This window comes from Rhamphochromis longiceps, linkage group LG3 (genome assembly GCF_057381845.1).
Source record: "Rhamphochromis longiceps isolate RC_006_pf linkage group LG3, R_longiceps_female_GT1.1, whole genome shotgun sequence".
Lineage (NCBI taxonomy): Eukaryota > Metazoa > Chordata > Actinopteri > Cichliformes > Cichlidae > Rhamphochromis > Rhamphochromis longiceps.
In genome coordinates, this window is record NC_140559.1 from 11,853,893 (window position 1) to 11,925,981 (window position 72,089).

Sequence of the window (72,089 nt, forward strand, 5' to 3'; positions counted from 1 at the left end):
CATACCAATACCAACTAGTTTTTTAAATCTTAATATGAAATGAGTAAAAGTAGGGTGGATATTAGGTAAGGCTGCACTTTTTGCAGTGATCTTGTATAGAAAAATATTCCGCACGTATATAAAACAGGTTCGAGGTTTTGAAACATAGTAAAGAGACCTCTGGCTAATATATCGGGCTCTTTACTGTCTGGGTCAACTTTGCTAGCGAGACACAGAGAGAGGCAGGGGCTGTATCCCAAATCAGGGTCTGCAGCCTTAAAGGTCGCATTTTAAGGCCGGTTGTGTCACCGCGACGCAACGAAGGCTGTCACAATTCAAAGGTTGCCCAAAATGCGTCCCTCAAATGCGTCCTTCATTTCCTTGAATTTGTAATGATGGGTCGGTATATCCTTCATAGCACGGCGATGGGTGTGAATAATTTTGCCAGAAAAAACGGTTGATGGCTGGAGCGGGGCGAATGAAGAGTAAACTCTTAAAAGTAAGTACTGAATATTATGTCACTTATTTATGTGCAAATGTTTATTAATGAAGAACATTAAAACATTACCGTTGGCCACGTGTCAGCAAAGTTGCAAACATTAGTGATGTTTGTACTTTCAGCGCTAACTTAACTGGAGGTGGTCAAAAAGTACAAGTACCTCAGGCTGTGGGTGGACAACAAACTGGACTGGTCATGTGTAACAGTGTTTATGTGGTATTATTCCACTTGCCACAAATATCAGTGTAATGGGGAAACAGCGCCCCCCCTCTCGGTGTGGCTGGTTAGGTGAGGCTGGCTGCAGTAATCGCTGCCAGTCTGCCGTAGCCATATGAGAGGTGAGTTGTATTGTTCCGCACACGATATAGCTAAGTAGTACAGACACATAAAACATGTTTGATTAGCTGATGAGCACCGAGTGTAATAAGTGCTTAGTGGACAAATGTCCAACACCAGTTTTATGTACTTTTCATTTGTTTATTAATGTGTGAAACTGTATGCTAAAGCGGAATGCTAATGAGATGTTCTGCCGTAGTGTGCTGTGTGGAGTGGTGTGTGGCGAGCCTGTGCACTGATAATACACCGTTGTTTCCATTCAGGTACATCACTTGTTGTTGCTGTTATTTTATTGTATATTAGAAATTGTAATATTGCTGCAGTAATCGCTGCCAGTCTGCCGTAGCCATATGAGAGTGTGCTGTGCAGAGTGGTGTGTGGCGAGCCTGTGCACTGATAATACACCGTTGTTCCCATTCAGGAAATAAAGTGGCAACGATCAATCAGAGACTCCTTGTCTTTTTAAAAACACTACACAACGCGGAGTCGAGGAGTCTGTTTGGGCCGAACTGTTGCAGCGGGATGAAGCAGAAACCGGTTACACATGCAACACAGAGCACCTGTATAAAAAAGCCCAAAGCCGACTGTACTTCCTCAGGAGGCTGAGGTCTTTTAACATCTGCAGGAAGCTCCTGAGGATGTTTTACCAGTCAGTGGTTGCTGGAGTACTTTTCTATGCTGTGGTGTGCTGGGGGAGCAGCACAGCAAAGAAGGACTCATCCAGGCTGGAAAAACTGATCAGGAAGGCTGGCTCTGTGGTCGGCATGAAGCTGGACACTCTGGTGACAGTGGCAGAGAAAAGGACACTAAAGAAACTGCTGGACATTATGGACAATGCTGGGCATCCTCTGCACACGGCCATTAACAACCAGAAGAGTCTGTTCAGTGACAGGTTGCTTCTCCCAAAGACAAGAACTAACAGACTTAAAAACTCCTTTGTCCCACACGCCATCAGACTGTTTAACTCCTCTCTGGAGGGGAGAGGGAGAGAAACAGGAGGACAAAGGAGGGGGGAACAACTAAGCTGTAGTGCCTCTTCACTTCATTGTGCAATACTTTTTGTTAATAGTCAACGGTGCAATAGACTTAAATACTTGAAATGTGCAATTGTATTTTTATTCCTATTTATCCCCTTCGTATATTTTATTTATATATGTCTCCGTATTTATATATGTGTGTATATATATATAATATTCTGCTTACGCTCTGTAACTTCTGTCGGTGCTGTGCTTTTGGAAACAGAATTTCCCAGAGGAACCCACCCGAGGGATTAATAAAGTTTTATCCTCTCTTATCTTATCTTAACTTGGTTTGAAAGCCTTTAATGGGCCAAAGCATACAGGTGACCTCAGGGTAGCAGACAAGGCGACAGGAGGTAAGTGACGGACAAGGTAAGCGACTCATGTTGTAACTGACGTCAGATGGAGATTTTGGCGGAAAATTAAAGCAAATGGTAGTTTAGATTTGAACAAATTCATTTAAGCTTCAGTATTACCAAATACACTTATCAATTGTCTTATAACCAGTGTTGGGTAAGTTACTTTAAATTAGTAACTTAGTTACATTACTAGTTACTTCTATCAAAAGTAACTCAGTTACTTCAAGTTACTCGTTACTTTCAGAGTAACTAGTTACTAGGGAAAGTAACGTTGGTTTTACTCAGAATTCTCTTGTTAATGTGTTGAATCCGTAACTGGATACCCAGCAAGATTGCCAGTCTTCTAGCTTGCTTACTTGCCACAAGTGCACTGTGCCACCTACCAATAGAAAGGAAAAAATAATGTGCACATTTCCACGAGAGAAATCCCACGCCTGATTCTATCCTAGCCTGCTTTTTACATCCAACACAAAAACTGCAGTCGTGGTGCTTTCGATTGTACTCAGAACTCGGAAATTCTGCTTTCTGAATAGGAAGATGTAGGTAACACCAGACTGCAGATGAGCTGCAAACAGGGCTGGACTGGGACAAAAAAATCGTCCCGGGCATTTTGACTAGAGACCGGCCCACCATTATAGGAAAAATCATAAAGCCTTTGAATGAAAACAAACGCTGTTGTGACAGTGATGTGCACTGTTCTGATGGTATATATGTATCAATCTATCAATTGTTTGTTGTAAGACTCAGATAATTATTTTTTTAAAAGTGAGACATTTTAAATGAGAATAAGAAAGTATTTCTTTGTGCCCCCCTTTCCCTTTTAATTCCCTACATGGACCCCTGGCAACACTTTGCTAGACCCGCCCCTGCACAGTTACCAGCTGTCAGCTGCTTAGAAAAGGATCCTGGTGTTATTTGTCTCTCAGAAACAGTTCATAACCTCCCTTCAACTCATTCATGTCACCTAAAAGGTAAACCTGTTTCTCCATCACAGCTCTGATGATTCAGTAAGGACATCTCCTGGTTTCATCTTCATGTTTCCCTCTCACCAGATATACAAACTGATATCATGACCAGCAGCTTTACAGCTGTGGCTCCAGCAAACATCAGCTGATACTAGAAATTAATATTAAATAAATTCTAGCAACAGCTGATCAAGCTTAAACGTGCTGCTGTTGTTTGGTTTCCTCTTTCTGGCGCAAAGTGGGCGATAAATAAACAAGAGAGAAAAGCCGATCAGCTGATCATTGATCAGTTTCATGATTGAAGTAGAAACAGGAGAGGGAGGGTGAGAGGATGAGAGAAGAAGAGGCAGCTGTGCAGCAAAGACACAGAATAACTCCAGCTTTGTGTCTTTTTCATTGTAGCTGAAGTCCGGGACAAAGTGTTCCTTTTCACCTCAATACGAAACGCGTAATATTTTCTCTGAATACGAGATTCCGTTTTTTACAGGACGGTTGGCAACTCTAATAATTAACCTTATGAACAAAATAAAGTTCAACATCAGTAACTTCATAGCACCCACCCAGCTGTATAGAAACTCCGTCATGCTAGCTAACACGCAGTACGAAAAAGTCAGCATAACGAAAACAAACTCAACCTAAACTTGGTTCATATCTGACCCAGAGAGACTGCAGGTCATAACTTCTTACCTGAAGTTCAGTTCTCCTGACACTCTCGGACCAGCGGCCGCTTCGGGTCTCTCGTCTTGCCTCCCTTTTCCTTCATCCACCTGCTGGCTTCCAGCACTTGCTAATGTTATTGAATCTGTGGAAGCTCCGCGATAGCCACTACACGAAGTAACGAATAACGAACCTATCTAAATCCCAGTAACGAGTAACGCGTTCCTGGTTTTGGCATAATAACTAATTACCGTGCTCGTTACCACAATATTAACGTAGTTACTGTAACGCGTTACTTAATAACGCGTTAGTCCCAACACTGCTTATAACTAACAATATTTGTCTAATTAATCTCCTACACCCTGGAGAACAACGAGGAGAGTTTAGAGGCTCTCCAAGATTATATTGATCAGTGCTTTCAGGATCTCGTGATGAAGAAGGCCCAGTGTGCAGTTTCCCCGGCCAAACCTGAGACGCCGTCGTCGAAAAGACAACGCCCGGCAGATTCCCCCGGCTAAACATCGCCAGCCGGCAAAGATATTGCCGACATACTGGAGTCAATCGACAAGCGATTGTCCAGTTTCGACGCAAGGCTGTCCTTGGTGGAGATTCTTCACCGAGAATTTAAATGCTTGCGAGAATCCCTGGAGTTCAGCCAGCAGCAGGTGGAAACGCTTGCTGCTGAAAATGCCACGCTAAGGGAGTCGGTGAAATGTCTCACAGAAAATGTTACCCAGCTCAATAGAGAAAATAAAAAAATAAAAGAAACAGTTATTGATCTACAAGCTCGTAGCATGCGTGATAATCTGGTGTTTTCTGGTATTCCAGAAGCTGCTGGAGAGGACGCAGAGACTACAGTAAAAAGCTTCATCAAAACCCACCTGAAGCTGCCGGAGGACACTGTGAAGAACATCGTCTTCGATCGGGTACATCGCCTCGGCCCCATTCGGGCTAGACCACGTCCTATCGTGGCCAAATTCGGCCACTTCAAACAAAAGCAACATGTGAAAAGCCGCGGCAGGGAATTAAAAGGAACGGACTTCAGCGTGAACGACCAGTTCCCCAAAGAGATCTTGGAACGACGCAGGGTCCTCTTCCCAATCCGACGCGGCTTCATCCAGAAGGGCTCCCGCGCTGTCATCGCTGTGGACCGGCTGTACGTGGACGGACAGCTCCACCGCGACCCCAACATCACTCCGTGGCTGTATTAACCTCACACCAGATAGGAATCAGCTACACCATTTCCCTATCCACTCACACTAACTTGCATTAACATCTGTTTAACTTACCAGTATCAAATCGCATCTTAAAGTGTGATTTCATAGCAGAATTAACACCGTCACTCTCCGTCACTGATTTAATTGAAATGTTTACGTTTTGTTTTTGTTTGTTTTTTTCTCGTTTTTTTCCCTCTCTTTTCCCCCTCTTGTTTTTATGCTGCTCACCCCTGTCCTTGGTTTCTTTCTCTATTCCTTTCACTGCCTCGATCACCTGCTTCGACACTCATCCACAAACAACATCCTTTATTTCGACACATACGCACCATGCGCTCAACGGCAAGCACATTCACTTCAGTCAGACAGCGCACACAGTCGTTTAGGATACACACACTTAAGCCAAGCATACTCATATTAGTAAATATGCATACACAAAGTCAGACTCAGGGAGCATCTCGCCACACATTTTTTCACTCTCTCCTTCTCTTTATTTGTGAACAAGTGACGTATTCTCTCCACCTGTCTAAGCGAGGCACACAGCATACATCCCTAGTTATACACAAACATCTATGGGTACACTGAGGTTCATTACATGGAATGTAAATGGAGCTGGCTCCAGAGAAAAGAGGTTAAAAATATTTAACCAACTCAAAAAACTGCAGGCAGATGTTGTCCTTTTACAAGAGACCCACAGACCTCTTAGAGGTTCGTATGAACTTAAAACACCTGAGTTTCCTAATGTGTTCTCAGCTTGTTATAATTCTAGACAAAGGGGAGTAGCAATTTTAATACATAAAAATATTAATTTCACAGTACTCGATACAGTTATAGATCCAGAGGGCAGATTCTTAATCATTAAACTATCTTTACTTGATAAAAAGCTATGTATTGCAAGTGTATATGGTCCAAATGTTGATGATCCTTCATTCTTTCACGGTTTTTTCGGTGCACTGTCTGAACACTTAGATGGCACACTTGTTCTTGGAGGCGACCTCAACCTTGGACTAAATGAAGACATGGATAGGCTCAATACAGCGGGAACTCAGCGTAATTGGCAGTCCACAAATATAATCAAACAGTATATGAGCGACTTTGGTCTTTGCGATGCATGGCGCTCCCTTCACCCCACCAGTAAGGAATATACTTTTTTCTCACATGTCCATCACTCCTACTCTCGTCATAGTAAAAAAGAAATTTAAACCGGGTCAAGTTGAACTACAAACACCACCAAGTGTGGTTCAATTTCTTACTCTTAAAACCCCCAAATTACTATCCAAAATATACAGAATGCTTTCTAAAACAGATGAATCAATATCACTTCCTATTGCAAAATGGGAAGCGGATTTATCAGTTAACTTAGACCTAAACTTCTGGTCTCAGATTTGCTTAAAAACCTTTCATCTAATTAGAAATCCCAGTCTTCAATTAATTCAATACAAAATATTACATAGAGTGCACTATACAGGTCATCGGATGTTCAAGATGGGCTTTACGTCTACCAACAACTGCTCACACTGCCAAACCAATTCACCAGACAATAATATCCACGCTCTTTGGTTCTGTCCACCAGTTCAGAAGTTTTGGCGCGAGATATGTGAAGACTTATCAAAGTGTCTGAAATGTAACATTCCAACTTCCCCCTTAGTGTGTTTGTTGGGCAGCTTAGATAATGTCACTTCAGAAAAGAACATAGCCCATATGGTTTTCACTGCCCTATGCATAGCCAAGAAAACAGTCCTCATGAACTGGAAAAATAAAAATAATCTTAATTCTAACCAATATAGAAATTATCTATTAGATTACATTAGTCTTGATACAGCCTCTGCTACCACATCAGATCAATTGCTCTGGGCTCCTTTGATCAGCTCCATCACCTAGTGGGGGTGGGGGGGTCATAGTTTGGTCCCGCCTTCACTGTTGTGATTGGTGTGGGGGTAGGGACAGGCCTAGGGCGTCGGGGGGTTCCCCGGAGGCATCTTCCTTGGGGGGCTCAACCCGGGGTAGCGGTCATGTCCGGTTAGGGGCTCTGTTGGCTCTCAGGTGACTGCTTCCTCGTGGCTGTGTGCAGCGGGGCTAGGGGAGGGTCTGTGCTGACGGACGTGGGTTACTGACCTGGTAGCCTGGCTGCCCCTGGGTGGGTCTGGGATGGGCGTGAGGTTCTGGGGGCGCTCCGTCTCTGGGCTGGGGCCCTGGCCGGGCCTCGGGGGCTTGGGTCCTGGTTGGTGTGTTGCCGGGGTTGTGGGCGGGCGGGTGCATGGGGGCCCAGCCCTGGCGCAGGGTGCCGCCGGTGCATCGAGCCACCTGGGGGGCTCTTCAACTGGTGGGGGAGATTGTCACACCTTGCAGGAGCTTTCCTCTCCTCAGGAACTCTCTGCAGGAGGGGGAGATACAGGAGAGGTGGAGGAAGATCTCAGCCTGGGCGTCTATTGTCTCAAGTAATCTGGAAGATGAGTGGATGGTGGGGTGGGTGCAGTTTTCTCTGTGGTGGGTTGGGTGGACTGTCCCGGGCTCTGTGGGGCCGGGAGGCGCTGCTGCACTGGGCCCCGGTCTGGATGGGCCTGGGCCCCGTTTCCCTGGCGTGTCGCGGAGTATGGGGTTGCCTACTGGGGTCAGCGGGGGAGCTGGCCCCAGGGAGGGGTGACTTGCCCCTCCCTTCCTTCCCTCCCCATCTCCAGCTGCCTCCCTCTTCCCGCTCAGCCACAACCACCCACACATGCAGGGCCTTGGAGTAGGGGTATGTCACCAGGGTGCAGAGGAGGCTACCCCCCCCCCCCCCCTCTGTCACCTTCTGGCTGCCTCTGCCTCAATTTTATCCCACAACTTAGACATTCACATTACTCACACTCTCATTACACATACATATAGGATCTTGGGGGTGGGCACGATACACGGAATCCAAATTACCATCAGGGTGTACACCTCACCCCTGGCGTCGTTGCCCACCTCTCAATTTTAAATACAGGTAGACATTGAGGGCTAGCAGGAGGGACTATTCAATTCAATTCAATTCAATTCAATTCAATTCAATTCAATTCAATTCAATTCAATGTTATTTATATAGCGCCAAATCACAACAAAAGTAGCCTCAAGGTGCTTCATAGATACAGAGAAAAACCCAACAATCATATGACCCTCTATGAGCAAGCACTTTGGCGACAGTGGGAAGGAAAAAATCCCTTTTAACAGGAAGAAACCTCCGGCAGAACCAGGCTCAGGGAGGGGCGGCCATCTGCTGCGACCGGTTGGGGTGAGAGAAGGAAGACAGGATAAAGACATGCTGTGGAAGAGAGACAGAGGTTAATAACAGATATGATTCAATGCAGAGAGGTCTATTAATACATAGTGAGTGAGAAAGGTGACTGGAAAGGAAAAACTCAATGCATCATGGGAATCCCCCGGCAGCCTACATCTATTGCAGCATAACTAAGGGAGGATTCAGGGTCACCTGGTCCAGCCCTAACTATATGCTTTAGCAAAAAGGAAAGTTTTAAGCCTAATCTTAAAAGTAGAGATAGTGTCTGTCTCCCGAATCCAAACTGGAAGCTGGTTCCACAGAAGAGGGGCCTGAAAACTGAAGGCTCTGCCTCCCATTCTACTTTTAAATACTCTAGGAACAACAAGTAGGCCTGCAGAGCGAGAGCGGAGCGCTCTAATAGGGTGATATGGTACTACAAGGTCATTAAGATAAGATGGGGCCTGATTATTTAAGACCTTGTATGTGAGGAGCAGGATTTTGAATTCAATTCTGGACTTAACAGGAAGCCAATGAAGGGAAGCCAAAACAGGAGAAATATGCTCTCTCTTTCTAGTCCCTGTCAGGACTCTTGCTGCAGCATTTTGGATTAGCTGAAGGCTTTTCAGTGAGTTTTTTGGACATCCTGATAATAATGAATTACAGTCGTCCAGCCTGGAAGTAATAAATGCATGAACTAGTTTTTCAGCGTCACTCTGAGACAGGATATTTCTAATTTTAGAGATGTTGCGCAAATGGAAGAAAGCAGTCTTACATATTTGTTTAATATGTGCGTTGAAGGACATGTCCTGGTCAAAAATGACTCCAAGGTTCCTCACAGCGTTACTGGAGGCCAAGGTAATGCCATCCAGAGTAAGAATCTGCTTAGATACCATATTTCTAAGATTTTCAGGGCCGAGTACAATAACCTCAGTTTGATCTGAATTAAGAAGCAGAAAGTTATGCGCTTACCTGCTGCTCTCTGGCAGGTAGCTCCATGCCCTCCTGGGTTTTAATTGCACCTTAGAACACACATGCATCAACACTACAATGAGCGGGTGGAGGGAGGTTTGGAGTCTTCTCTCACCCCCGTTCTCTGTTGCCTGCTGGAGCGGGGGGTCTGGGAGGAGGAGTTGGCCGTCCGACTGCGGTCTGGAGTGTGGGGCCTCCCTGCTGCTGCGGAGTCGGGGCGGTCTGCCTCTCCCCACCGCAGGGAAAAGGGTAACACCACCTGGGTCTGGGTGCAGTTCCCCCCACCAGGGGCAAGGGTACCTAGACCCGGTTCGTAGAGTACGCTTGGGGAGTGTGATCGTGTGTACAACGTCTCTTTATGTCTGTCTCCACGTTGGTTGAGTGTGGAGTAAGTGCATATGAGAGCATGAGGGTGGGAATGGATGTTTGTGTCTGTGTGTGCCTGTATGTCTGTGTCTATATGTCAGGTTGGGTATCAGACGCCACCTCTCTGGGGACATCTCAGGCCCTCCAAGGTTTGGAGGCCTATCTCCCCCCACCACCACTTCCCCTGCCAGTGGCGGACTCCCTCAGGTGTCGGTGCGTTGGTGGTTCTTTGTGTCTGGGGATGGGCGTCCAGGTACACGCCGGCTCACTCCTTGGCGGCCGCTTATCGGGGCCTGGAACCTGGGGCTCGCTCGGGCCACTTCGGAGGTGGGGTGCCCCCGGCCTCTCGGCCTGGGGCTCGGTCACTCAGGCACAGCTGGCTGCCGGCGGAGCTCACGGGCGCGTCACTGCAACTCCCCCTGGCTTCTGCTCCGCAGCTGCTGAGTGAACCCTCATCTGGGACTCTCCTCAGCTCTTTCTGGGACAGTGGCGCGGCTGCCCCTCTGTTGGTCTTCCTTGGTCTCTTGTGTTCTGGGGGCCTCTGGATGTCTGGAGTTTTGACCTCCTCCATACCTGCTTCATGCCCTGGAGGACGGGGCTGTGGCCCCCCCACACCCTCTAGCAGATCATTACATGAAGGAACCTTTTAAAAAAACAAGCGCGTCCATGCTCACAGGTGTACACACGGGTGATCGCACCCACAAACTACACCCTTTTTGGCTCCTACCTCAAAGCACACTGTGTTCTGTTGATCTTATGTGCTGCACAATAATGTTTAATATTTAGTATTTACTGTCATATTCACATATATCATTGTGATGTTGTTTATTCTATTACTCTTGTTCTCTTCTGCTTGTTTTCTTTTTTCTTTCTCAACAGGTGATCCAGGTGATTGATATATGCATTTTTTTTTCTCTGCCCGTTCTGTTGGTTTTTGTTTTTTGCCCTTCTCCCCCGTCCCTCTTCTCAGCTGTTTCTCTTTCCCTCTTTCTTTCTCCCCTTCTTTCTCCAGTCAAGTCTGTCCCGTATTCAGCAAGTGAAAATAAAATAAACAATAAAAGGTGAATCAAATGGAATTATGGCAAGGCTGGGGTGGTCAATTTGGTAAAGTAAATCCGTTGGGCATCTTTCTTTGCCTTTAGACAATAATTCTGATGCAAAAGAGCCAAACGGGACAGGCAAAAAGAACAAAAAAAAAGAAAAAAGAAAGCCTTTAAAATATACGCTTAATCTTACAGACAATGTGATGGTTTTATGGATAATTAAAGTCAGTCATATATCCACAAACACAACAAGCTGAAAGTCAGTGATGCTGCTCGGTTTGCAGTCCTGAATATCACGGCACAAGCAGGATTCACTGCACTGTTAATGTTAGCTGTGTTATATTGCTGCCTCTTTTCGGTGGTGTCGAGCCAAACAGACTTTAACGTGAAAAGCAGCCGTTCTCAGAGCCCGGGTTTGAATTCCGCTTATGACAAAAAAACCCTTTCAGTTAACAGTTGAAGTGTTTAACCCTTGTGTGGTGTTCATATTTTTGTTACTCAGCCAGTGTTCATGGGTCTAGTGGACCCGCTAGAGTTTTGGCTTTCCAAATTAACACTATCAAACAATTTTATGTTAAATTACTCAACAGATGTTTACTTCATCCCAATTACAAATCATATGAACAGCAAACATGGTTAATTTTTTCCCTTTCCCTTTGTTAGATCACATTTATGAATTGATGTGCTTCTTGTTTTTTTTTTTTTTTTTTTATAAAATGTTATAAAAAAATAAATCAGCTATAATCAAGTGGAGTGAGTGGAAAGACACAACACGTGAAGCAATATGTTTCACAACTAAATGGGATCAGCTGCTCATCAATGGTGACATTAGGCCCAGGGTTGTAAAACAGGGGAGGTGGTGCACACACTTATCCCACACTGTCCTGATGGCAGCTAGCTTGTCTCTCTGCCGTCGAGCTGGTCTGTCGTCTCGGTTATCAAAACGGATAATCCTGGAAATTTTGTGGAAGTTTTCCAGAGACATTGACGCACGGAAAGGTTCTTGCCGGTTTCTGCATCCCACAGGGATTCTGTGGATTCCCCTTTGGACCTGAAAACTCCTGCAAGGATAAGAACGCCAAAGTAGGCCTTTGGGGTTCTTAGATGAATTTGGTCCATCTCCTTCCACCTCTCTCCAAAAACACACCTTCCTTCTAGATTACTGCAATCCAGAATAATTTTCTGGATGGAATCTGGGATGAAAAGCTCAAATGAAGCCTTGATGTCCTGCACATGAGTAACTGTCAGCCGTGTTGGCCCTGGCTTATCACAGTAACAGCTCTGCAGGGTGGCTCATTTCTTGGGCAAGAAGACCATTCAATTTCACCAGTTATTGACATCCATATTTCTTCACTTGCTGTCTGGTGGGCTTGTTCTGGTCCTGGAGCTGGCTGCAGATGGGGTGCTCGTCTACGTTTTGTTACTAAATGATGCTCAACCTCATCCTCTTCTTCAAAGTCACTGTCAGACTCTGAATTTTCAGAAATGTGAAATATTCTGAAACCTCTTTGTCAACATCATCATCCGAAGCCCCTCTCTCTTCCAAAATCAATTGGATGGCCCTCGCAGCAGATAATCTTTTGCCATCTTGATCAGTTGTGATAAAGAACCACACCGGCAAAGTCTTATTTCAACCCGTTCTCACTCCCGACGCGTAAAATAATGATGATTTGTCGCGTCCCTTAACTTCTCATGCTGACGCCTAAGGTGCCCTTCCACGTTTTTATGCGACCCTGTGGGTTGTCAATTCATTCCAATATGAACCCGCTCGCGGCGATCAGAGACGCTTCGAGCAGAGGCTCCAGCCATCCATTTACTCCAATAATAACCCCGTCACGGCGAAACATGACGCCGTGAAGCACAATCTAACTGGAGAACCGGGGACCCTCTCCGCGAACGGGTTTTTCTCCTGTTACGAGTTCAAAATTGGGGATGGAAACAAGAGAAAAACCACAATAACAACACTGGTCCGGCCGGGTTGAGTGTTATTGTGGTTTTTCTCTTTTTCTCAACCAAAACTTCACACACAATACTGTGTAGGCCTACAATTACCGTGACTCCTTTTTTTATTTTTGCACCAACAAAACATGTTGGATTTACTTGCTTCAATAATGGACACTGGTTACACACAAACGCTTTGCTTTGGCAGAAACTTAAACAACTGAGTCAAATCAACACAACCTTTTCATATCCTCTCCGAAATAAACTCACACCGTTCATTCATCATTTTCACTCTGTGCCACTGCTCCTCGTTAGACTGTGTGAAGCACAGTAAACAATTCAGTGGAGGCCTTGAGCCATACACAGACATCACACAGACATTATTATCATAACCAAACTGCTTTAGACCCTGTCCCCTAAATCTACACAAATGCCCTTTTGATGACATGAAATGCATTTAACCAATAAATAATTAATGGGTTCTTGTTGTTGTAACAGATTCTGTATTTGGATGTTTGTGTGCAGCATTTGTTAGTAAAGCATTCTTCATTGCATCAGCGCGTGTGTGTCACTTCTCAGTGAATTAAATCAGCATTTCGATTTGTGTGTGTGTGTCAATTCTCACTCAATCAACGAGTGCATATGTTCATATGTTTGTTTCTCTTCATTCTGAGTCAGTGCATGTAGATGTGCGTGTTTGTGTTCATCACTTTCCTGTTCTGGTGTTCTGGGTAAACCACGGCCTGAAGCGTGCCCCGGAGTCCTGCCCTCCTCCATTTCAGTCTGTTTGCATCCATTGGTGATGCTGATTAAAGTTCTGTCCATACTGGTTCTGGCCCCGATTGGGGCAGTCCTTTTCTCCAGTATCCTGCATCTTCTCCTTATTCCACTCCTCCTTAACTTGACCCTTTTGCTTCTGTAACTCCTTCAGGGTTTTGTTACGCAGCTCAATCATCTGGATGTCTATGTCAAACTCCAGTCTACGCTGCTGCTCCAGCTCTTCCTCTGTCTCTCCCAGCCAAGTCAAGGTTTTTGTTCAGGTCAGGGTTCAGCTGCAGCCACTGCTGCTCGTTCTGCTTTGTTCTCATCTTCTTGCTGAGGTCCTGAGCCTGCAGAAGCTCCCAGCGCTCCATCACTCCTGAAGTCTGCAAGTCTGAGCTGCTGGGATCTGCCAGTCCAGACACCGTATCCTCTTCCTCCTCACTGTGTCAATACCTCCACAACACTCGCCCCTCAGTCGCAGATATCCCATGTATGAGGAGTCCGTTTGTGTGCCTGCCCTGCACAAGTGCAGCTGCTGTCCGTTTGTTGCAGGCGGAAACGGCTGACATCCAGAGGGTGTAAATGAGAGTCTGCAGCAGCAACTTCACCAGTGGAAGACCTCAGTGTTTGTTCTGTTAGCTTAACAAAGGCCTCAAGGACGTTTCTGGGATGCTCATCTGGCCCCAGCAAGCTCCGGCCTGACTTCACGTCCAGTGGCTGGGACTGCAAGTCTGATGGGTTCGATTCTCAGCCAGCTCCTCTTGAGCCATGCTCAGTTTCTGCTCTGATGTCTTTGAGCTCTTACTGAGGACAGAAACCTCAGTCTTCTCCGTACACTTCAGATTGAAGTCCATTGATGTTTCCCTTGCTTTGCTCCACGGCCTTCTGCAGCTCTGCTGTTCGGCTCTTCTCAAAGGTCAGCTCCTGGCCGAGCCCCGACACCTGTGCCTTCAGCTTATTTTGTCCTGGTGCTTTTATCCATTCTGAGGTGCCTCCTGACCTCAGTTACTCCTCCTGTCTCTGGCACGCCATTTTTTCTGCCCGATCATCCGTGTTGGTCCGTCACTGTCCTGCACAGCTTTAATGCAGAGTGGTTAAGGTCAGCGTTGTTTTGCTCGGCCTCACTTTTCCTCCGGGCTTAATAGGCGTCTCGTCACAGCTCTGTCAGCTGAAGCTGTCTGGAAATCTCCCCCGTGTAATGAAACGGGCCTTGGGTTTAACACTCTCCGTCTCCGCTGCATAACATCGTTTTCCTGCAGCGCTGTTGACATCTTCAAGTTGTTGTTGTGTGTCCAGCTGCTATAGCATTTGGTCAGGGTCACATCCAAGATGGTGGAGGAGAGAGCAAAGATGGTAGGGAGGGAGAGCAGGAGTCCAGGGTCCGCCTGGCTTACTGGGCCGACAAAGCAGCCTGCTATCAAGCATAACTGAGAAAAAAGGAAAGGGAAAAAAGAGAAAGAGAAAAAACAAAACAAAACAACAACGACGAACGAACCAGAATGATGTTTTATTGGCTGTGTCATTCAGAGAGGGGAGAAACACCGGGGCCAGGCCCTGTGTCAACCTTCTCTCCCCCTTTTTTTGTTTTTTCTCTTATATATATAATATATCATATAATCAACTCATAACCCACCAAGCTGACAGGACAAAACAGGTACATGTTAAAATTCTTAAGATCATGTTTAAAAGCACAAAAATTGGAATTTTCTTTCATCTGGTAATCACTTGTATTAATCAATCAGCAGAAAACATGTCACAATTTGACTTTTCTAGCCACTAAATTTGTCGTGTTATCACTGGTTGGTCAGACCAGTGCCTTTTTTTTTTTTGAAGTTAAGTTGTTGTCCTGTAACCCAGAGAGTTTATTTGTTAGTAGTGGATAAACTGTATCATGTAACAACAGGTGTATGTTAAGCTTCGCTGCTTTAGCCTTGCTGGAAAATCTTCACACGTTCATGAGTGTAAGCTGTTTCTTCATTGCATGTGTGTGCATTTGTAGGCAAGCAGGTTGGTTTTAACTTTTCTCAAACTAGGCGTTACCTTAAAAGGAGCCTTTCTCTCACATATCTCTGATTGTGTGTGTTTTTGTTTCACCTTTTGTTGTGATGCTCCGGACGCCTTCCCAACCTCCACAAGTTTGTTGGGCCCAATGTTATATGTTAAAAACTCCTCTTAATTTCTCCTTTAATTCTCTGCTAGCTGCTGTCTTTTCCACAGCTGCTGATTCTTGCTGAATTTCGTTTCCATAACTATAATTTGCTTCGGCCGCTGTGCTTGTGGGGGCAGTTGGTCCAGGCCCGTAGCCACCTGTATCAACACACTGAGAGATTTATTTAATATCATTTTCATCACAATCTTACTCTGCCGACTGAGGTGCCGGTCTTACTCATATACGATTTGTCTCTTCTAAATCAAAACCCAGCCAAACATCAAACATTCAGCATAGTCATTCAAAACCTTATTTGTAATATTATAATCAGCAAAGTCAGCGTTTTACTTACAGGCATGTATCATTATTTACAAATCATAATTATAAAGCTCAAAAACACGCTGAACAGCAAGCAAAAGTCCTCTGTGCGCATCACAGCTCATTTGCATGCTCACACACAATCTAAAAATAGCTCGCAGCGCTGCAGCTGCACGTCATACAGAGTCTCACACAAAGCTCAGGCAAAACTCTATTATTTTATATTACAAAGACGTCTTATATTTACAACCACTGACAGGCCTGACAGATTCAGCACCTAACAATTTTGACAAATTTATCATAACGGGTCCAACCGAAGAAAGTTAACTTTTTTACGACCAATTAAACAGTCTCTGTTACCTCCAGAACAGTTTCTGACCTAATTTCTATAACAACAAATAGCCAATTCCCTACCAAACTACTTGAGACTCTAACTCAATATCCAGGGACTCAAACCCAATATTAATCCATTCAATATCCAGGGACTCAAACCCAATATTATTTCATTCAATATCTCTTCAACTTCATTAAATACTCTTAAGCAACTTTAACAGCATAACACACGGTGATTCTCATCAAAATCAAAACAGACCCTCTACCAGTAATTTCAGTGAGTAGACTTTAATTTAGTCATATCCAATTTGGCACACTTTGGAAATAATTCAACAGGTAGTGCCTTACTTTTAGATAAGCCGGCTTATGCCCACTCACGTCAGACCACTGGCTTGTGCCTGTCCGTTCGACAACCTCGGACCGTCCAAACCTTTAAATTCCACCCCAATACCACAGGACGAGCCCCCAAGCTGTTACGAGTTCAAAATTGGGGATGGAAACAAGAGAAAAACCACAATAACAACACTGGTCCGGCCGGGTTGAGTCAAACGATGATTTTAATGAACACACGCTGTAACAAACCTTTTGGGTTATAGCACCACTAGGGGGGGTTGCCCAACTATTGTAGTAGCTGTGGGGGTCTCTTAGTGGGTGTGTGAGTTGTTAGCGGCAGCCATTTCATGCTGCTCATGTTCCATGCTCCAAGAAAGCACCTTACTTACTGTTGTGACAAGCTGGCGCTGGTGGTACCAATCCCCGCGCATGTAGGTTCGGACGAGTACAGCCGAGGAGACCTGGCTTATAAAGTGTAATGTTGCTGACGGCGAATAAAGGTCTGTTATTGGATTTAACCGACTGGTTCCGTGTTATCCGGCTAACCTCCACACCACATGCCCGCTGGACCGGCTAGCCGCTCCTTCCTCGCCAGACTGCTGTTACAACGCGTGGGAGATGGACACTGTATGCAGACAGTTTCAGATCTCAAAATGGTGGAGCATTGATCAAACTCTTATAGCCTCTGGTGCCTCCACCTTATCATAAAAGCCTAAACATTCACATGCTTTCTCTCACACGGCGCCTAAGCTACGACCTTGGCTCCCCGTTTATCTGCTCCTGCTGAGATGGGGCAGAAAACTCCAGCATGTTCTGTTCTCTTCTAATCAGACAAATAAGGCGATGACTTTCTGCGAACAGTATTTCTTATAACTCAGCAGTATAATGCATCCTAAAACAACATCATTCATTCACAATAAATCAGCAGTTTAATGTAATGCAAATCAGTTTAACTAATGCAATAGTTATCAGCTTCTTCTAATCCAGGAGAATAATGCAAACTAAGACTACCTAATAGTTCACAATCTTTAATTAGGGGTATAACATGGCATAAAATAATATCATAATCTAACACTCCCTAATTTAATGCTTTCTTTTAATGACATCGTTAACATTTCTCAACAAAAACACGTGAAAGTATCACTGATAATTCAACAATAAAATCGCTTCATGTTGTGGCCATCACACAGTGTTTTCCAAAGTGATTCACGATCTGAAAGTGCGCAGATTTAACGTACATAATCCTTTGTTAGGTTTATTATTTTCATTTCACACGTAAAACACATTTATAGATTCATCCACCACTCCTGTTAGTTTTGGATGCGCTCGGCTCCAACCAATCAGACCAATTTACGCAGACGCACTAATCCCGTAACTGCACACTACCCATAATCCTCAACCGCCGTCGCTATGGAAATGAAGATAACAACAGCTTGGTGCTACCCGTTATTCCTTTATTTACTCTAAAATAATAACCAGCGATAATACGAAATTAAACTGGCCCAGTGTTTAATTATGTAATTAAAAATTGCAAATTTTAGTATTTTATTTTTTACAAATTGCAATATTTATCTACAGCGCGCCTTTAGCGACACGTCAACAGATCTTAAGCAAGCGATTGGATGGTTTTTACTGCAATGCATCTTGGGAGTCGTAGTAAATGTATCTTTCAACTCACGGTCCTGCAGCGAATTTTTCGACTCGACACGAGGCAGATCCTAGCTAAGTAAGTTGTGATAAACTGTGGGTAATTTGCATGTTCACTGAAATATTAATTTCAGTGATATTAAACTGATATTAAACTTGAAATGTTTTCACAGAGCAGTCTGTGTACCAAGAGAACTACTTCTGCAAAAGTTTATTTAATTTTTTTTGTGATGTATTCTCATGTGTAAGACACTTGCTTGGCCACCCAGCTAATGTTAGCACTGCTTGCTCTATTTTAGCAATGTATCTTTTCTGTAATCAATTCAGGTTTTTTAACCCTATTCACGTAATTAACTCAATATTAACGACTTTAATCTCATAATTGATTTTTTTTCTAAATATGGTGTAATACTGCCTCGTAATATAAGTTATTTCTTTGGTCATAAATTATTTTTGTAATCGTTTCACCAAAACAGACCTGAAATAATCCCTACATGTTCCATTTTCATTTGCAGAAATGACAAAGCCAAAAACCAAACCATGCCCTTCCTGTCAGGCTGCAAACACCTGCAACAGGAAGACATGCAGTGGATGCCTGGGCAGCCTGAACCTAAAGGAGGGATTGGAAAAAAAACAAGAACAGTTTAAAAACAGCAACTGGGCTGCCTCTGTTAAAAACAACAGAAATGCGAGCAGGGTGGTTAATTCAGCCCAGTTGTCAGTAAGTTTAAAAGTTCTGATCTAATAAGTGGTTGGTCTGCTAGACAATTCTTTATTAATCACAGTTGTCAATGTTTTCTTGCATATCATGAAGTAAGAAACTAACAAGACATGTATATACACATAAAATATTAATTTATAAAAGAGCATAAATAAAAAAGTTATTCACATCAGAATAACATCATCACACTAAAGACATCCAACTAGAAAAAACTTGTTAAAAACTATTTTTATTTAAGCTACTTCTGATTTTTAATTTAATCGGCTATTAACTGAGAGACAAAACATTTCAAGATGGATTTTATCATACATTTACAGGTTTGGTCACCATAAATACTTTTTAACTATCGACAACAATAAAACAACAAAGATGTGAAACTTAAAGGTTTGTTACACATCAATTTGCTTACATGAAAGACTGGCTGCATGTTTTTCTTTGTTGTTCTTGCAGGTTTCAAAGCTACATGCCCTGGGCTACCAGCCAATTCTGTTTCTTGGACAGTTTGACCGTAAGGGCCGTATAGTAGGGGACGTGATCACTCAGATTGAACCAGCGGAAGGTGCTGCACGTGACATCCTCATGAAGATGAGGAAGCTTTATGAACACCTTCTGAGAAGTAAGATATGCTTTGTCCATTATCTGTAACCAGGTGTCCTTATCAGGTAGCCTATCCTAGCTGTCTTTGGGTGATACTCATGGTACACCCTAGATAAGAAGGCAGATCATCACGGGGTACATAGAGACAAACAAGATGGTGAGGATGAGGATAGTTAACAGTCACCAGCTATTCTATTCTACTCTACTCTATTCTGTTCTATTCTATTCTAGTATTCAGCCAAGGTTCAGACCAGTAACCTTCTTGCTGTGAGGTGACAGCTGCCCTACATGTCCTGTTGCTAACATGAAAATAGTGTTATATCTGCCTTATTACCTCCCCATGTGTCGGTCACATCACCAAAGCTAGCCATACTGAACCTCTGGTGTTACCCACCTGAATAATTTTGTATGTGTGTGTGTATAGTATGGTCTTTCACATTCATGTATATACAAATGTAATTTTAAAAATCTTCACAAAAACCAGAGCTGATAATTCTCTTCGAGACTTTCTAGTATAACAAATGTTATATAATGTTACCAATATGAACACCAAGATTCTTAAATAACTTATATACTTCTTAAGAGGTTACCTGATTACCTCCCTGAGGTAGTTAGCATCACCATTGTACAAAACTCCTAAGTCACAGTACTAGCTTGAAGTGTCAAATGTTTTTCACTACAAAGTCAGGAAAGTAGTGTCATCAGTGGATAAAAGTCATTAGCTCTCTGGATTTATAGTCACACTCATTAATTTATTAATGTACAATGTAGAAAAGCACTACAGATGTCAAACTACCCTAGAGGGCACTTGTACTGAATGATTTGGGTCAGTGAGTGTGCGAGATGACTTATTTGATGCCAATATTTACCAGTTGTATCTTTAGTAAAAACTTAACTGAAAACATGCAAATCACTACTTATTATGTGTTTATGTGTACTGTACATTTTTTCAACCCATTTTAATAAATGTTTAATATTTAAAATTTTTCAGAATTACAAGCTTCACCTCCTGCTAAAAGTTCTACACCAGCAGCTGGACCATCCTCTGCTGACAGTGTGGATGCTGGACCAGTCCCAGACCCAGAGGCTCTAAACCAGGAATTTATTCTTCATTTAGAGCCTGAACAAGCCTCCTGCATCCTCCTCTTCATCTCTGCTTCCTCCTGCATCCTCCTCTCCATCTCTGCTTCCTCCTGCATCCTCCTCTTCATCTCTGCTTCCTCCTGCATCCTCCTCTCCATCTCTGCTTCCTCCTGCATCCTCCTCTCCATCTCTGCTTCCTCCTGCATCCTCCTCTCCATCTCTGCTTCCTCCTGCATCCTCCTCTTCATCTCTGCTTCCTCCTGCATCCTCCTCTCCATCTCTGCTTCCTCCTGCATCCTCCTCTTCATCTCTGCTTCCTCCTGCATCCTCCTCTCCATCTCTGCTTCCTCCTGCATCCTCCTCTTCATCTCTGCTTCCTCCTCCATCCTCCTCTCCATCTCTGCTTCCTCCTGCATCCTCCTCTTCATCTCTGCTTCCTCCTGCATCCTCCTCTCCATCTCTGCTTCCTCCTGCATCCTCCTCTTCATCTCTGCTTCCTCCTGCATCCTCCTCTCCATCTCTGCTTCCTCCTGCATCCTCCTCTCCATCTCTGCTTCCTCCTGCATCCTCCTCTCCATCTCTGCTTCCTCCTGCATCCTCCTCTTCATCTCTGCTTCCTCCTCCATCCTCCTCTCCATCTCTGCTTCCTCCTGCATCCTCCTCTTCATCTCTGCTTCCTCCTGCATCCTCCTCTCCATCTCTGCTTCCTCCTGCATCCTCCTCTCCATCTCTGCTTCCTCCTGCATCCTCCTCTCCATCTCTGCTTCCTCCTGCATCCTCCTCTCCATCTCTGCTTCCTCCTGCATCCTCCTCTTCATCTCTGCTTCCTCCTGCATCCTCCTCTTCATCTCTGCTTCCTCCTGCATCCTCCTCTCCATCTCTGCTTCCTCCTGCATCCTCCTCTCCATCTCTGCTTCCTCCTGCATCCTCCTCTCCATCTCTGCTTCCTCCTGCATCCTCCTCTTCATCTCTGCTTCCTCCTGCATCCTCCTCTCCATCTCTGCTTCCTCCTGCATCCTCCTCTTCATCTCTGCTTCCTCCTGCATCCTCCTCTCCATCTCTGCTTCCTCCTGCATCCTCCTCTTCATCTCTGCTTCCTCCTGCATCCTCCTCTCCATCTCTGCTTCCTCCTGCATCCTCCTCTCCATCTCTGCTTCCTCCTGCATCCTCCTCTTCATCTCTGCTTCCTCCTGCATCCTCCTCTCCATCTCTGCTTCCTCCTGCATCCTCCTCTTCATCTCTGCTTCCTCCTGCATCCTCCTCTCCATCTCTGCTTCCTCCTGCATCCTCCTCTTCATCTCTGCTTCCTCCTGCATCCTCCTCTCCATCTCTGCTTCCTCCTGCATCCTCCTCTCCATCTCTGCTTCCTCCTGCATCCTCCTCTTCATCTCTGCTTCCTCCTGCATCCTCCTCTCCATCTCTGCTTCCTCCTGCATCCTCCTCTTCATCTCTGCTTCCTCCTGCATCCTCCTCTCCATCTCTGCTTCCTCCTGCATCCTCCTCTTCATCTCTGCTTCCTCCTGCATCCTCCTCTCCATCTCTGCTTCCTCCTGCATCCTCCTCTTCATCTCTGCTTCCTCCTGCATCCTCCTCTCCATCTCTGCTTCCTCCTGCATCCTCCTCTCCATCTCTGCTTCCTCCTGCATCCTCCTCTCCATCTCTGCTTCCTCCTGCATCCTCCTCTCCATCTCTGCTTCCTCCTGCATCCTCCTCTCCATCTCTGCTTCCTCCTGCATCCTCCTCTCCATCTCTGCTTCCTCATCCATCCTCCTCTTCATCTCTGCTTCCTCCTGCATCCTCTTCTTCATCTCTGCTTCCTCCTGCATCCTCCTCTCCATCTCTGCTTCCTCCTCCATCCTCCTCTCCATCTCTGCTTCCTCCTGCATCCTCCTCTTCATCTCTGCTTCCTCCTGCATCCTCTTCTTCATCTCTGCTTCCTCCTCCATCCTCCTCTCCATCTCTGCTTCCTCCTGCATCCTCCTCTCCATCTCTGCTTCCTCCTGCATCCTCCTCTCCATCTCTGCTTCCTCCTGCATCCTCCTCTCCATCTCTGCTTCCTCCTGCATCCTCCTCTCCATCTCTGCTTCCTCCTGCATCCTCCTCTCCATCTCTGCTTCCTCCTGCATCCTCCTCTTCATCTCTGCTTCCTCCTGCATCCTCCTCTCCATCTCTGCTTCCTCCTGCATCCTCCTCTTCATCTCTGCTTCCTCCTGCATCCTCCTCTCCATCTCTGCTTCCTCCTGCATCCTCCTCTTCATCTCTGCTTCCTCCTCCATCCTCCTCTCCATCTCTGCTTCCTCCTGCATCCTCCTCTTCATCTCTGCTTCCTCCTGCATCCTCCTCTCCATCTCTGCTTCCTCCTGCATCCTCCTCTTCATCTCTGCTTCCTCCTGCATCCTCCTCTCCATCTCTGCTTCCTCCTGCATCCTCCTCTCCATCTCTGCTTCCTCCTGCATCCTCCTCTCCATCTCTGCTTCCTCCTGCATCCTCCTCTTCATCTCTGCTTCCTCCTCCATCCTCCTCTCCATCTCTGCTTCCTCCTGCATCCTCCTCTTCATCTCTGCTTCCTCCTGCATCCTCCTCTCCATCTCTGCTTCCTCCTGCATCCTCCTCTCCATCTCTGCTTCCTCCTGCATCCTCCTCTCCATCTCTGCTTCCTCCTGCATCCTCCTCTCCATCTCTGCTTCCTCCTGCATCCTCCTCTTCATCTCTGCTTCCTCCTGCATCCTCCTCTCCATCTCTGCTTCCTCCTGCATCCTCCTCTTCATCTCTGCTTCCTCCTGCATCCTCCTCTCCATCTCTGCTTCCTCCTGCATCCTCCTCTTCATCTCTGCTTCCTCCTGCATCCTCCTCTCCATCTCTGCTTCCTCCTGCATCCTCCTCTTCATCTCTGCTTCCTCCTGCATCCTCCTCTCCATCTCTGCTTCCTCCTGCATCCTCCTCTTCATCTCTGCTTCCTCCTGCATCCTCCTCTCCATCTCTGCTTCCTCCTGCATCCTCCTCTTCATCTCTGCTTCCTCCTGCATCCTCCTCTCCATCTCTGCTTCCTCCTGCATCCTCCTCTTCATCTCTGCTTCCTCCTGCATCCTCCTCTCCATCTCTGCTTCCTCCTGCATCCTCCTCTTCATCTCTGCTTCCTCCTGCATCCTCCTCTCCATCTCTGCTTCCTCCTGCATCCTCCTCTCCATCTCTGCTTCCTCATCCATCCTCCTCTCCATCTCTGCTTCCTCCTGCATCCTCCTCTTCATCTCTGCTTCCTCCTGCATCCTCCTCTCCATCTCTGCTTCCTCCTCCATCCTCCTCTCCATCTCTGCTTCCTCCTGCATCCTCCTCTTCATCTCTGCTTCCTCCTGCATCCTCTTCTTCATCTCTGCTTCCTCCTCCATCCTCCTCTCCATCTCTGCTTCCTCCTGCATCCTCCTCTCCATCTCTGCTTCCTCCTGCATCCTCCTCTCCATCTCTGCTTCCTCCTGCATCCTCCTCTCCATCTCTGCTTCCTCCTGCATCCTCCTCTCCATCTCTGCTTCCTCCTGCATCCTCCTCTCCATCTCCACATCCTGCATCTCCCTCAATTTCTACGGTGTACACCTCGGATGTCCCAAACAAAAAAAGGACAAGGAAAGGTTAGATGTTATGGTATTGTAAATGTACGAAACACATGACAGGTTCGTTAAGTTTGTTAAGATTTCTTTTTCTTAATTTTTGCATTTTTTCCAGTTTTACAGACCTCATGTAAATATTTCCTTTGTTATTTTTCAGAATGCCGAAAACACCGTACACAGAAGATTTTCAAATATGAAGAGATAGTAGACAGGAGAGTTGTAAATGTAAGTAATTTAGCCTGCTGTTGTGCAGATTTGTTTGCGTCTTTGGACTTCCCGGATTTGAACTGTGCCTGACTGACTATCCATAAGCTTTTGTATTTGATGAATCTTCACTAATTCAGCCACTGAGTCAGGATTTCACTCCAAATAGGACATTAAATAGGAACACACCACCTGATACGACCTGGTCGTGCTGCCTTGCTGATGTTTACGTTCTTTAAAGTCCTCCTGACATCATGCTCAGAAGGAGTGATTGATGTGGAGGTGCTCCTTCCCATTCAGTAACATCTGCTTCAGTTAGTTTTGCTTGTGAGCCACAATGTAAGCAGTGTTGCTTTGCTGACATGCACTTGATGCTGGCAGTACAAGCATTGTAGTGGTTCTTATGTTTTTGTAAACTAATTGTATAATATATTGAGCCATTCAATAGTACACAAATGTTTATAAGCTCCTTTTTGTATGCAACTTGCATGTCTTTCTTAATGAATTGTTTGTTTATATCATGTTTTTCAGGAAAAAGAAGAAGTTAAAGTCAAGTGGAAGCCTTTCTCAACATGGTATGTAGTAACAACTTTGTTGGACGGGAACAGACATTCATACTGTTGATAAATAGTTATCACCTCAATTTGAATTCATGTATTTGGACTAAAGTAAACTGGGAGCTTTTAGCTGTCAAGCTGCTCTTCTGTGAGGAGCTTGATAGCTGTCCACCTCCAAAGTCCATTATGAGTTCTGGAGGTGGACATGGTCAACACTTTTAAGAGTAGGCATAAGACTTTACTTCTTTATAGAGCTTATAGTTAGGGCTGGTTCAGCTCAGCCCTTAGTTATGCTGTAATAGGACCAGACTGCTGGGGGTTAGTGTCCCCCCCCTCTCTCTCTGTCTCTTTCAGGTTATGCAGGCTCAGTATTGGTTGAAGATGCAGTCACGTCTCCTTTTACTGAAAACTCTCCCCCTGTCCCTCACCACCAACACACATGTCTCAGTAATGCAGTTCATGCATGTTACTAACTAAACTTCTTCCCTGGAGTTTCTGTGCTCTCTCATCCAGCAGGTTCTGAAGGATCGTGGCTGCTGCTGTGGTCCTGCTTGACATCTACTACATATATTAATGCTCTCTGACTTGATTTGATTAATTTATATTACAATGAAGGTGTATAAAGCATGACATGAATATAGAAGATATTTCATCCTAAAAAATTGTCATATGTCACAACCTAAATTGTCCTATTTTGTGTGTCGTTGTTGTTTGTTATGTTTTTCTCCTGACAGTGGCAAAGTGTGGGATGACACATGGGAACCTGCGCAGTTTTACACACAGTAAACCAGGCACCACAGGTCACAGAGATCGCACAGTTCACAGCTTGTAGTTCAGCATAAAAGTTCAAAATAAAATATTTACTATACATTTCAACCAGTGTCAGTCTCTGTTTCACTCTCTAATTGTGGCTTAAGTACCTAACACGTTCATGAATCTGATCCATCAATAATATCTTCCCTGCACTCGACATCTCATAGTTTTACATATCAGCCAACATTATTGTCTACATCCTCATAAATATAGAAGTGACTTGCTCATTATAACATATTACAAGGTAAAGTAATACTGCACTGCACGTAAAGTAAGTAACACCTACTGTGTATGGGAGCCTAAAGCAAAGTTAACTGCACCAGTACCAGCTTCAGAACATATTGTATATTATATGTTTCTACCTTTTTGTAATATGTCATGTTTAGATGCAGTGACAATTGCACATTTGGAGTTGTGGTCATATGTGGTTTTTATATACAGGGTATTAAAAAAAATTGACATTTTTTGCTATTTTTCTTGTTTGTTTGCACATTATTATTGTGTACATATTACATATGTAACATTATTGTTAATATTATTATTAGATATCAAAGATACAATTTGATTGAGGGTTTTCCTGTCATAATTTCAATAAAAATGCAATTACACACGTAAACAATAGGATCAAAATAAACTTTTAAAAAGTCTGTTGATCAAATGCTGATTTTCAAAACATTCTAGAGGAAAACAGAGATAAAATAATCTGAACAGTAACAGTGATTGTGGATGATGATGGAGGCTTCAATGGATTATTCTGTTTCAATCAATAGGTTTGTATCTATGACAATAATTTGATAAGTTTAACAGGTTGGTTTAGGCCTGGCAAAAAAGCAAATATTCACAAACTTTTGTTTTTGAAGAATGTTTATCTTTTTTGGGATGAAGCTATCTGGCAAAATGACACAGCCCTTTAACCTCATCTGTATGTCTATCATGTGGCTATGATACTGTATTTTGGTTTGATGCATATGCAGGTTACAGCTGGGGAATGGCAGTATGTTGTGGATTGATTTGGCATGTTCAACCACTTTTACACCAAACTCTCTCACTTATAACATGATAAAGGCCTCTTACTCAGTGTCATGGATTTTCTATACTTTTGGGGACACAGGGCCAAAGTCTGAGGCAATAAGTCAGATCAAAGAAGGCAATGATTCTAAAATGGGAGTTTACTTATGTCATTATATATATCCAGGAATATGTGCCTGAGGATAGTTGTCATGAAATCAATATTAAATCAAAGTATTCCTTAATGACCACAGCTGGCATGAGTTCTCCAAAGCTGCCTGCTGTCTCAGGATCTGTCTCCAAAAAGAACCAGGGAGCGCTAACATGTTATGTTCTAAACTGATGAAGAAAATGCACATCAAACATAGTATAAACTTACTGAGTGAAGTAATGTCAAGAGGATTCCTTTAGCTCCTATTGGGTTGGTTCCTTGATCAGTGCAATACATGCAATACAGAATCATTCATCTGGTTTTATGTAATGTCCTCAAAACATGTCAAAATGAGGCTCACTAGTCTGTGTGGCCTCCACATGCCTGTATGACCTCCCTACAACACCTGGGCATGCTCCTGATGAAGTGGCAGATGCTCTCCTGATGGATCTCCTCCCAGACTCCAGGACTAAAGCATCTGCCTACTCCTGGACATTTTGTGGTGCAGTTGGTGGATGGAGCGAGACATGATGTCCCAGATGTCCTCAATTGGATTCAGTTCTGGGGAATGGGCGGGCCAGTCCACAGCATCAATGCCTTCGTCTTGCAGGAACTGCTGACACACTCCAGCCACATGAGGTCTAGGATTGTCTTGCATTAGGAGGAACCCGGGGCCAACCGCACCAGCATATGGTCTCACAAGGGGTCTGAGGATCTCATCTCAGTACCTAATGGCAGTCAGGCTACCTCTGCCGAACACATGGAGGGCTGTGCAGCTCCCCAAAGAAATGCCACCCCACACCAAAACTGACCCACTGCCAAACTCATGCTGGAGGATGTTGCAGGCAGCAGAAGGTTCTCCACGGCGTCTCCAGACTGTCACAAGTGCTCAGTGTGAACCTGCTTTCATCTGTGAGGAGCACAGGGCTCCAGTGGCAAAGTTGCCAATCTTTGTGTTGTCTGGCAAATGCCAAACATCCGGCACGGTGTTGGGCTGTAAGCACAACCCCACCTGTGGACGTCGGGCCCTCATACCACCCTCATGGAGTCCATTTCTGACCGTTTGAGCAGACGTGCACATTTGTGGCCTGTTGGAGGTCATTTTGCACAGCTCTGGCCTTTCTTTCCTACCCCACAGTACCTTCCCTTACCATTTGTTTCCTACTCTTTTACTTCTTCTTTGATGACGGTTGTCTTTCTAGATAAGCAATTTCATTTGCTCTGGGGCGAGTCACTGGCTCGGGTGCATTCTGGGACTGTCAGTTCACCAGTGTGCTGGCATGCTTCTTAACAAACACACCACTACAGCAAACATCTCAAATGTACTTGTTGATTTCTTCGACAAAACACTGAACAAAAAATTTACTTGTGAGTGTGCTGCCTGGTGCTTTTAAATTTTGTAATAATTTGAGCAGCCCAGAAAGCATCCCATAAATTAAATTATGTTATCGTATCTGAACATGTGCACTAGTCATTAAATTAGATGGGAAATAATGATTCAGGGTAAACAACTGCACCAAGGGAATTCCATTTTTCTTCTCAAAATGTAAAATGTCTGTTGAAAAATCACATTAAACAGAGATGTGATTAACTTTTTATTTTACCAAACATAACATCAATGATGACACAATCAGTCTTCATCAGAAGTGCTCAAATCACTCTCAGTGGCATCGTCTGGAACGTCCTCCTCCTCCGAGTCCATTTCCAGGAGTGGTTGGTGGCTGAGGATTCTCTTGTACACGTCCTTTACTTTGAGCATTTCAGCTTTTAGTTCACTTTGTTTTTTTAAAACCAGGCTACAGAGTCCCTTCTGTGCATCCTCTGACATGCCAACAAAGGAGGCTGTAAAAAGAACAAAACAAATAAATATGAGAAAAGTAAAAACAAACAAACAAAAAAAAACCTCACCTCATAAACACAAGGAATTAGGATCCTGTAATTAAACATTTTTTTAAAAGGGAGAAGGCAGTGTTAGCTAGCAATCTAGATATAGGTAAAAGATCCAGTAAGACTTTAGCATCTGCTCTTATTTTCAATCGATTCATCAAAAAATTAATAAATAAAAGATGCGCTTACAGTCTGAGGAGATTGTCCCCAACACCACAGATCGCATTCGCAACACTGTCCAGTGATGCTGCATCTCCCTGCAAAGGATCATCTCCTCCTCTCTCAGGCGCCTCACAGCCATCACCTTCTCAAAGACCTTTCTCTTTGTCCGGAGGTCAGCAGCAGCTACAGTTTAACAACATCAGATGGGAAAACATAGCAGCATATTATGGTTCAAGAACCAAACATTCAACTACTGCTCAGATACTGGGAGTTTGTTTAAAAAGGATATTTAGAAATCAAGAGCTTATGTTCACTTGTGCTCTGCCAGGGCCAAACGTCGGTCTGCATGAGGGCATCACTGGATACGATTTGCTTTGTTGGTTCAGCGAGCTTGTTGTAGTCGTCAACAGCAGCCGCCAAGCGTTTCTTCTCAACTAAGATGACCTTGCGAATTCTGTGTCGCCTCTTGTTGCCATCTGTAAATAATCATAAAAAATTCACACCTTCACATAATGTATATAGTTACATTTTAATCTACACTCATCAATTTGTTTGCTGGAACAAATCACATCCAGCTCAAACAAACCTGGATCTGATTTTATTCTGTTTACAAAGTAGCTGCACAAGCTGTACAAACTCAGCATCAAACGGTCCGTTTCAAAGAAACTGGGACGTACCATTTTGTCTGTAAAGACTTTGTGTTCGCACTCTGATGATGACGACAAGCTCCTCTATTCGTGCCTGCAACGCTCCAAGGCTGCCATCAGTTTGATCACTTTCTAAGTGAGAGGAATATTAATCAGAACACAGGATGAGTAACAGTCACCAAACTACAGTGGACTCTGTAATCACTGACTTGATGACATTCATTATAAGACATCTGGAGCCTTCATGTGCTGCATTATCATGAGATAACAAGTATGTTGGTGTTCAGCTTTATAAAACCAACTAGTACGACATCATTTCAACCCAGGTCCAATCCAATTTGATGAAACGCAACAACTCTGCCATAAATTTGCTTTTACAAGGCTTATTTTTCATTGTTTGTTGACACTGTCAGAAAGATCTTAACTCTGAGTTCTTTAATGAGGCCATGGTGGGTCCTATTGTTATACATGAGTGCATTATAGTGAGACTCACCTTCAGCCCATTGCTGCACATCGGCCACCCATTGCTGCAGCGTGTCGTCATCCACACCCAGCTCATTTCTGCTCGCATTCAGGCTCTCCACTTGTTCTCTAAGGATCCTTATGATCTAAGAATACATTCATAAATGTCATTCATATGGACATTAAAAGAGTACTGGTGTTTTCCCCCGATTACCACACACATTAAAATGGGTGTTGAAAAAATGACCTTTAGATATCTCTGGCTCAAAGTGCGGCCCAGTTGTTCCACTTTCCTTTTGTTCCAGCCCAAAGCCAGGAGGCTCAGCATGTCTGTTCGCCCTGCATTTCAGTTAGTATACAAATAAGAATGAATGAGCAGGAGACTGAGTGGAATCTCAGACACGGACACACACCTGCTTTAGACATGTACTTCGTTGTGATGGCCGCCCTAGACAGGAAACTGTTTACTTGTTCCACCTCTTCTCCAACTGTTGAACCGGCCCCATCCTGAAACGCACCTCCCCATTTGATCTATAGAAAGGCGGTCACAATACATGACTGCTGAATTCATTCAACCTTATAACAAAATGTCTCAAACTAATCCAAAACTACAAGCTGCAGTATACCTCGCATTTCCAAGTGTGAGCCTTTGCATGCATGACGGAGAGAAAAGGATGCATTGACAAGAGGTTCCTCAGCTCAGGGCACTGCTGAGCCACCTTGGTTAAATAGGGGAAATATTTACAGGCCACATCGGAGCAAAGGAACGTAATATGTCCTGGGACGCTAGCTGCCAACTTCCTCTGGAGAAAAAGGGGGTAAGCAAAGATCTCCCCTCGAAACATGTTCAATGCAGCTAAGAGGACTCCGTGGCGACAAACAGCTCTTTCCATGCCCTCCTCATCCAACTTCCCAGTGGACTTTTTGGACGACTCCTTTGCTGCAGTCCAAGATGAAGATCCGCACAACCCTTTCCCCGGGACCTATACACTCAAAGATTTTAACATAAAAGACATGACATGATTAAGCCCTATCAGGGACAAACTTTTTAAAACAAATGCATAACAATTAGCTGAATTAGCCTCGAGTCACACAAGACCTCAGATCTCCCCAGGACAGCACTGATAACACAAAATAAAAATCATGTTGTTTTTTTTAAATACACATGGTGACAAAATTAAGTACACATTAAGATAAAGTAAAGTAAATAGTATTACGACAACACCAAGAGAAAAATAAAAAAAAAATATCGACCCATCCATATATGTCTACACACACACACACACACACACACACACACACACACACACACACACACACACACACACACACACACGTATGTGTATATGGTTACGGCATTAACGTCATTTTAACAAGATTAACGCTAACAGCACTAATATATATATGTGTATCTTACATGATTTGTGTGTCTCTGGATGTATTTCACAAACTCAGCAACTTCCTCATCTTCTTCAATGAAGACACCTTCAAAGTTCCCCTGCTCTGAAGTGCTGAACGAACACAGTGACAGTTGTTTGAAAAGAAACATTAAAATACATTTTTCTACAAATCCATATTTGACTTATGTACACAATGCATAACGTACCTTGCATTAGACTGAAAGCGATAAAGCTTGCGGTTTCCATCAACTGAGACGGCGAGCATGTCTGGAGTGCAGGCAGGGCAGCTAAAGCATGGCTCCTTGCACATCTTGTCCACCTCAAACTTTACAGCACTCCACTCCAAGAAACTTTTACTGAAGGCATCAGCTGATATTCGGCCAGTCTTTTACATAGAGGACATACAACAGAATATTCAAGGACAGTCATCATAAACATTGATTTGCACAATTTCCTTAAACTTAGCAAATTTAGAAACTCACCCTTCCAAAATGGGCTGTTCGTTCATCCAGCACTTTGACAAATGCCTTAAGTGACATCCCTGCTGCAGCTTGTTAATGTCATAGAAAGACTGAAAGACATCCATTGAAAACAGGGTGCAGAAATTTAAGGTGCCAGGCCAATATCCACCACCCTGGAAGTCCTTAACTGAGGGGGACCACATTAGGCCACAGCTGGTGCAGCTCACCACTGGCAGTGCAAGGTTATAACGGCCTTTAGAAAGGATCAGGATAAATTCAGTCATGGCTCAAAGCATTCATTTTTTTCATGTTGTTTTCAAATCGGTCTGGTAAATCCAAATGACCTTTGACAGGTGCCCACATATACTGCGGGCCGAGGGTAATTAAAACAAAGATAGCAATGCACAATTTGCAATAAAACCTCCAAACACATCTATTGTGTATGTAGTGTGTGACAAAAGGGCAACTTACCATTGATGGTTACAAGAGCCACAATTGCGCCGGGTGAAACCTCAACGTTACCTGCTGGGCAGTCACACACATGGTCTGGCCTTTGCACAGGCAACAGCCGAACTAACATTAAAACACACAATATATATAAAAAGAATTAGAAATTAACTGATACACAATAAATATACAATAACAGCACCCACTCATACTCATACATAGCAAGAAATGCATAAGACTTAAAAACTGTACCTATTGGCTTGTGAAACTCTGATGAAGGCTGCAAAAACCCTCCTGTTACTGCCTCTCTGTTGTGCAGGACAACGCGTGTGTGAACTGCAATATCACAGTCAGCACAAAGGAATGGAAGAGGCAGGCAGTCCAGACACCTCACAACTACTTGTTTGCCACACTGACACACACGGTGTGACTGTGGATCCAGAGTAGCTAACATATTGTCTATAAGACAAGGCCTGGCCTCTTTCCACTTTTGCGAGGACACCATATTTCTGATCGCCCAGTGAGTAGCAGCTGACTCAGACGACGTCTCACAAGTCATGGCTGCGTCCTCTTCTCCATCCTCCAACAACTGAAGGAGCTCCTGACGAAGCACCTCAGTTCCACACACTAACAGAAAAAAAATAAAGAAAGGAAGAAACTCTTCCACAAAGTGAAAAACACTCTAGGCAGTATGTTTCTTAGGACTCCACAAAAGCCCTGCATAACTCAACTATAACAACAAATATAAAAGTAAACAGAAATCACAACATATACAAGAAGGTAAAGTACCTTTTGTTGGGTTGACACTGGCAACATAACCAGGTTCTTCACGTGGACATTGATGCTGCTCTCTGGACACTGGGGGGGAAAAAATGAAGAATATTTACTTACTGAAATTCTTTGGTGAAAACAAGTTGTGAGATAAAATCAATGGTTGTGTGAACACTGACCACGTGGCATGCAACTAGTACTTCGACTGGTTGATGGTCTTTGAGGAATAAAATCTCCCTGTCTGTCACGTGTTTTCCAGCGCACTGGTCTTGGCTGAGGTTCACTCTGTGCATCATTCTACGCAATTAACAAGGAAAAAAGGGAACACCTAAAATACAGTCCATGATTAAAGCAAAGATTATCAAACATCTTAAGTTAACCAACTTAATTTGACATAAACTTTTAAAAAAAATTCAAATAACATAAAGTTTACTCCGTACAAAATATTAGACAAGCGTGTTCCCTCTTTAACAACTGTTTCCACTAAAATGTTACCTGCGTATCTTGAAGGAGTTCGTCAGCAGCCTGAAGCTCTTCCTCCAGCTCGGGATCCTCTGAATCACTCATTTTCAAGCTAAAGAGGAAAGAGATTTTTGCAGAACTCAGTGACATAAACACATAACTAACGCAACTCAAATGATTTTCAGTCTTGGCGCTCCGGTTAATGTTAGCAATTAACGTTAGCATCATCAGTTTGTAAAGAGCTAGCAGAACTCTTAGCGCAAAAACTGCTTTACGCACCATGTGAGGGTATTTTGCAGCACACAAGTCCTTTAACGTTTGTAATAGATTTAATCCATCATCGTTGGATTAAATGGCTAATGCTGCAGTAGCCACGTGTAGTCGTTACCTAGCAAGCATGCTGACGGTAGCTGTAGCCATTTTTAAATATATTACACCGTTTCCGAGATCAGTCACCTCTGTTTGTTTGAAGCTTTTATGAAAAAACAAACTTTGAAACACACATCAAGGTATTACTTTAAATATATGTATTTTTTACATACCTGCATTAGAATCAATCAGTTCCGCCTCATTTTCTTATTCTTATAAATGGGTCTCTCCATTCTCCCATCAGCCTTTGCTTACACAGGTTGCGTCTGATTGGCTGGAGCCGAGCGCATCCAAAACTAACAGGAGTGGTGGATGAATCTATAAATGTGTTTTACGTGTGAAATGAAAATAATAAACCTAACAAAGGATTATGTACGTTAAATCTGCGCACTTTCAGATCGTGAATCAGTTTGGAAAACACTGTGTGATGGCCACAACATGAAGCGATTTTATTGTTGAATTATCAGTGATACTTTCACGTGTTTTTGTTGAGAAATGTTAACGATGTCATTAAAAGAAAGCATTAAATTAGGGAGAAAAACCCGTTCGCGGAGAGGGTCCCCGGTTCTCCAGTTAGATTGTGCTTCACGGCGTCATGTTTCGCCGTGACGGGGTTATTATTGGAGTAAATGGATGGCTGGAGCCTCTGCTCGAAGCGTCTCTGATCGCCGCGAGCGGGTTCATATTGGAATGAATTGACAACCCACAGGGTCGCATAAAAACGTGGAAGGGTACTTTAGGCGTCAGCATGAGAAGTTAAGGGACGCGACAAATCGTCATTATTTTACGCGTCGGGAGTGAGAACGGGTTGCTTATTTATAGTATTATGGCCCTAATTTGCAGGTGGGACAGGGTATGAGAAAATAAAATTTGGATCCCTCAAGAAAGAGGGTAAAATGTGTGGGAATGTAAGAGCAGACGGTGTTGATAGTATTTTCAACAATGTTGCAACTTTGTGCGGGAGCAGGAGGGGAAGAAAACACTATCAGCAGCACCAGAAAGGAGGAAGACAGAGTGTGGGAACACAGGACCTGCACTTTCAACACTTTTATTAGACCTGGGTCCAGTGGACCCGAACACCTTGTATGCAATGTAAATGCGTGGGGGGAGGTACAGTATGAGGTCATTGAAAATTAGTTCGGATTTATGTTCTTCACAGAAAATAAGCCAAAGCCAATGAATTTCAGGTTGAAAAAATAATTAATTGTTTAATTTTTCTTTTGAGAAAAACTGAAAACGGGTCTCACAGACCCGAACACCATACAAGGGTTAAACGCTTTTCAACAGAAATTTCAGCTTTTTCACCTATTTTTAGCAGAATTTTCAGTTTTTCACTACTTTTCAGCACAAATTCCAGCTTCTTCAGCTGTTTTCAGCACAAACTTCTGTGTCTTTACCTCTTTTCAGCATAAACTCTGGTGATTCACCTGTTTTCAGTGCAAAGTTCTGCTCCTTAACCTCTTTTCAGCAAAAATATTCGCTGATTCACCTCTTTTCAGCACAATTTTTAGGTTCCTTATGTCTTTTTTGCTGAACATTCAGCATTTTCACCTCTTTTCAGCACAATTTAGCTTCTTCTGGACAGTGCATTTTTTCTCTCATCATGTCTTTGTTTGAGACCAGAACTGGTTTAGCTGAGTGAGATGAAAAGCTGTTTTCAGAACAGGAGGTCCGGGTTTGAATACTGCTTATGGCAACATTTTCTTCAGTTAACACTTCAACTGTTTAAACTCTTTTCCACACAAATTTCAGCTGTTTCACCTCTTTTTAGCAAGATTTTCAGTTTTTCACTACATTCCAGCACAAATTCCAGTTTCTTCAGCTGTTTTCAGCACAAACTTCGGCTTCTTTACCTCTTCTCAGTGAAAGTTCTGCTTCTTCACCTTTTTTCAGCACAATTTTCTTTTTTTTTCAGCTTTTTTTTAAGCACAAATCCCACATTCTTCAGCTGTTTTCAGCACAAATTCCAGTCTTTTCACCTCTCTTCAGCAGAAGTTTTAGGTCATTTCAGTAGAAATTTCAACCTGTTCTGCTCTTTTTAGCAGAATTTTCAGCTCTTTCACCTCTTTTTAGCTAAAAGTTCAGCTTTTTCACTTGCTTTCAGCATGAGGCTAATGGCTCAGTGGGTTGAGTAGCTACCTTGAGACTAGGTGGCGCAGGTTTGAATCCTACCTGGGGTGCTTGCTGCACATCTTTCCTCTGCACTCTCCCTGCTTTCTTGACACTTTCAAATATAGCAGTTTTCAAGTTTTTAAAGAGTTCACCTTTAGAAGCCGTTTTTTAGGTCAGTAAGATCAGCAGCCATTCTCAGAGCAGGAGGGCTGGGTTCGAATCCTGCTTATGGCAACATTTTCTTCAGTAAACAGTTCAACTGTTTTAAATCTTTTCAACACAGTTTTCAGTTTCTTCACCTCTCTTCAGCACAATTTTCAGTTTTTTCAGCTCATTTTAAGCACAAGTCCCAGATTCTTCAGCTGGTTTCAGTAGAAAGTTCAATTTCTTCAGCTCTTTTCAGCAGAAGGTTTAGACTTTCAACTCTTTTCAGCACAAATTTAACCTCTTCTGCTCCTTTTTGCAGAATTGTCAGCTTCTTCACCTCTTTTCAGCACAATTTTTAGTTTTTCAGCTCTTTTCAGCAATAAAACCCAGCTCCTTCACCCCTCTTTCAGCACAAAGTTCTGCTTTTTCACCTCTTTTCAACACAGTTCTCAGAGCAGGAGGTTCGAATCCCGCTTATGGCAACATTTTTTTCAGTTAACAGTTCAACCTTTTCAACTCTTCAACGCAAATGTCAGCTTAGTGACCACTTTTCAGCACAAATTCCAGATTCTTCAATTTTTTTCAGCACAAACTTAAGCTTTTTTTTTTTTTTTTTTTTTTTTTTTACCACTTTTCAGTTTCTTCAGCTCTTTTCAGCCGAAAGTTTAAACTATCAACTCTTTTCAGCACAAATTTCAGTCTCTTCTCTTTTCAGGATAATTTTCAGCTTTTTCACCTCTTTTAAGCACAAATGTCAGTCTCCTCAGTCCTTTTTAGCACAAATTTTAGCCTCTTCTGCACTTTTCAGCACAATTTTCAGCTTCTTCACCTCTTTTCAGCACAATTTAGCTTCTTCTGCACAATGAACATCATCATATCTTTGTTTTGAGACGAGCTGGTTTTGTTCAGAGGGATGAGCAGCCGCCGTGAGATCTGGTGGCAAAGGTTTGAATCCTACCTGTGGCGGTTGCTGCATATCTTCCCTGCTTGCATGTACATTGTTCAGTGTTGCCTTTCAAATACAGCAGTTTTCAGCAAAGAGTTCAGCTTTTACCCAGTGTTTTCAACAGATAGTTCTTTCTTCTGCTGTTTTCAAATTCCACAACAAGGCATTCACACTGCATTTTCGCAGGAAATGCAACTTATTCTTGTTTATTTTGAATCCCAGCATTTTTAAATTAAATTAAAAGTGACAAGTTTGTAGGTACCAGCTGGTATTTTCGTTTTGTATTTAATGGACAAAGCAATTTGGAGAGGTGTCATAAATTATTTATCTTTATGTGAAGCATAAGGAAAAAAGTCTTTTCTTTTTAAATTTCCCAACAGACATAGTCTACACCGTAGTATGGAGTTTATACTGATAAGCTTAGACACTCCACACAAGGTGTCAATAAAGCTTTGACTAAACCGACTGTGAAATATTTTTTTAATAAAAACTCCCTTTTAACAGGAAGAAATCTCCTGCAGAACCAGGCTCAGGGAGGGGCAGAGCCATCTGCTGTGACTGGTTGGGGTGAGAGAAGGAAGACAGGATAAAGACATGCTGTGGAAGAGAGACAGAGATTAATAATAACTAATGACGTCATTAACCCTTTAAAACCAGTCGGAACAGCAATGCTCTGTTTTGCGTAACTATTTTTAAATCCCGGTAGAACTGCAACCACGTAAGCTAGCGCAATCGTTTTTTTTGCATATGAAACCGGAGGAGTTGTACTTACATCTTATGCCATCAGTTTGTCCTAGGTCACAGTTTCCTTCCATTATTACTACTGATTATTTAAGACCTTGTATGTGAGGAGCAGGATTTTGAATTCTGGATTTAACAGGAAGCCAATGAAGGGAAGCCAAAACAGGAGAAATCTGCTCTCTCTTTCTAGTCCCTGTCAGGACTCTTGCTGCAGCATTTTGGATTAATCGAAGGCTTTTATTATGGATTTCGCCATATTAAAGAATTAAAGGAGAAGCCCCACCCTCAGCCATGTTACTATAAAGCCTTATAGCAGTGTGGCCACCCTTTAACAGCTGTTAAAGGGGAAGTGATTACATCGAAGGCGTCTCCCTGCTGCTCAGACTGACGTTCAGTCGTCATTTAGACATCATGAAGACTCTGTGCATCTCTATGCTCCTCGGTGAGTCAAACTCAGAGCTGTTACACCCTTTCATTTCATCATTCATTCATTTATCCAGTTGTGATCCAGTACACTATTCAAAGATAGTACACATTTCTAGCATAGCTGGATGACCTGTCGGACTATCACAGCTGGATTTAAAATTGGATCCAAACTAGGATTAAACTGAATGAGGATCACACCAGCTAGTATAGTGTAATGTGTCAGTGTACAAATAACTGTTATTAAAGGGTAAGTAAGTGTGTTAACAACTAGATGAATGTTCCTCAGAATATATGTAATACCGCTTACTGTGGTATTGTATTACTTCCTGTTCTGAACAATTTATCCACTCTAGTCTGTGTAGCTTGTTTAATTAACAACTTTTAAACCGAGACTTTTTTCATTCTGTAACCCACAGTTACCTTATTGGAGAACACTTACTCTTGAGTCACCTGCAAATTATGTTGATGGTTTTCACTGACTGTGTTAGTGTTAGCTGTCTCAGCAGGCCTTTCCTGTTCCAGCTGCTCATTCTGTCAGATTTTCGGTTACTCCTCCTGTACAATAGTTATATGTTAATTAAGTAGCTACATAATAATTACAGTAATATTTATTATGTGTAATAAATGTAGCCAGTCATGTCCTTGTAGTTTTTCAGTGTCACTAAGAGACAGGATATTTCTAATTTTAGAGATATTGCTCAAATAGAAGAAAACCGTCTTGCATATTTGTTTAATATGTGCATTGAAGGACATGTCCTGGTCAAAAATGACTCCAAGGTTCCTCATATATCCGCAGATGCCCCCAATTTTCGGTAAGTGAATGTGTTTAATTGTAGGCAGGGACATTACTGGATATTCTTGTGCAATTGCTACAGAATAATTTATGTTATACTTTGTTATTGCTACAGAAGAATATTTATTTTATTATTTTACATTTACAATGTTTTTTCCCCGGGGACCCTGTGACACCACATTGAAGAGCCGTAGGCTGGATCTCTTAAGATCTCACTGTTGTGTTTGTAAGGCCATGTTACTCCTAAATTTCTATCTTGTTCAAAGAGAAGATATAAAACAAAGTTCTAAGCTAATCGACCCAAGTGTTCTCCTTTTTTAAAAATAAGAATCGATAAAGAATCAAATCGTCAAACAGAATCGAAAATGGAATCGGAATCGTGAAAATCTTATCAATACCCATCCCTACAGACAGGTGAGAAAAATTAGGCTCAAAACATAATGACAACCTCCAATGTATTATATTCTTCCTTATCAAGTCGAAAAAGCTCATAAGCTTCTGGCTATAATTATTTCAGGGGTGTGTGGTAATATGCACAAAGCTGTCAAACCTTTGTTTGACAGCTTTGTGCCACGTACCACCAGGTACTGGAACAGCTTCTTCCCCACAGCTGTCAGACTCCTGAACTCTGCCTCCTGACATCTGACCCACGTTAACTCATGGACTGAACATACACACACCCACAACCACCTACACACACACTCAATGGACAACTGTACCCTCAAACACACAATAATAACATGGACTGAACCACCACTCACAGCCACTAGCACTTTATATACCTCTGTAGAAATTATCCACATATCTCACTTATCTTAACTGCACTACTGTATAGTTCTGTGTAAATAATCATTGTGTACATAGGATAATTTTTAATTCTACAACTGTTTATAACTTGCATAGGTCACATTTCTGTATAGTTTTCATATTTATATCCTGTTCATAGCTTGTACTCACTACAGCCTGTACATACTTATAGTTATAGAATATTCATAACATACTTCATACCGTGTACATTATAACTTAACGTAATAGACCCATTTCTGTAATATACGCACATATCAGTTAGGGCTAGGTAGCGTCACAGATTTCTAGAATCGATTCGATTCCGATTCACAAGGTCCTGAATCGATTTGATCCACGATTCGATTCAATTCAATTTGAATCTGGGAAATTTTGCCTCAGACAGTCAGAAATCTTATATGATATCAGTACATTTACATATTTTTGTATCTATAAAAAGGAAGCTGACACTTTCGAGACTTTATCAAAGGTGTGAGCATCACAGCAGATGCCTTTGTGTCAAAGTAGCTGAAGATAAAACACAGAAAAACATGAAGGAGATTTTCCTGGCATCGGATTTTATAAAAATATTCTGCAGTACATCAAAAACGAAAGAAAATCATTAATCAACATATGAACGTTACCTCTGAAGTTACAGCAGTTTTATTAGAGACACGGCTAAGCGTTTTGCATTTTGTATAATTTTAAAAAGTTTAAATTTGTTCAGAAGCCTGTTCAATGGAAGAAATGAGGTAGTAAAAGGAAAAAAAAAAACCAGCGGCCGACAGCGCTGTAAACAACGGTAGTCTTGTATGTAATAAGCAAGCGAATAATGCAGAAAACAGATTTCGGGGATAGACGGGAAACTGTTCTTGAAGTACAGAGAGAGAGAAAGCTATGCATGAAGTGTGATTTTTATTGTGGCGGAAGCAAAACAGCAAAAGTCAGAGGGAGTCCATGACGATGTTTACGTGAAGCTTAGTTTGGATCTCCTTTTGCTGCTGGTTCGGTCAATAATGTTTGGAGAGAGATCAAACTAACAGCTTTAGAATCAGCGCAAAAAGGGTGTAAACACAAAGCGCGGACCCGCCGAAACATCAGAATCAGCGAGCTCTCGGCTTTCAACCCCGACCGTGTCCGTGCCGTCGGGTGAGAAAGGCGACATCTCACTGATTCTGATCCGTGGGTCCGCGCTTTGTGTTTACGTCTTTGTGCAGAAGCCGTGTACCTGCTCTCATTTACTGTTTTAAATGTTTGGTGGTTGTCAAAATTTTGTGACGTTTCACCTGAGATTCTGGAATTTTGGGCAAAATACATTTATATAAAAAAATCGATTCAGGATTTTAATGAATCGATATCACGTTATCCAAGCCAGAATCGATTTTAATCGATGGATCGATTATTAAAACCCACCCCTAATATCTATATTATTCCTAATGTATTGTAATATATCTATATCATGGCTAAAGCACTTCTGGATGGATGCAAACTGCATTTTGTTGCCTTGTACCTGTGACATGTGCAATGACAATAAAGTTGAATTCTATTCTATTCTATTTTTGTACTTTGAATTCCAAAGCCATTGTCACGGCGGGGTGCGCCGATGTGTGCGGAAGCAGGACCCAAAAGCAGATGATGACGAGGAATAGTAATGATTAACAGAAAAGTGAACCTTTATTGCGATGGCGGCAGGAAATGAACCAAGAGACCAAAGCAAACAGGCAAAACACTAAGAAACAAAACACTGAACTGACAAAACACTAAGAAACAAAACACTAAAGATACTAAGACCAAAAACTATAACTATGACCGAGGTGGAAAATAAACAGGCTAAGACTATGACTATGACCATGATTCTGGTGAGAATAAACAGACGAACTGACAATGGCATGAAGAAAACAAAAGGCTTAAATACAGACATGAGGTGATCAGGGGAAGTGGCGACACATGAGGAAACAGCTGACTGACATGAATCTAATGACAGGACCAGGAGGAGTGAAACTAAATACAATGACCAAAGAACACATGACACTGTCAGAATAAAACAGGAAACACTAAAACTAGACATGACAATACAAACTTAACATACCAAATACGTGATGAATAATGCAAGAACTCAAACAGAAAACCCAGGAACAATAACTGCCTAAACTAAAGGCAAAATAGGAAATAACACAAAACTAACAACATCTCAAAGAATAAGAACAATACAAAGAAAACTCAAAGTGCTGGGTCGGAGACCCAGCCTGTGACAGCCATGTTTAAACATATTTATTTTTTATATACTTTGACTTCTTCAGTCATTGTACTGAGGACAGCAGCTGCTGGAACCTGAGGCACAGCAGAACCTGTAGGAAGAAATATTGTTACAATACTCACAGATTCTTCATGTTTTCATGTTGTACTGTGTGTCACACCATCAACCCAGAGGAAAGTTCAAACTCTCCTCCATTTCCCATGAAAACCATGACTGATATATAAATAGTTTAGAAAGTGACTATTAAAACAAATACTGCATCACATATAGTGGGAACAGGATAATCCACAGAGGTTGAGCTGCTGATATGACACATGCAACATGGAAATAAATGAGCTGCTCTTTTGGCTACTGTGATTCTCTATCAGTGGAAAGTATTATACACATCACAGGCAGAGAGACCACATGTCTTCTTGCCAGTGTGACTGACACTTTAGCAGTCTGATTATGGTTATATTCACAAACGGAAAGAAGCTCCACACCTGTGCAGGTACACATGGTGATGGAGGGGCCTCTGACCTTTTCTGACCTCTGACCCTCAGTGACCTCTGACCTCCTGTTGCAGGTGTGTGTGTGCTGCTGCTGTCTGCACCGACTGTTTCTCCAGGTGAGTTGATTGAAGTGAAAACAATCAGTGAGACTCCAACTAGAACACAAATACCTTATTTACTCTGTGTGTGTGTGTGTGTGTGTGTGTGTGTGTGTGTGTGTGTGTGTGTGTGTGTGTGTGTGTGTGTGTGTGTGTGTGTGTCCTCCAGTGTCTCTGTCTGTCAGTCCAAACCTTCAGCAGGTCTTCAGAGGATCTTCAGTGTCTCTGAGTTGTGTTGATGATGGACAGACAGCTGATTGGCGGACAGTGAAGAGGACCAGAGGAGGACTCACTGAGGACTGTCGAGCAGCTGCAGCTTCAAGCTTTGGGCAGTTTAATAGTTCCTCCTGCATCCTCTCATCTCTCACCCAGTCAGACTCTGCAGCTTACTGGTGTGAAACCAGTTCTGGACAGAGTGATCAGATCAACATCACTGTAGCTGGTACACAAGCTGCTTCATCTGCTGCTGCTACAACATCTGGACGTTTCTCTGCTCTCATTAACTCTGTTTGTCTCTGTTTGTCAGTTAAAGGTGTGATTCTGCTGATCCCGGCCCTTCCTGTGTGGACAGGAAGTGATGTCACTCTGCAGTGCAGCAATGGGAAAATAGCTGCAGCTTATTTCTTCATTAAAGGGAGTCCACTTGAACATAATCCTAAACCAAAGCACATCCTCACTAAAGTCCAGAAGGCTGATGAAGGTTTCTATTCCTGTTCTACTAATGAGGATGGAAAGTCTCCAGAGAGCTTTCTGAGGGTCAGAGGTCAGGACAATGACATCACTTCCTGTTTATAGACATGAACTAACCTGCTGACATGATAATAAACTGACTGAGTCATGTGCATCATCTCTCCTGCAGATCCTCCTCCTGTTTCAACTCCTCCTCAAACACCTCCTTCCTCATCTCCTCCTCTTACATCTACTCTCTCCATCCACCCACCAACCTTCTCCCATCCTCATGCTCCTCCTCCCTCCTCCATCCTGGTCCCAGTTGTAGCAGGTCTAGGCTCTGTGGTTCTCCTGGTTTTGGTTCTGGTTGGAGTTCTGTCCTTCTGCAGGAAACCTAAAGGTGAGAAACCTGCATAGAAGTAGAAGTGTTCCTTTAAAAATGTCACAGTTAGAATGAACTGTGTATCAGTGCACATTGATCAAAGTTTATATGAAGTTAGGCCACTGTGCTCTCAAAAACATGAGAGTTATGATTTAAAATATAACAATAATAATACAGTTTTTTCTGATGGCCTGAGCACATTTTTCATAACTATTGGCTATTTTTGCAAAACTCTACACACAAATAAGAAAACTCTTCACCCAATCAGCAAAACATTGTAGTTTTCTTGTAAAAGCGAATAACCCTGCTTAACTCGACTTCCTGCCCACCTTTGTAAAAATGGTATTTTTGTATCCAACAGTTAACACAAGCCATCATATTAATAAGCACACAATGCACCAACTGCACACTGATGGTATGAATAAAAAACACATCTGGCTTTTGCTTTCTCTGTGCACAAGGTAGGCCATGTCAGTTTGAGCTCATACTTTTGTTATAGATCCGTAAGCATAGAGGGATCCAAACTTCAAGTACTGGTGTTTATTCACACACATCAAAACAAACACAAGTGTTTATTTCCAAGTATAGGATTATTTGCAATCGCCATAATGACTATATGGGTTACTTGGTCTGCAGTGAACATGCTTCCTCTGCCCCAGCATCTGGTCATCTAGCAATTCTGTAAAGTAACAATGTCAGTATTTTTACATCAATGGTATTGGTGTGTTTCTCATTGGCAAATGGCAGTGCTACAAGTCTTAGTGCAAAGTGACTGTACTCACCAATTCTCATTTCAAAATGTCCTTATGATGCCTGCTACAGTGTAGCGGCTCGAGTTAGGCTGAACCCGTTGGCCAGCTTCCCTCAGGGTCACTCCACGGTTGATTACATGGTCCACTATTGTAGCTCTGATGTCATCAGTAATTCTATTTCTTACTCTTCTTACCCTTCCTCTCCCCCCTCCTCGTCCTCCTCTCCCCCCTCCTCATCCTCCTCTTGCTCCTCCTTGTCCTTGTCGTCCTCTTCATCCTACTTCTTCACTTCCACGTCCTCTTCCTCGGCCTCCTCTACTTCTCACTCTTTCCTGCTCCCTCCATTGTACTCCGCACACACAGCTTACCTGGATTATAGTGCTTAGGCTGATTGCAAAGTGAAATAATTATCTAAAAACGTTTTCACATGTGGCAGTGTGCCAGACAGTTGGCAAAATAGTGTAAATAACAGCAATAAATGTGTATAGTTTTGCTAGGAGTGCGTTGATCATTTGGAAATTGAGTGTAAAGCAGTGAGTTGTGTTTACAGTTCTGCAAAAAGAGTGCTGTGCAGTGGATTGTAGCTACAGGTTTGCAAAGTGTGTGCTACAAAATGGCAAACTGAGTGCAAAGCAGTGTTTGTGCTTTTAGTTTTGCCAACTCAGTGAGTGGTTTTGCTATAAGTATTAATAGTTTTAGAAATTGGGCTGTAAGAATCACAGTTAGGGTTTAAGCATTCAGAAAAAACTGTAATAATAATAATAATAATAAAGAATAATAATAATGTTACATGCAGATAATTTCTGCTAATTTATATACACACATTTACTAAGGCCCTCATAATAATATAATAATAATAAAATATAATATATAATAATAATAAAATACATGATATATAATAATAAAAATACAACTTTGTTAGTGCTGACTTCTGTGATGATTCTAGTGATGACATCTCATTTAATTCAAAACACCATAATTAACTAATTTTCACTAACTGGTGAGTGTGGTTGAAAGAAGAGAGTATTTGAATCTGGGTTGAAATGCACTGTTGCAAATACACTGATATATGTATATTTTTTTATTTCAGTGTGCTGCATGTGGTTTGCAGTTCTTTTGAACAAAGATACAGTACAGTACATAAAGTACCAAAACATTTTAAAACATAAATCCAGTCAGGCCATGAAGAAATAAAAAAAAACAAAACAAAAAACTGTTGACACAAAAAGTTCAATATAACAAGATTATTTTTTGTGATCAGAATTCACTTAAAGTAATGTCATCACTAGGGCTGCCACAAACGATTATTTTGATAGTCGACTAGTCACCGATTATTTTTGCGATTAGTCGACTAATCAGATCATCATCCATTGGATGTAAAACGTACAGCTTATTGCACCAGCAGCATCTGCTCTTATATAACGATCATTAGCTTACAGCTTTAAGTGTTTAAGGTATGTGCTAAATAAAAATAAAGACAAGATGATAGTTTATTAAATGTTAATGACATTTGCAGATTGTTTTGGTGGAGTTTAATAAACTCAGCCGTCTGCTCCTTGCTATCTAAAATATAACAGGACACCGGAGTAAATTCTCGAGCATCTCACACTTCTGATAATCAGCTGTCTGGTTGACGTTTATTCAGCTGTGTAAAAACTATAACTTTAATCTCAGCCAAACCGATTTACTCAGGAACAAATAAAATACTAAAAAAGCCAAACAATAACATTTTTAAGTTATCTAAGTGACTTATATATCATGTTTAACCTGAGTAGCGAAAGATGGCGGTGGGTTTGAAAACGATTTGCCGGGAGTCCGGTGTTCTCACGGCTCTAGTGACCTTGAACCCCGGCTTGCTATCAAGCTGGTGAGATATCTGTTACCCATGTCGGAGCTCAAAACGTCGGAGCGCTTTTGAAAATATGTGGTCTTGATAAACTGAGCAGATATTTGAAGTTTACACAGCTGACATATTTTTAACATATTTTAACATATTTTCGCCTGAAAATATGTTAAACGTTTATTTTGTGACCCAGAAAGAATAATATGAGTAATAATAACACTAACTAGCTGCCGCCATTGTTGGAAACTGAGCTGGGCTGCGCTATGAATTCTGGGACAAAGCTTCTTCTTCTTCGGGGTTTAATGGCAGCTGGCATCCCTGTACATGCAGTGCTGCCATCTTCTGTTTCAGTCTGTTATTACACTCTTAAATCCTACTACTTATTCCTGCATCTTTTGAGATCTTACAAAGCTTCAAACGACGCGTCGACTATTAAATTAGTCATTGACCATTTTAATAGTAAATGTAATCGTGACTAGTCGACTAATCGTTGCAGCCCTAGTCATCAATCAGGCTAACAAGTCACACCTTTACTCAATTTGATGTCTGCTCCTTTCATGCAACCTCCCACTGACTGTGAGCAATTTTGCATATTCGTAGTGTTTCCTTCATTTAAGGGAGGAAACACTACGAATATGCAAAAGCATTTGCTCACAAAACACGCAATAACCTTAAATGAATGTCGTGTTTTTAATTCCACTCCGGACTCGTGAATCTCAACCCAGCAGCAGCAGTAACGTTTGCACGTCCTCTCCCGTTAATGCGGCAGGTAAATAGTCAACTAACAGTGCATATTATATTAGCGCGACTGGAATCGATAAGGGAATAGTTTGCAAAAATGGCAAACAATTCGAAGGAATTGAAACAGTGGGAACCGGTTCTCAACAAGAACCGGTTTTCGATAACCATCCCTATCCACCACCATCATTAAGTTTGCTGACGACACCGTCGTGGTGGGCCTGATCTCTGACAACAACGAGACGGCCTACGTGAAGGAGATTAGGAATCTGGAGAACTGCTGCCAGAGGAACAACCTCCTTCTAAATATCAGCAAGACAAAGGAGCTGATAGTGGACTTCAGCACTAAGCAGGAGAGGAACTACCAGATCCCCGTCATCAACGAGTGCCCAGTGGAGAGAGTGGACAGCTTCAAATACCTCGGAGTTCACATCACGCAGGACCTGTCATGGTCCTGTCACATCAACACCGTGGTGAAAAAGGCCCGTCAGCGTCTCTACCACCTCAGACGCTTGAGAGACTTCCAACTGCCCTCCAAGGTGGTCAGGAACCATAGGGCACCATAGAGAGCATCCTGACGGGAAACATCTCAACCTGGTTCGGGAACAGCACCATGCAGGACAGACGAGCTCTACAGAGGGTTGTGCGATCAGCTGAGCGCACCATCCGCTCCGAGCTCCCTGACCTGCACTCAATCTACAGCAGGCGGTGCTGGACCAAGGCCAGGAAGATCGTGAAGGACCTCAGCCATCCCAACAACAGACTGTTCTCTCTGCTGAGGTCAGGAAAGCGATTCCGCTCCCTGAAGACCAACACAGAGAGACTGAGGAGGAGCTTCTTTGTGCCAAAGCTACTTCCTTTAGCTCTTTGGTTTGGAGAAGGTTTCCCTCCATTATTGCCTTTGGCTGCTAGATCTGTTGCTGAGAATGTGCTGTTGAATGTCACATAGATTTCCAAAGACGAGATCTGTAGCAATTTTAACTTGACGCTCAAGGAAGGAAACAATGTCAATAAATGCAGCTCTACTGTTCGCCATTTGTCTGTTAACTTATATGGCAGTCTTCTAATCACAGCAAGCATATTGGCAGGTGTATTTAATTCAGAGAGATCATTAATCTCTTCCATTGCATTGCAGCATCCACGCAGGAACAAACAATATGCCCGAAGAGCTTTTCCATCTGCCGATCTAATCACTGGCCATGAGTGAACTTTGTTCAAATAAGCAGATGCAATCACATGTCCATTCCCGAAGTGCTCATACAGCAGAGTCTTTGCCTTTACATATCCAGCACTCTCAGACATATGTTGATAGCTTTTAACAAGTTCATTGGGCTGCCCCTTGGTGTACTGTGCAAGATCATGCAGGCAGTCGCCAGCATCGCCAGTCTTTGGTTCTATGACCTGTTCAAACAAGCGCATAAAAGCCTGAAAATGTAAAGGATCGCCATCAAAGATTTGAATCTCCCCTTTGGCAGTGAAGAAAGACTTTGCTGATCGACCAACATACAAGTTAATTCACTTTGTTTTTCCACAATGGATAACAGATTTTCATTGGCTACTGGATGAGCAGCTTGAGCAGCTTAGGCAAATATGGAATTGGTCCAAAAGCGTCAGAAGGCCCCATAAGAGGGGGTGCAGGCCTTTCCCTTTTCATAGCGAGGCTGCCATGCCAGAAGGGCCGATGGCACGATATGGTAGCCTCGCTTCTGTCAGTCTGCCCCAGGGCAGCTGTGGCTACAACTGTAGCTTGCCTCCACCAGTGTGTGTGAATGGGTGGATGACTGGATGTGTAAAGCGCTTTGGGGTCCCTAGGCGAGACTAGTAAAAGCGCTATACACAGCTTTCACAGTGAGAGAAATTAATCTTTTATCCTTTTCAGTTTTTCCAACAACAGATGCAGCCTGTGATCCACTCAATTTAAACATTCAACATAAGCAGCATGCCAAAATCCAAAACAAAGGCAACAGCAATTCCTTCGAACTCAGTTGAACTAACTTTTAGCTTGTTGTGTTTCTGTATATATTACTAAGTTTAATCATCAATAAAATCATCACATTCTCTGTAAGATTAAGGTCAACTAATGAACATTTTGAATGCTTTAAAAACAAGTTGAACTGAGTTGTATGAAGTACTGACATCACTAATGTCACATGACTTTTCTTTTCACCCCACACACTCTAGATCTTGTTTTAACATATGGCATAGAAACTGAACATGTAACAGTGTTTCCTGAAAACCCTCTCCTGTCTGATCATTTCCTGATAACATTTACATTTACAATAATTGATTACACAGCAGTGGGGAGTAGACTTTATCACAGTAGATGTCTTTCTGTGCGCTGTAACTAAGTTTAAGAATATAATCTACCCACTGTTATCATCTTCAATGCCCTGTACCTGTCATGATTAGGCTGTGTGCAGACAGGATGAGGATCCAAATGCAAGCTCAGGGAGGCAGGAATGAACTCAAAACACAGCTTTATTGCTGACGGAAGTTAAGGCGATACAAAATAATATGAAACTCAACTGGGAAGTCATAAAGGGACTGACTCACGAGGAAACACAAAGAGGGGCACACAGTCATGAGGGAGAACGCGACACTGAACTGAGGGAGATGCAGACATAAATACACAGAGGGTTAACGAGGGAAGTGGGAGCACACGGGGAACACAGGTGACACTGATAATTATAACAAGACACAGCAGGAGTAAACAACACTGACTGGAGACTGTCAAAATAAAACAGGAAGTGCACAGAGGCGCAGACAGGAGGAGAGAGAGAACAGACACAACGGGCTGGGGAAAACATTGAATGAAACACAAGGTGGGGAAATGAGGGCTCACAGATACACAGAGGGGCACACAGGGGGTAATCAAATAAGGAACATTTTAACAGGACAACCTGGGAACCAGGGTATAAATGAAGAAAAATACAAGACGCATGAAAACTGAGAATGCTGGGGCAACATGGCCCACGACCCCGAGAGTACCAATACAGAGCAGAGCAGCTATCTGAACGCTACTCCAACAGAGGTCGATTATCTTGTTAATAATTGTACCTCCTCACTACGTACGACTCTGGATACTGTAGCTCCGGTGAAAACTAAGGTCTCAAATCAGAAGTACCTGACTCCGTGGTATAATTCTCAAACACGTAGCCTAAAGCAGATGACTCGTAAGCTGGAGAGGAAATAGCTTGTCACAAATTTAGAAGATCATCATTAGCCTGGAGAAATAGTTTGCTGCTTTATAAGAAAGCCCTCCGCAAAGCCAGAACATCTTACTATTCGTCACTGATTGAAGAAAATAAGAACAACCCCAGGTTTCTCTTCAGCACTGTAGCCAGGCTGACAAACAGTCAGAGCTCTATTGAGACGACCATCTCTTTAACGTTAACTAGTAATGACTTCATGAACTTCTTCACAAATAAAATTTTTATCATTAGAGAACAAATTACCAGTAATCATCTCACAGATGTAATATTATCTACAGCTACTCTTAGTACCATTGATATTCATTTAGACTCTTTTTCTCCAATTGATCTTTCTGAGTTAACTTCAATAATTACTTCCTCCAAACCATCAATGTGTCCTGTTTTTTTATTTTATTTAGAAGCTAACGACTGTTCTCTCCCTGAAGATGTGACATATGCTGATGTCAGAATCAGACAGATGGCCAGCACGAGAGGTAGGCTGTAGGAGTAGGTATGTTCATGCTATGGGATAGATGTTTCAATAGTCAAAATATTGACGCTTCTTTACTGTAACAAAAGACAGGTCATAATACCTATATTCATTAAATTTGAGTATGAACATTAGGGTATAAACACCTGTTAGTCTTGTTAAATATCTGAGAATTGACTTTTAGTGTTTTTCACTCTGTGTTAAAGTGACAATTTTAAATTTATTCTCGTGTCTGTGTGTGTATTTGTGTATTTTCCAGACAAATATTCTGCTGATCCACATGCTGTCTACTCTGATGTGAAGACACAGACTTCAGGTACGAAGAACTAGTTTTTCAATTTCACTCTGAGACAGCATATTTCTAATTTTAGAGATGTTGCACAAATGAAAGAAAGCAGTCCTACATGTTTGTTTAATATGTGCATTGAAGGACATATCCTGGCAACACATTCTCACTCCCAAAGCATAAAATTTTACTCTAGGTGACAAGTCGTTGGTATATTATACTTCTGGCCACCCATCACGTCCCTATCTTACGAGATCAGAAAGATGAGGAAACATGGGAACCGCTTGGGAAGAATCTACACGTGTACATTTGCTTTACTTAAATCGCTTTGGAAAACACTAGCTAACGTAATTAAAGTGCTGGTTTAGGAAAGGGATAAGGTTATGGTTAGGCCTGAAATACATGGCTGGAACATGTATTACCGCAGAAGCATCATTCTACTGGATTTCATCCATAATCCAGCATGTAGCATAAGAATGCAGACGGTCACCTTTAGCGTTCCCCAGGAACGCCTCGAGACCTGACAAATTGTCACTATATTACACAATTGAGTGAGAACAGGTTGATCCTGGTCAGAAATGACTCCAAAATTCCTAACAGTGTTACTGGAGGCCAAGGTAATGCCATCCAAAGTAAGAATCTAGTTAGATATCATATTTCTAAGATTTTCAGGGCTGAGTATAATAACCCCAGTTTGATCTGAATTAAGAAGCAGAAAATTAAAGGCCATCCAGGTCTTTATGTCTTTATGCCACATCCTAGGGGACAACAGTAAAAAATACAATTGTTGTGTCCAGTAAGAGTGACAGCTGGGTTCAAGTAACGGTGGGATTACATCAGGGATCAGCTGTTTGCCCCTACGGGAGTCCCTGTGAACTTTTGGATCTTTGCAGTTGTAATCTATAATGAGATTAGGGAGCAGGTGGAGACATGCTCTGTGGAGTACAGGAATGAGTAGAATCAAGACAGAATATATATGTATCTTTTTATGTGATTTTATCTGATGGAAGTGTTATTAAGGGTTATCTCTTTCTTCAGGTCCTAATGATGTCACTTATGGTCAGGTGGTCTTCAAAAAACAGAGAAAGGCTGGCAGGAACAAAGGTAACTTTAAACCGCAATTAAACATTTAACACATGAATATTCATGTTTTACACTACACCTTACACATTTCTACAGCGTGTCCTGTCTCCACTGGGGCCTCCTTTCGGTGGGATATGCCCGGAAAACCTCACCCAGGAGGCGCCCAGGGGGCATCCTTGTCAGATGCACGAACCACCTCAGCTGGCTCCTTTCGATGTGGAGCAGCAGCTGCTCTACTCTGAGCCCCTCCCGGATGGCCGAACTTCTCACCCTATCTCTAAGGGAGAGGCCAGCCACCCTTCGGAGGAAGCTCATTTCCGCCGCTTGTATCCGCGATCTCGTTCTTTCGGTCACTACCCACAGCTCGTGGCCATAGGTGAGGGTAGGGACGTAGATCGACCGGTAAATTGAGAGCTTCGCTTTTACACTCAGCTCCCTCTTCACCACGACGGACCGGTGCAGCGTCCGCATTACTGCAGCTGCAGCCCCAATCCATCTGTCGATCTCCGGCTCCCTTCTCCCATCACTCGTGAACAAGATCCCGAGATACTTGAACTCCTCCACTTGGGGCAGGAACTCATCCCCGACCCGGAGTGGGCACTCCACCCTTTTCCGGCTGAGAACCATGGCCTCAGATTTGGAGGTGCTGATCCTCATTCCCGCTGCTTCACACTCGGCTGCGAACCGCTCCAGTGCGAGCTGGAGGCCCTCACCCGATGAAGCCAACAGAACCACATCATCCGCAAAAATCAGAGATGAGATTCTGAGGCCACCAAAGCGAAAGCCCTCCGCCACTTGGCTGCGCCTAGAAATCCTGTCCATAAAAATTATGAACAGAACCGGAGACAAAGGGCAGCCCTGGCGGAGCCCATCACCCACCGGGAACGAGTCCGACTTATTGCCGGCAATGCGAACCAAGCTCTTGCAACGGTTGTATAGGGATCGAATGGCCCGTAGCAATGGGCCAGACACCCCATACTCCCGCAACACCTCCCACAGGACACCCTGAGGGACACGGTCGAATGCCTTCTCCAAGTCCACAAAACACATGTAGACTGGTTGGGCAAACTCCCATGCACCCTCAAGTATCCTCGAGAGGATAAAGAGCTGGTCCAGTGTTCCGCGACCAGGACAAAAACCGCATTGTTCCTCCTGTATCCGAGGTTCGACTAGCGGACGAACTCTCCTTTCCAGCACCCTGGCATAGACTTTCCCCGGGAGGCTGAGGAGTGTGATCCCCCTGTAGTTGGAACACACCCTCCGGTCCCCCTTCTTAAAGATGGGGACCACCACCCCGGTCTGCCAGTCCACAGGTACTGCCACTGATCTCCACGCAACATTGCAGAGGCGTGTCAACCAGGACAGCCTTACAACGTCCAGAGCCTTCAGGAACTCGGGGCGGACCTCATCAACACCAGGGGCTCTGCCACCAAGGAGTTGTTTAACTGCCTCAGTGACCTCGCCCCCGGAAATTGGCGGGTCATTCCCCTCATCCCCAGACTCTGCTTCCTCCTCGGAAGACGTGTCAGTGGGATTAAGGAGGTCCTCGAAGTATTCCTTCCACCGCCTGACAATTTTCTCAGTCGACGTCAGCAGCGCTCCGCCAGCACTATACACAGTGCAGGTAGAGCACCGCTTTCCCCTCCTGAGACGCCTGACGGTTTGCCAGAATCTCTTCGAGGCAGTCCGAAAGTCTTTTTCCATGGCCTCTCCGAACTCCTCCCACACCCGAGTTTTTGCTTCAGCCACTGCCCGAGCCGCATTCCGCTTGGCCCGTCGATACCTGTCGGCTGCCTCCGGAGTCCCACAGGCTAACCAAGCCCGATAGGACTCCTTCTTCAGCCTGGTGGCTCCCTTCACCTCTGGTGTCCACCATTTGGTTCGGGGATTACCACCACGGCAGGCACCAACCACCTTGCGGCCGCAGCTCAATGCAGCAGCTTTGGCAATGGAGACGCTGAACATGGTCCATTCGGACTCAATGTCCCCAGTCTCCCTCAGAATGCTGTTGAAGCTCTGCCGGAGGTGTGCGTTGAAGATCTCGCGGACTGGGGCCTCTGCTAGACGTTCCCAGCACACCCTCACTACGCGTTTAGGTGCACCAGGTCTGTCCAGCGTCCTCCCCCGCCACCTGATCCAACTCACCACCAGGTGGTGATCAGTTGACAGCTCAGCCCCTCTCTTTACCCGAGTGTCCAGAACATATGGTCGCAGGTCTGGTGATACGATTACAAAATCGATCATCGACCTACGGCCTAGAGCGTCCTGGTGCCACGTGCACTTATGGACACTCTTATGTTCGAACAGGGTGTTCGTTATGGCCAAACTGTGGTTAGCACAGAAGTCCAATAACAAAGCACCGCTCAGGTTCAGATCAGGGAGGCCGTTCCTCCCAATCACGCCCCTCCAGGTCTCGCTGTCGTTACCCACGTGAGCATTGAAGTCTCCCAGCAGGACAACAGAGTCTCCAGGTGGAGCACCTTCCAGCACCCCCCCCCCCCCCCCCCCACCAGGGACTCTAAGAAGGCTGGGTACTCTGAACTGCCACTCGGCGCATAAGTGCAGATGACAGTCAGGACCCGTTCCCCGACCCTAAGGCGCAGGGAACAAACCCTCTCGTCCACCGGGAAAAACCCCAACGTACCGGCAGCAAGCCGAGGGGATATTAGAATACCCACCCCAGCCCGCCGCCTCTCACCAGGGGCAACTCCAGACTGAGACAGAGTCCAGCCCCTCTCCAGGAGACTGGTTCCAGAGCCCAAGCCATGCGTAGAGGTGAGCCCGACTATATCTAGCCGGTACCTCTCAACCTCACGCACTAACTCAGGCTCCTTCCCCACCAGAGAGGTGACATTCCATGTCCCTATTGCCAGTCTTGGCAGCCGGGGGTCAGTCCGCCAGGGCCTCCGCTCCTGGCCGCCACCCGGCACACAATGCACCCGACCCCTATGGCGCCTCCTGCGGGTGGTGGGCCAGCGGGAGGATGGGCCCATGTCTCCTCTTCGGGCTGTGCCCGGCCGGGCCCCATGGACTAAGGCCCGGCCACCAGACGCTCGCCCTCGGGCACCCTCCCTGGGCCTGGCTCCAGGGCGGGGCCCCGGTAACCCTATCCCGGGCAGGGTAAACTGTTCCCTCGATATCCTTTTCATAAGGGTCTTCTGAATCGCTCTTTGTCTGGTCCCTCACCCAGGACCAATTTGCCATGGGAGACCCTACCAGGGGGCAAAAGCCCCCAGACAACATAGCCCCTGGGATCCCTGGGACACACAAACCCCTCCACCACGATAAGGTAGCGATTCAAGGCCACTGTCTACTATCATAAAATTCTTGGGGTTTCCTCTCAAATATTGTAGACTCTTTAACTTACAAAATAAAGGACTTTGAGATGACTGCTGTAATGAACTGATGAATAAAACTGAACTCAATTGTGTCACAGTACCTCTGGCAATCATAAGACCTCACAGATATTAATTATCTTCGTATATTATTTAACAAAAGGATGGTCTTAACTATTAATAAGAAATTTGCTCCTTTTGGATGCTGAAAATATAAATGTAAGCAGGTACACTGACACATTCAAAATAAATGTGAAATATTATGGCATGATAACCGTAATGTGTGTGTATTGCAGAACAACCAGCTGATCCAGATGTTGTGTATTCATCAGTGAGAGCAGGTATCATCATGTACAACCCTGCTTAAATGCAACCACATGCTAAATTGTATATTTCAGACCCAATCTGAAACAATGACTTGTTTTTATTTACACAGGAAACTGAGGCCACACACAGCCTGATGGGTGACCACCTTATGCTGCTTTCTTTTACTGTTACGGTTAATCCCACGTTTTGTAGATGCACTATTAAATAAAATTATATTTATCAAAAACACTTCTTCTAAGTTTACATTATTGTGGTACTATTAAACTAATTTTTCTGTAACCTTTTCATGTAGTTGCCACCCTTTGTTTCACTTAAAAGTACAAAACCACCAATATTCTGGAGATATCTGAATTTCTGTAGTGGGACCACACCTCATTCACGCCCCTGCGGCTGCTGTCTATATAAGCCCCTTTCACCAAGACCTGCTGTTCTCATTTCATTCACCTTTCGTTAGTTCATGGGGATCTGCCGGCCTGGGAGGCCCCTTCGAGGCCTTCTCCAAACCGCAGCACCGGTACACAGTCCCTCATCCATCATTTCTCATCCTCATAACTAAGGATGTGGGCCCAGCTAGTAAAGTTTCAATATTGTACAGGGTTTTGAGTTTTGGGGTTTTGTTTAGTTTTGATTATCTTTGAATTGTGGTTTTATATTCTCCATTGCCTGGATGCATACTCAGTCATCCAGGTAAGTAAATCCCAGAGGATTGATTCTGTTCATCTGGATGTAGCGTTTTCAGTGGGAGAAACGTTTCGTAATCATGCAAGTGACTTCTTCAGTCTCTGGGATCAGATGTGGAAGTCTCTGTAGTTGATATTTAGCATTACTTTGTTAGAGTTAGTGTTAATCTGTGTTATAGTGGGTTAATCCTTTTTAATGCATTAACATGGATTGATCTGCTTTAACGCTGACAGCACTCATTTTTATTGTTTGTTTCTTTACTTCCTTACACCTGAAACAAGTTTCTTTTGTTATTATTTCATGTCTTTCCTTGCAAGCTTCTGTTCCAGAATTCCTTTTTGTAGAGCAATATGAATGAGGGAAAGTTTAACATGATGCATATAAGGTGTTGGGTGATTTTCAAGATTTGTCATCAAGCACAACGAGGAAACTCATTCACATCAGTGTGTAAAGGGAGACAAAGATTAAACTACCAAAACCTAAACTGGGGAAAGCTAAACCCCAAACATAGGTACATAAAGAAAAATATAAAATTGAACCTTGGGAAACACGAGGACAGATAGGCAGGGGGTACAACAACACACAGAGGAAGACAGAAGACTAAATACACAAAGAATAACAAGGGACAGGAGGAAAACACAGCTGGAACTAATCAGATACCACGAGACAGGGAGGAAGTAAAACTAAACACTTTGAACACAGGACAAGAGTCTATCAAAATAAAACAATAAAAATATGATACAGGGACCGGGGAAGAAACAGACATAGGAACATAACCGATCGGGGATATAGAAAAGAAACACTGAAAACAGACACAAAAGGTAAACGAACATGAAGACGGGGGAGACTAGACATGAAACGTGGAATACAGGGGAGGCACGATAACAAAACCTAAAGATGTGATATAACTCTAAAATATACCCAAAGGAAAACTAAAATAAAAATGACTACACCATGAATATTTATTATTTGTTAGGGGTTTGGGGAAATAGGACCCAAACAAAAGACTCTCTGGAATGAATGCAGTGCATGTATTTACAGTGAGATAACAATACACCAATAAATCCCCGTACATGCTCCAGGTGAGTTAGTTTCCTCAACTCCTGTGCTGTAACTCACCATCAGCTGTGACTCTCTGAGCTTGTTCTATGACAGAGGATGGTGGAGTATAATAATGGAGGAAGCAGGTGGGTGTGGTTAGAGTCTGTTCCTGACTCTCAGCGCACACTGGTGTTTTTACACTTCTACATGAACAGGTAAGGAGAGCAGAGGTTACAGGTAAACACCAACCACTGGAACATCTGTGGACAGAGAGCAGTGCTGTGCACCACAGCCTGAAGCACAAATGATCAGCTTATGACTTTGAGCTCATTTGGAGGTGGAGGAGGACAGTGAGTCTGTCTCACCATCAGTCCTCCTATAACAAGGTCAAAGTCTCAAGAAGTAGAGGTGTGGTCTCCACCCATGAGAGCTGGTTCAGGTTCATTCTCCACCTCTCCTATGCAAATGTTGAAGCCATCCTGATAACCTTCTCCCACCAATGATGTGGAGATTGTTAAGGAAGAAACGCTTTTATGAGTTTTATGTTGCATTAAAGTATATGTTCATATTTTACTCTTAATAGGAAAAGAACAAAATGTACTACTCGCTCTGTCTCTAGAAACAGGAAGCTCACCCCTGTGACATTTACCACAAGAGATTAACACACACACACACACACACACACACACACACACACACACACACACACACACACACACACACACACACACACACACACACACACACACACACACACACGTATGCAAAATTAGAGGAAACTGCTATGCTTGTTTCACCCTGCTATAAATAAAGACGATTGCTGTAGCTCGGTGTGAGTCCTCTCTGAGCCCTCACCCGTGCAGCACGTTAACAGTCTCCAAGTGTTTCAGTGTTGTTTATTCACCTAACTGTTTGTTAACTGTATATCTCTGACAGAGATCCAACCTCTTTAGACCCAATTAAAATCAAGACACTCAAAAAGATTCTCTGGAAAAGAGTAGAATTCTTGGAACAGAGTTTAATGCACTGAATCACATGAACAGTAGGAAAAATACGTACAGACATTTAGCAAGAAAATTACATGGCAGAAAGCAAGCAAAGCAAAACCCCGGGGTGTACAGCCTTAAGCACAGACAGCAGAGCAACACAGAGACGGACAGGAGGCAGCAGCAGGAGGAAAAATAGCTCTGGAGGTGTCCTCTGGTCCCCTAATACAGGGACCAGTATCCCCGCCCCCTGCTGCTGGGTAACTTTCCCACCCGTCCAAACACAGCTGCAGGGGTCAGGTAGCGGCCAAGGTCTTGGCCAAAGGCCAGTCAGGACTCTGACTACCCCTTGCTCTGCCTTATCATAATAGGTCATGACACGGTCAAACATCACACATTAATCCTAATTATTAAATCTTACACAGCAAGTGGCACAATCTTCTAATAAGGAGAGCTGGAGGTACCACCCAAAAAGACCCCATGACTAAAGAAGATCGTGAAAACTAATGTGTGTGCTGTTTTTTTGCTAACATACTTTAAAGCAAGCTCTACATATAACAAGAATTTATATAAAGATCCCACAAAGTTGTAGGTCAAATGAATAAGCCCTTCCTTCTACCAAAAACCTCATAGTTATCAACATAACATTTTCCAAGACTCTAATTCTCTTGGTTAACCAATTTAAGACAAATTGATTCCTCTTTATTTGCAGATTATGCAACACAGTATCCTTAACAGAATACTCAAGAAACTTAAAAACAGGAAAATGAAAGTAAGGCATAAAACACATCAGTAGAGACACATAATACATACACGGATTGCGCAACACCACATGTGACATTAAAAATAATACAATTAAATTAATTCCCAATTTTGGATTTCATCTTGGTCAGGCGCAGCTTCTTTTCTGAACAGACTTTTTAGTGTGGGCTTTGATATGTCCTTTGTTAGCTTCAAGGTTGACATTTCTCTGCAGTCAGCTTCAACCTTTACTCAACTTGTGTCCCTTTTTCAGTCCCATATTTCAACCAATTTATCCGTGAAAAGTCTCTCTTGGTACTTCTTGACTGCTGGATCTTGCATAGCTCCTAAGAAAACTCGAGACGACTTGGTCCTACTCTTGATTAAAGTCAGAGTAGGACTCTTGATGGGTAGTAGTTGATCTTGCATATCCATCATTCGGAAGCTGGTTTGGGCACTGTATGGCTCCACTTGAGCTGTAGACTCTGCAGCAGATTCAACAGCTACTGGATGGGTCATGGTTCAGCTGTCTGGAGCAGCCCGTTTCACTCCGTTGTCCCCTCGCACTCGCAATCAGATCGCCAGCACCTGCTCCAGGACCTCTGCATCTCCATCTGTTATCCATCTGTCTCTACCTGTAGAAAGATATCTTTGCAGACTGCATTAGTTGTGTTCACAGTTACCTCTACAGGCCCTTTATGAGGACTTATCTATGGGTCTTTGTGAGTATGCCATGCAATGTTAGTTGTTTTAGTCTTGTTAGTTCACGACTGCATGCACCTTAGTACTAGAGTTAATATTTGTACCCAGTTGACCTATTCCTTAGCAAATTCCAATTCATTGCTTTATTTTGTGAAGCACTTTGAAATGTTTGTCCCAAATGCTGTTATAAAGAGAAAGCTTTATTTATCTTTACATAGCTATTAATTTAGGAAGTGCATAGTAAAGCTGCCACAAGTGTACCTTGTACCACTTAGCTAGCTCGTCTACCAGGTTGTTTCATTTAGCCACTAGGTTGTCTGTTTTCTGATGATCAAGACATCTAATCACAGCCACAGCACCAGGAAGCTTTAGGGCGACTACTAGCTGGGTTACTGCCTCTTCATACAATACACTATTGGGGATCTGTTGGCTTCTCTAAGATCCTCTTTGTTCTTAAACACTATTTGAGCACATGTCACATTTGTATGCTGAATTTGGATAAACATTAACTCTGTTACTGGCTGCCAATTCACAATTCATCATTAGCGCTTTTAGCTGTCGATTTAGCGTTGCTGGCTATATGGCTGATCAAACTTCCCACACCTCTATAGCCGCCGAATCGGAATTTTCAAAGCTAAGGTAGACAATGCCACATCGACCACACAGTTCTTCATGTTGGCAGTAGTCAAACCATCACTCAAAAACCATCACGTGACCTAGCTGTCCTAGCCAATTATAGGCCTCCAACTTTCCTTTTATCTCTAAAATCCCCACAAGAGCAGCCGGAAAATAGCCACAAAGGAATGGCTTATTTAAAGACTTTCAGTCAGGTTTCAGAGCACATCACAGTATAGAGACAGCTTTGGTGAAAGCTAAAAATGATCTTCTTAAGGCCTCTGACAGTGGATTGATCTCTATGTTCTATACTGTTGACCACAACATATTATTCGAAGAATTCTCCCCCACACACAAGACTAACCATTGAGCTTCACAAAGTTTCACCAGAGGATCTATTTCTGTTTACATAACACATGCCTCCTTCAGGTAACACCACAAAAGACACAACATGCCTCTGCCATGCTGATGACGCCCTCTCTCTCATCCATCCATGAAGCCAGACAACACACACCTGTCAGTCAACACTATGAGGTTTCTTGGAGTCATTTTTTTTTTATCCCAATATGCGCTAATATGCGCTTTTTAAGGACTGCTTTCTTTGATTTCTGCAATATCTCTGAGTTCCTGTCCCAGAGTGATGCTGGAAGACAAGTTCATGCATTCATTACTTCTAGGCTGGCCCGCTGTAATTTGTTATTATCAGGATGTGGTAAAAACTCCTTAAAAAGCATTCAACTACATCAAAATGTTGCAACATGAATACTGAAAGGGACTAGAATGACAGAGTATATTTCTCCTATTGACTTCTCTTCATAGGCTCCTTGTTAAATCTGTTTTTAATTACCATCCTGCTCCTATAGTACTGTATCTCCCCACTTGACTCTCGAACTTTAAGCTTACTAGAATATTTAAAAGTAGAATGGGAAGCCAGGCCTCCAGTTTTTAGGTCTCTCTTTGGGGTTATTATCAATCTCTGTCTCTCCTCCACAGCATGACTTTAGTCCTGTCTCCTTCTCCTCACCCCAGCTCGTCGCAGCCGATAACCACTCCCCCCGTCCCCAGTTCTACTGGGCATTTATTCCTGTTAAAAGGGGAGTTCCTCTTCTCCAAAAATCTTGCTAAAAGTGGGTCAGATAAATAATTGTTTTTTAATGTTTTATTTTTGCAGTTTGTCCTTAGATAATAGAGCACCTTAAGATGACTGTGTCATGATCAGGCTGTGTGACAGGCAGGAAACAGGACCCAAACGCAAACTCACGGGAAAACAGGACTGAACTGAAAATACAGCTTTATTGCTGACAAAAGATAACAGCGATACAAAATAACATGAAACTAAACTGGGAAGTACTAAGGAACTGACTTACGAGGAAACACACGGAGGGGCACACAGTCATGTGTGCCCCTCCAGCAATTTCCTAATGTTGTAAACTCAACATTTGGCAATAAAACCCTTTCTGATGAGGGAGAACGCGACACCGAACTGAGGGAGACGCAGACATAAATACACAGAGGGTTAACGAGGGAAGTGGGAGCACAGGTGACACTGATAATCATAACAAGACACGGCAGGAGTAAATGCAACACTGACGGGAGACTGTCAAAGTAAAACAGGAAGTACACAGAGGTTCAGACAGGAGGAGAGAGAGCACAGACATAACGGGCTGGGGGAAAACATGGAATAAAACACAAGGAGAGACGAGGGCTCACAGATACACAGAGGGGCACACAGGGGGTAAGAGTCACAAGGGGAAAACACATAAGGAACAACGTGACAGAGCAACCCAGGAAGCATGGCCTAAATAAGGAACAATACACAAATACATGCAAACTATAAGAATACTGGGCCAACATGGCCCAGGACCAAGACAGACTGGCATTGTAATTTCATGCCTGTTCAACCTTGAGTTTAATACTATACTGCATGACAGCCTTTGTTTTTACAGAAAAGCTAAAACAGCTGTATTAGACTATTCATACAAATTTTCATGCATGGATTGTTTATAGGCAGTAATCATAAGAAATTCCCTAATTGGACCTTGTTACATATCTGGGCAGTGGACTCTGAGGCAGACAATTACTTCACACACCATTTTCCTTAACTTGAGTGATAGTAAATTTTGGACCGTAAATAATATATGTAATTGGTGTTATGTTTACAATACACCTGGATGGATATGATGAACACTGAGACCTCCTGAAAAACAAACAGTGTTAATTGCAGGGTAAAAGGTCTACTTCAACAGTTTGTAAATTTGTATTGTACTAGGTCAATAGTTGCTCACCTATAGAGGTTTAATCATGCTGCATTAACACTGCCTTACCTTAATCTTCCCACTTTGTCCCATACCAATGAAATGTCCTCTTTCCTTTTGGTTGCCATGTGCTGGGTCAGACTGTATGTCCCACCTCAGTGCTTCAAACTTTACCTTTGCACACTGCAACTAGAATAGAGTCATTTAGTTCTGCAGTTTTTGCTAGAGTATGCATTTGAGTAATTTAAATATGTCAATCCACAGACAACTGGACCCTACCACACACAGGAAAGATAATTTATGCTTCATTTTTCCAATTTGAGGTTTGCTCATTTTTTTTATAGGGGATCAGGCTTTAGCCTCTTTCCCTCCAAAATATCTGATAATTTAGATTTTCTCCTAAATTGTTGGGGGTTTTTTTAAGGTAAGATTATGACAGAATCCTTCTCTGCTTTCTCCTTCACACTGCATTCATTCTTCTTTTTTCTTACTTTTGAAAGGAACTACAAATTGCTCACACACTGAATTATAGCACTGTGGATGGTTTAGTGCTGCATGTTTAGAGCTAATATCTTACTATTAGCTTCAACACAGGAACAGAGGTTGCTACCACTGGTCTATGGTCTATATATAGCTGCACTCAAAAAGATAAAAGACAGATTATTTGGCATATCTGAATACAGAGTCACACATATGTACACATTTGCACCCACACAGTTACATGCATGTCAGGGGGATACCCAAGAGCAGTTTACCAGGGTCAGAAACAGCAGATGTTTAAATTTTTCATTTCGTGTTACCAGGGATCCTGAGTTTCGTCAGTACCCCAACTTTTAGTAAATCCCCATGTGTAAGTTTCATCCCTTCAACAATGCAATGCTCATAAGGTGTCATTCGTGGAATAATAACTTCTTTAAGTTTACTTATCATCCCCATGCCCTACTGGGGTTCTAATGCTCTGTGTGTATCTGTTCTAGTGTCAATGGGAGTCATGTCTGCGCCCTTTATGCATTAAACTTTCCTAACCTTCAATAATATTCTAATGTAAGAGTGTTAGTAATGAATATATTTTAAATAATCTCCAATCTAATGCTTTCATGTGGCGTAGTTCATATTATTTGTGTTCTTTTCCTACTGGGAGAGTAACACAATGAGTGGAGCCCAGGGCTTTAAACTTGTTAGTTTGTTGGGAGCATTACTGATGCAACTGCTTCATGTTGTTCACTGCAGATATCATGGATAGTTAGGTACTCTGGTATCAGTCACAGTCCATGTACTGAAGGTTTCTCTTGGCAGTAGCGTCCTTGTTGTTATGGTGCTGCCCACATTCCTCTTGGAGTTCTCCAGGAACATCCACACAGAGAACATCCCAGATGCAGACGATGTTGGCTCTTAGAGGCCGCCGATTTTCAGTTCTCAGCAGATTGATGAGTATGTCAGTTGACTAAAAGTGTGTTTTAATACACTTTTCCAGCCCTCTGCAGATACAGTCTTTCATTGGACTCGAGGAGACTCTGTTTCATGAATTACGTAGGCCTTCGCAGTGCCAGTGTTGCTCTTCTCCGCAGGCTCTTGGCCTGCTGCCTTTCACTGGTGATCTGTGTTTCTCCCCTTCAGTTGGTGAGCTCCTTCATCTGTAAGGAGTTCTTTCTCTTTTTTTTCATAGCAGGAGAGTCGTTGTTTTGAGTATGTGCATACATCAGTTAGTTAGTTACTGTTTTCATTTGCTCCACTTTTTTCTTTTGCCTGTGAGCTCGACCTCATGTTACTCTTCGTTATCTTACTCCTGGGGTCTGTTTCAGAAAGCAGGTTTAGAAAACTCAGAGTGAAAAACGATACTCAGGGTTGAGTAACCCCGAACTGTCCAACTCGGAATATTCGGTTTCAGAAAGGTTGATAACAATTAGTTCAGTCAACGCGGAGTTGCTTTAACCCCAAGTTAAGCGCGCACGAGGATACATAAAGCCCTGATTAGTGGAGCACAGATTAAGCGAGTCACCATGGAGACGGAGGGAAAGAAGGCGCGGTCAATGTATCTTACAGCGCTTGAGGCCGAAATTCTGATGGCAGCATATGCCGATAACATGCAAATTTTGCAGAAAAAAAGTAACACAGCCTCAGCTGCAAAAGAAAGGGAGCATGCATGGCAAAACATAGCCGACAGAGTCAATGCCTGAGTGTTAATTTAAACATTGATCTAGGGATTTCCACCCATTTAACACGTTATTTTATTATATTTTATTTTATTTTTTATTTTATACATTTCATTTTGTGATGTGAGCGCAGGTGCAACCCAACAGGCCCCAAACGTTCCTGGCAGCAAGTAAAAATGAAATATAAAAATATAGTCCAAACAGGTAAGGTGTAATTGTATTATGAGCCATAGTGCTTGGTCTGTTTGTCCGATGTAAATCAATTGCAGTTAGAGGCTACATTAATTTCCCCTCTGTAAGCACTTATTGAAATTATCTGAGCACATTACAAGTACATATTTGCTTACTTTGTATGCTCAAATGTGACCCGTTATAGCCAACAGAAAAAAACAGGTGGGGGTCCTCCACCACCACCACCACTCACAGAGGCTGAGCAGTTGGCCCTCAGCCAAAACAGTGGGCGCCCTGTGGCTGAAGGCATCTCTGCGGGGACATCCTCTGAGTCAATAACCCCGCAAGACACAAGTGCCTACATAGGGGGTAAATTCAAAATAATACATGATGTGCATACATCCTTTCTTCACAGTCACCTTTGCAGTGCTACTCATTCATTTGATAAACTCTTTACCATAATGGATTATTTTGTAGTGAAGTTATTTTCCGACTGATTTTGCCTTCCCTCAGTCTTGGTTGTCTTTGAGAGCATAATGACAATGAAGTGTAAGGTGATTGGTATGTTTGTTAATTGCCATTTGGTCCCTTGTAAGTTATAAGTGACCTGTATGAACCTCATATTCTATCAGTTGATGGTGATGGTGTACTGCATCTGGTGCAGCCTCCTGTTGAGCCAGACCAACATGCAGTTGTGAGTAATACTCCACAGATTATATGAGTTTACAGTAGAACAGCAATGTTGTCTATTTCTTTACTGCAGGAAAATAATGAAGAAACATTGACAGCTGTTACAGAGGAGGAAGCAACAGAGACACTTTATGAGGTTTACATCTTACAATGGAAAATATAACAATTGAATAAAATGTGGTACTATAATAAAACCATGGACTTTCTATGTCTCTAACAGAGTGATGATGGAAATGAAGAAGAAGAGGGTCCAGCCACTTCTCCAACAAACCTTTCCTCAGTAAGATGTTCAGCACTGATTTACAACCAACCTAAGTAGGCATGTACTATGAATGTCAATGCTATTTTCTGTGTTTCAATAGCTCCCTGTAAAGCAGCTGTACAAGACCTATTTGATCAAGAAAATAACAAAATGCGACTTGGATTTGGAACACTTCAAGCAGCAGGTCCAAAAGACCAAGATTGAGATTTTACTGCTGGAACATAAGTTAAGGGTGGGTGAAGTGGTCAGAGATGGACGAATTATCTCAGTGTTTGAACAACATAATAATATACTTATTAATACTTTGTGTACAGGAAATACAGGCGACCAATAAAGCCAGTTGAACAAAAAATCTGTTTATTCTTCTTTCAACATGTTGAGGTGATGGGTCAAAAGAAATGATTGTGACATATGGTGTCTCTGACTGCGCTTCCATCTTGTATGTCCGTGGGAGGGTCAGGATGTTCATGGTTTGGATCACTGATGTTTGGTTCAGAAGGACAGTGTTCTCCTCTAATTGTGGCAATGTTGTGAAGAATCACACATGCCACAATAATGTCACATGCCCTTTCTGGGGTGACCCTGAGTCTTTGCAGGCACTGGAACCGGGCCTTAAGCATTCCGATAGTCATTTCAATTCTGGCTCTTGTCCTGCAATTAGCCAGATTATATCGCTGCTGTGGGCCCGGTTCAGGGTCAGGGTAAGGGGTAAGCAAATAGGGTAAACATGGATACCCCCTATCACCAAGCAAGTAGCCAGTAAACTCTCCTAAGACAGAAGGATACACTTCAGTTCAAATGTCCCTGAAGCAATTGGTCTTTATATATTTTAAAGTATTCTCAACTCACCATGTCCAAATTTTGTGCTCAGTGTACATTCACGGAATATTTGTGAGTCATGGACAGAGCCTGGCCACTTGGCTTCCACATTTGTGATAATGTTGGCAGCATCACATATGATCTTCACAGTGCAGAGAACACAAATTAGCATCCATTACTATAATGAAATAATGTGTTAGTTTGAAATGCTACAGGGAACTATGTACCTGTACATTAATGCTGTGGAAAGACTTCCTGTTCACATAGTCTCCTTCATTTACTGAAGGAGCAATGATTGGAATGTGAGTGCCATCTGTACAGCCAATCACGCCTGGGAACCGTGGGAATAAATGTAAAATTTAAGTAGTAGTTCAAGTATCACCACATCATGAATTAAGTTTTGTTCATCCTGATACCTGCAATTTTGTGGCATCCCTCTTTGATAAATCTTGTGGGTCTGTGACCGGGGAACACCACAGACGAGTACAGGAGACGTTTCAGTGCAACTGTAACATTCCTGACTGCCCGACAGACGGTAGCCTTGGAAACGTGCTCAGCGTCACCAATATTATACAGAAAGCTCCCGTTTGCAGAAAAACGAAGTGCAATACAAATAATATGCACAGAACTGAGAGCATGTCCGCGATGTGTCACATGAGCAATATTAGGCCTGAGGATGTTATTCAAATAACTTATAGATTGTGCTGAAAAACGGTAACGTTCACACAGAAAATCATCAGGAAATGATAAAATGTCCAAACGCGCTCTAATCACTCTCTCCCGGCGGAGAGCTCTGCGGAGAATTTGGGCTTCAACATCTACTGGCTCTTCAAGGACGGGGCACGCCATGTCTGACACTTCCTACAGTCAGGTTTCCGACACAGAGGCAGCAACCCGTTCTCACTCCCAAAGCGTAACATTTTACGCTAGGTGACAAATCGTCACCATATTACGTTTTCGGCTACCCACCACGTTCCTAAATGACGACCTCGGAAAAAGAGGAAATATGAGAACCGTCTGGACTGAACCTACACATGTTCGCTCTTTTTCTTCAAATCGCTTAGAAACACGCTATTTAACATCATTAAAGTCCTGGTTACGGTCTGGAATAAGGTTATGGTTAGGGCTAGGGATAAGGTTAGGTTTAGGGCTGGAATACAGGGCTGGAACGTCTATTACCGCGGGAGCGTCATTGCACTGGATTCCAGCCATAACCCACCGCGTACCATAAGAACGCCGAAGGTCTCCTTTCGCGTTCCTCAGGAACGCCGCGGGACGTGACAAAACGTCGACATGTTACGCCTCGGGAGTGAGAACGCTCTGGAGGCAGAGAACGTCAGGGTTAGTTGAAGTAAACCTGCTAGGGGGCAGGTTAGCTTCACGGAGTGTGTCGTCATAGTAACTCACTCAGAATTAATCTAAACTCGCTTTGTGAAACCGAAAACCCAGAGTTTTCGTTAACTCAGGGTATACCTGTCTAATCACTCTTCACTCTTCAGCTCCTTTATCTAACTTCCTACATCTTAGACTTTCTCATGTTTACTTCACCTCTTCTAAGATAATCACTTTTCTAACATTTTCTAAATACAAAGGCTCAACTTTTAAGTTTTTTCATTGCATTTTAGATCAATGTGTTTTCTTTCTAACTACCAGCTTTTGCTTGAACAAAGGCTCTGTCATCCCCTCCAAATCCTGCTCCTGTGTTTTTCCACCTGCATGATGCACACTGCTTATTCAGGGAGCTTTCTGTTTCCCACTGGCAGCACAGATTTATCTATATTTGCTTCTTTATGTTTCTTGTAAAACTAAAACAAGTTCATAGGGGGTTTATTATCATATTGTCAATGGAGAATTGTACTTAGTAGTCAGTATAAACTTTTTAATGATATAAGTTTGCATATGATAGAATACTGCACGCTGACCTTTTGATGACTTAGACTGTTGTTCACTATAAGACTTGTTCTGTTCTCTTTTATAAGTTTCTTCCCACAGCTGAACAAGCAGTTTCACTCCCTACCAGGAAGAGGAGAGCTGAACACTCTTATCTTCACTCTCTAATATAAAGAGGGGCTGCTTCCTTCAGAATCACACACACACACATACACTTACATACGCACCAACATTCCTCTGTCTACGAACAGACGTATTTACTATTGTATTACCTTTGTATATAGATAAAGACCAGAGCAGTGGCAGAGCGCGAGTCCCTGAGCCCCCACTCTCGGGTGCGAGCACTCTGTGACCACCCTTGCAAGTAAAAACTGCAGCGTGTGTGTTTCTACTCTCTGACTCTCAGCTGAAGAAGTGTCTTTAGAATACATCTCTTGACACATATACAACAGTTTTTATGTTTTTCTGCTCAACTTTCCTGTAAGTGACAAGATGCAGCTGTGGGACTAACCCTGTCACTATTCAAAACCCTGATTCCTGAAATAATTGCCCCCAAATTTGCCACAATACCTATTAAACTTGACAAATTAAAAGCAATAGTAATTTTACATATGTGAGACTTAGTGTATTGCGTTCGCTAAAGAAAGCATTTGGCAAGTTATTCCTTAAACTTATGAAGTGCAATCTATTTATTTATTTATTTACTTTCTTGGATGGTAAAAATCACTCTGATGTTTTGGGACTCTTAAAACTGAAACACTTCCTGATTCAAGCCTGACACTCTAGGCCTTAAAGGGTTAAGGCCCTCTTATGTCACGCACCTCTGAAGCTTGTCTAAATATTATTTCTCTTATAGCTATAGAAGAAGGATTACACACAGTCTGACCAGCATCAAGACGAGTGTTTTAGATACCAAAGATCCCTTTAATAATCCCTTCCTCCATACAATATCTAATCATGCTTTTTATTTTTTTGATCAGCAATTCTAATGATCCACAGCTGCAGGTTAACCAGGCATGCATCCCACATTTTTATTTCTGTTATTTCTTTTCCAAGCCAAATATTATTTTTCTTTAAATTTAAACTTTTTTCTCTACAGTGCTTGAGTGTAATCACTTTTTATTCTTACCTACTCTTTCTCTTACTTTACTATTACACTTAATAGCATTATTTATTACATCTTTCTAATTACTGTTTTGGTATTGTTACCATTACACTCTAATCAGTTGTTATTGTATTTAGGCTTTTTGTTTACTCACTGAATTATATTATTCTCAATTCTTTCCACTGCTTCTCTAATGTTATGTCTTATGCCCCTCTCTCACTCAGTTCTGTTTTACTTCCCTTGTTCTTATTTTAATTGAAAAACTGTTAGCAAACAAACTAGATTCTTTTATTGATAAATATGATTTATTGAATGATCATCAGTATGGGTTCAGAAGAAATCGCTCAACATCTCTAGCTGTGATGGAATTTATAGAAAATATTGCAACAGCTGTTGATGAAAAACAGTTTGGAATAGGTGTGTTCATTGATTTACGTAAAGCCTTTGATACGATAGATCATTCTTTACTTTTACGGAAGTGTGAAAGGTATGGTTTAAGAGGTGTTGCACAATTTTGGTTAAAGAGTTACTTGAATAATAGGTTCCAATATGTGAGTATTAATAACATGAAGTCTAAACTTAGAAAAGTAACTTGTGGAGTTCCGCAAGGATCTGTTTTGGGACCTAAGTTATTTTTACTTTATATAAATGATATTTGTACAGCCAGTGATACTTTAAAATATGTGATGTTTGCTGATGATACAAACTTATTTTGCTCAGGAAAAGACATGAAAACAGTGGACAGTTCCCTAAGTGTTTTCCCTTCGTGACTCTTACCCCCTTGTGTGCCCCTCTGTGTATTTATGAGCCCTCATCTCTCTTTGTGTTTATTCCATGTTTCCCCTGCCCGTTATGTCTGTGTTCTCCCCGTGCTCTCTCTCCTCCTGTCTGAACCTCTGTACTTCCTGTTTTACTTTGCCCGTCTCCCGTCAGTGTTGTGTTCACTCCTGCCATGTCTCGTTATGATTATCAGTGTCACCTGTGTTCCCCATGTGCTCCCACTTCCCTCGTTAACCCTCTGTGTATTTATGTCTGCGTCTCCCTCAGTTCTGTGTCGTAGTCTCCCTCATAGCTGTGGGATTTTTCCCTGTGGCTCCTTGTACTTTAGTCTTCCCAGTTTAGTTTAGTACTGTTTTTTGTGTCTCGCTTTATGCCAGCATTAAAGCTGTGTTTTGAGTTTACATTTTGTCTCCGTGAGTTTGCGTTTGGGTCCTCTCCTGCCTGCCACACAGCCGAACCATGACAGAAGACTACGACCACGACATGGACCCAGCAACTCACACCCCCTCCGCTGAGCTCCGGGAGGATTTAATCTACACGGTGGAATATCACTGTCAGGAGTGGGTAGCACTGCCAGGGGAAGAATACCGGGAGACCGTAGCCATCCGTCTACAGAGGATGGTGTCCGGACTCCCATGGTTATTCGGCGCGCTACACCCCCACATCCGGGACTTCCTCGTTTCCACCGTAGGCATCCGCCCGGAGCAGCCTCTCCAGTGTGAAGAGTCGGAGGGCATTCAGCCCGGTCCGCTGGAGGATTCGCGGCCCAGCTCGCCTCCTCCCCCTTCCCAGAGAAAACGGCGCCAGTACTGCCGAGCGGGCTGCACCTGTGGGAGAGAGTGACTGTGCGTCACACTCTCAGCCCAAGTTTTCTAATCCCGGACTTCATGACCTATGCACTACTGTGAGTAACTCTGTTTTGCCCGCCATTGCTTTACCTGAATCGGATAACTCCGCCACTTTGTGTTTGGACTCTAGGGACACTATACAGCTAGGCACCTCGGTGTCGGATCATTCACCAGTTGCTAGCAACCTTTGTGTTTTTGAGCCCTCTGATTTTTGTAATGCTCGCAGTATTTCCTTTGATTTAACCGATGTTACGAGTTCAAAATTGGGGATGGAAACAAGAGAAAAACCACAATAACAACACTGGTCCGGCCGGGTTGAGTCAAACGATGATTTTAATGAACACACGCGTGGGAGATGGACACTGTATGCAGACAGCTTCAGATCTCAAAATGGTGGAGCATTGCTCAAACTTTTATAGCCTCTGGTGCCCCCACCTTATCATAAAAGCCTAAACATTCACATGCTTTCTCTCACACGGCGCCTAAGCTACGACCTTGGCTCCCTGTTTATCTGCTCCTGCTGAGATGG

The 72,089-nt window shown here is 43.1% G+C and overlaps 3 protein-coding genes across 3 annotated transcripts; 2 read left to right on the forward strand and 1 right to left on the reverse strand.

Moving 5' to 3' along the window:
* Nucleotides 1–19,427: 19,427 nt before the first annotated feature.
* On the forward strand, nucleotides 19,428–25,678 carry LOC146672927 (uncharacterized). The gene is made up of 7 exons (XM_085401617.1): nucleotides 19,428–19,464; nucleotides 20,437–20,571; nucleotides 21,335–21,553; nucleotides 23,924–24,151; nucleotides 24,288–24,355; nucleotides 24,866–24,909; nucleotides 25,626–25,678. Exons 1-7 carry the CDS (start codon nucleotides 19,428–19,430, stop codon nucleotides 25,675–25,677), a joined length of 783 nt encoding a protein of 260 aa, XP_085257743.1. The 3' UTR covers nucleotide 25,678.
* A 3,484-nt stretch (nucleotides 25,679–29,162) lies between these two features.
* Nucleotides 29,163–31,746, reverse strand: LOC146672928 (uncharacterized). Its single transcript, XM_085400913.1, has 9 exons — nucleotides 31,628–31,746; nucleotides 31,439–31,532; nucleotides 30,648–31,004; nucleotides 30,435–30,552; nucleotides 30,269–30,360; nucleotides 30,053–30,167; nucleotides 29,590–29,691; nucleotides 29,227–29,388; nucleotides 29,163–29,176 (listed from the first exon to the last, which is right to left on the reverse strand). Exons 1-9 carry the CDS (start codon nucleotides 31,729–31,731, stop codon nucleotides 29,163–29,165), a joined length of 1,158 nt encoding a protein of 385 aa, XP_085257039.1. The 5' UTR covers nucleotides 31,732–31,746.
* Nucleotides 31,747–42,583: 10,837 nt separating this feature from the next.
* On the forward strand, nucleotides 42,584–43,811 carry LOC146672929 (uncharacterized). Its single transcript, XM_085400914.1, has 5 exons — nucleotides 42,584–42,626; nucleotides 42,702–42,743; nucleotides 42,895–43,167; nucleotides 43,252–43,488; nucleotides 43,585–43,811. Exons 1-5 carry the CDS (start codon nucleotides 42,584–42,586, stop codon nucleotides 43,809–43,811), a joined length of 822 nt encoding a protein of 273 aa, XP_085257040.1.
* Nucleotides 43,812–72,089: the final 28,278 nt, after the last annotated feature.

Bases quoted from the DNA above. Each gene is read 5' to 3' on its own strand.
- LOC146672927 (XM_085401617.1), top strand. From the start codon at position 19,428: ATGAAGATGAGGAAGCTTTATGAACACCTTCTGAGAA. The intron at 19,465-20,436 runs GTAAGATATGCT...AAAATTTTTCAG, and splicing joins TTATGAACACCTTCTGAGAA to AATTACAAGCTTCACCTCCT. The intron at 24,152-24,287 runs GTTAGATGTTAT...GTTATTTTTCAG, and splicing joins CAAAAAAAGGACAAGGAAAG to AATGCCGAAAACACCGTACA.
- LOC146672928 (XM_085400913.1), bottom strand. From the start codon at position 31,731: ATGTGCAAGGAGCCATGCTTTAGCTGCCCTGCCTGCACTCCAGACATG. The intron at 31,533-31,627 runs GTACGTTATGCA...GTGTTCGTTCAG, and splicing joins CGCTTTCAGTCTAATGCAAG to CACTTCAGAGCAGGGGAACT. The intron at 29,389-29,589 runs GTACGTCCCAGT...GATTATTTACAG, and splicing joins AAGTCTTTACAGACAAAATG to ATGGCAACAAGAGGCGACAC.
- LOC146672929 (XM_085400914.1), top strand. From the start codon at position 42,584: ATGGTTATATTCACAAACGGAAAGAAGCTCCACACCTGTGCAG. The intron at 43,168-43,251 runs GTACACAAGCTG...TCTGTTTGTCAG, and splicing joins GATCAACATCACTGTAGCTG to TTAAAGGTGTGATTCTGCTG. The intron at 43,489-43,584 runs GTCAGGACAATG...TCTCTCCTGCAG, and splicing joins GAGCTTTCTGAGGGTCAGAG to ATCCTCCTCCTGTTTCAACT.